Genomic DNA, 71313 nt, shown 5'->3' on the forward strand with positions numbered 1-71313 from the left:
GCTTGTTGATCATGGTACATGCAGCTTCAATTTTATGCCGACATGTATTGACATGTGAACTTTCAGCTTATCCCTCATTGGAGGTATGGAATAAATACATTGTTGGGCCATAGACATCATACTTCAAGTTAGTTTCTTTCTCTAGAAAATTTTTGAAGTCTCAAAAGTGAGTAAACACCTCTCCTTTTGCACACATCGGATAGGCATGTGTATTGACGACGATCATCATGAAGGTAACATACGTCTAAGAGACACCAAATATCTTAGTGGATTACATCATGGAGTTATTTGCTCCTTCAAAAATGGATGGTAGTGTTGCTTTCTAAATCGAAATCTTTCACACACACTAGTAATCTCTCCACCTTCGAATTTTGGAAGTTTTGTCATGACTCCTCTTTGGTTGCATCAAAGCAAATTTTCTAGGGTAACATGATTGATTGATTTGGGCCACAAGCTGATGTTGAGTGTACTCTTTTTCCCATTGCCAAATATCGTAGATTTGACCTTGCTTTCGTCGAGGATTATAAACATCCACCTTCTCATCGTTTGTGTGTGACCAACCACTCTTTGTCCTTGAAAACTTCAAGCAAACACTCCTTTAATTGAATCATACATGCATTCATTGCTCCACGTTTTTCTGTTGGACACTTAGAGGGGGATTGCTTAAAGAAGCTAACTTCATGCAGTTGGTTTCGATCAAAGACCTTATTATTGTGGGTTGTCCAAATGGTCCAGAGGGCCCAAAATCGTGTCCATTAGAGAAAATAGGCATTGTTGGATAGGGCGCACGGAATTTGTCCAAATAGCAATACTTCCTTCCACTGCTTTAGAAGCTTTGAGCTAAACGAACAACCTTTGATGTAGTCGTCAATCTTTCCAAACACTACATCCCAATGGTTAGTATCCCATGAGGCAAATGACTTGGTTTTCAAATTATCAAACATTTCTGATAGCATTCTTGCCCAAGGCAATGTTTTTTCAGCAATTTTTGGTAGTAAAGTAGCTTTTCTAGCCAACATATGCAATTACAAATTAAGAATATTTAGCCCTCCACTCAATCGTGGAGTGCATATCTTCTCTCATGATAGGAGTCGTATACCTCTATGCGATTGCTTAGAGCACCAAAAGTTGCTTATGATTTCAGAGTTAATCTTTTGTATCATGTGTTTCAACCAATCAATCATAATTAAGTAATATTGCATGTAAGCCATGAATATAGATTGCACTATCCTCAATCTAACATGGAGCGGCCATGTTGCAATCTTCCAATAGCTCAGCTTTTGTCCCACTTTTTGCAGAACCCATTTAGCCTTTCTTTTCCCTGTTGCATTCCATCCCAATGGATAGCCAAGATGTCTAACCATTTCATTTGGGCTAACAACTTGACCTAGCTACAAAAGTTGATACCAACTATATGGTGTCAAGGGTAGGAGTTTGGACTTGTTGACGTTAACATGCAATCCAACAACTAATCCATACAATTTGAAGGCATTTGTAATCACCCTCATATCATTTGGATTGTTTTGTAACAGGAATGATGTATCATCTGCATATGCCTGAGCCACGAAATCATGTCCGTCTTGCATTTGCAAACCGTGAAGTTGACCAGTTGATACTGGATAATCCATGTATAATAGTAGAGAGTTGGATAAACCTTTCTCTCTCTAACTCAAACCCTAAATATTAGATCAATTGTTCACATTCTAATGTATGAGACTATCTATGTATTATTGTTATTGTTATGTTTAACCATGTCTAGAATTTTACAAATGAGACAGTTATGTACAAATCCCTAAAGGGACGCGATAGTTCCATCTTATGTGGATGCCCACTGACTCAAGAAAGGGAGAGGACGACCATTGTTGGATGAAGGTTATGCGTTGTCTTTCAACTCCCTCGGAGCCGCCCTTAAGGCCATCATATTGGCTCTTCAGAGTGGCTACAATTTCACTCCATATCTCTTGCAGTAACCTTGTTGGATGGGCGGTTTGGTCGGAGAAGACTCGCCTACATCGTTGTTTCCATAGAATCCAAAGGGTTATTGGGCTGACCAATTCCAACACCTCTTGAGATTTGTCATTAAGTGGAATAGAGTGGACAATGCCGCTGGAGGAGAAAAGGACCTCTTGTGCTTTTATCACCAAAATCATCCCCTCCTCCTGATGCTCGTATCGGCCAATTGCAGCATGCCATGATAGCCAACATATATTTCCCCACTTGATTGAACCTTGCACCTGGCATAATTGCAACAAGCAGCCAACCCCCCGCCATATTCAATGGGACGTTGGGTAGTCCCACAGAGTGTGTCGTATGGATTCTACTGCATGTGGGCACTCTACACAATTAGGAGAGCTAAGGTTCCCACGTTGCCATGCTCCCACCGGTAGGGACTTATGTATTAACAGCCATTGGAAAGTGGTAATTCGCCTCACGTGTTGTTGCTTCCAGATTTTCTGCCAAAACTTGGTGATTATTGCGGAGGGAACTTGAAATGTATGCCAGACCTTTGCAGGAGCTAGTTCTCGAGCGGCTTGAGCAGCTAGAATGTGGCAACCCAATCTAGTTGTGAATTGGAAGAAAGGGATGGGTTTGCTTCCTTGCCCCGTGTAGGGATCACGCCATGTCCATTGCAAAGGGTCCCAACTGACCTTACGTAGCCATGTGTTTTCATGAGTACATATATGCCAATCGGGTTGTACTTTGATCGGATCAGGATCTACAATCCATTTATGACCAATGTACATGCAATACCTCCATCTCTACTGACTTTCACATGTATTGCGAGAAAACACTATTTTTTGTCACATGCATCATATTTGACCTCTTAATAAGATAATAAAGTATATTTATCTATCTCACGGCATACATAACACACACCACTCTATTTTATTTATCCATTGAATGTGGAATTGTATAGCTTGTTCCTTAATTATTTATTAGAAGTATATAGTATTTTTGGACATTCAACATATAGTATTTTTGGACATTCATGTTGCAAAAGCACCTTATAAGACTTTACTTATAAACTCCAATGCTTCAATATGCAGTTTTAGTTTGTGTGCACCTTCAAAAATAAGTACAAGTCAACCCCATCATGTACATGAAACAGAATTTAATAGTACAGATTTTGGGCACATATACACTCAACACCATGTTGAAGGCCGCCTACCTTGACATACCATCAATTGATCTCGTAGTTGCACACCACATATGAGAAAATTAAATGAAATAAATAAGATGAAAAACTAAATGAAAATGCAAATTGTGTAAAGTGCAAACCACCAAAACCAAACCTTGATATGCTATACTAATCTCACGCAGAAAAGGCTAATGAAAATAGTAATAACAACATCACCAACACATGAACATAGAAAAATATATAACAATAATATCAAGGCAAATTTGGCATAGCTGATAAGACACCAAAACATCACAAAATAATTTGGCATCTCATTCATAATGTAAATAGGAGATAAATGTAATCTGAACCTTTTGTTTTACATAGATTAATTTTTATTCCTATATACAAAAAATTTACGAAACTTGTGTATACGGTTGGGACTATTGGTAGGACACTAATTCACTAATTCACGATCCAAATTGAGCATTCTCGCAGTCTCTAGAAAAACAACCAATCCCTATTCTTATTCAATTCTTGAAATCATGTCGATGGCCGAGAATTTCCTCTACCATAACATCGATGCTTTCTTTAATATGTTTCGTGTACCTTTCAAATATGTTCTTGCTTATTTGGTTTTGGAACATTGAACTTTTATGCCATGCAACACCCATCAATACTTTACAGTGACTTGTCAATGGGCTCAATGAAATATTATCTATGACCTCCTTGCGGATTTGAACCTTGAATATTAATCAAGAAGACAATTAGTTTACTCAAAAATGATAAAAGCAAAAAATTGATAATAAGAAAAGGTATCAAAATATCTTTATTGAGTTGTCTTAATGAGATGAAGTTGATTAGCATCCCAATGAAATTAACATTACTATAACTATCTTTTCAATTGAAACTCTTGTTTTAAGCCATTCCCTAAGTTTCAAACAATTAGATTTTTTGTTACATCTCCAATGACTAACTATGGGTTATAAGTGCAAGAACAATCGTAAAATTGGTAACTACTAATTGTGAATCTTTGAAAGAGTCATATAGCACACAACACTATTACAGTAACAAAAGAGAATGAAGAAGAATGATATATATTGATGTCTCTAAGAGAACAGTAAGGGCAAATGAAACCTAATCAAATTTCACAATCACTAATTTTGTCTTACTGCCTCGACCAAGAGAAACAAGGTAAACGTATTTAGCTTCAAAAACAAAGTCAATAAAAGCTTTACAACACTAAATTGAGATACTGCAAGGGATGGTACCTGGAAGTTATCTCCAAATGGAACATCATGGAGAGTCAACACTTCATCAATAAACAAAGCATGTCCGTCGTCTCGTACATTCTTCTGCTGAATGCATGTCACATTGGTCGCAAATAACGAGATTCGATTGCTCAGTTTGTAGCTAACACGCCTTTGTTGAGTTGTTTTATCGTCATCTAGAGATTCCCATGGTGTGGCAAAATAATTTAGTCGACCCATTTTCCTCATCACTCTTCCTTCTAGATTCTCGTTCTCATCCATTGTAATGATGGAATTTACCTAGATAGTTGAATATTGCTTTAAAAACATGAAATCAACCTCAAAATGATGGGTGAGAAAAAAATTGCTTTTTGGATACTAATCATAAATGCTCATAAGTTTCCAAAAACTACAACAATGTCCCTAGTCTCCAAAATACCCCTTACTAGTAATATAAAACATATCCAATATAACCTTCGATAATAAAAAATCTAGAATGTCTAATCATTTGGGGGTAGTTTTGTGTTTTTCCCTAAACAAAACAAGATTATTTCAAACAGATCAACTTACAGAAAGTGGAAGCTCAGTAGAATAAACTTGGCTAAGATTGGCCTCATCTACTCCCAAAAATGTCTCTGGTTCATCTATCTGTCTATATTGTGCATTCACACAAGAGTCTTCTCCTTGCTCAATATTTGCAATCATATCCATTCGTTGCTCGGGACTGAGAGTTCGATAGTTCCATAGCACCATCATTGTTCTACACAATATTTAGAATATTAAGCCATGAAGAGCAATCCCAAGATAAAACAAATTGTGTTAACCCCCCATATATATGATTTTCAACCTTCTACTACTATACATATATCCAACATCATACATTAGGACATCATGGCCTTTTTAAACCTTAGGCTTTACACATATCTTTGTAGGAGAATTATATTGAAGAACGAAAGTGTCACCCTCTTTGAGAGAATTGCGGGCAAGGAAATTCCAAGCTAATCACCGCCATGAAGTAAAATAAGTTATGTTTAAAGCCCAATTAAAAACTACTCAAAAAGTTTTTAAATAAACTTTTACCACAAAGGTGTAAATGTTTTGTATCAAATAGGTGTTACCTGAATGCAGGTTTATAATGAATAAATGATTGAAATTGGAACTTGAATCTCCCCTTTTCATCCATACTCTTGGCGCCATGTTGAGCATCTCTTGCTCTACCTTTCTTGGTATAAAGCAAAATCGAGCGATTAAGCAACAATGCCATGGAACCAAAGGCATGTGATGCTTCTTTTATTTCATCAACATCTTCCCATAAAATGATAAACCTTGTTCGATGACCAAAAATGTTTGAATAGAATGCCAATACCCGAGGTGAAAGAAAGAGCCGTCCCTATATTTATAAAATAGATGATGGATTTAGGCCAGAACATAACTCAATTCTACATTCTCGAGATTAAAAACCCATAACACATTATATACGTAAACATTCAATTGCCAATTTCTTTAGAAGTGTGCATTATCATGATGTGTAGATAGAATATGTTATGTTAGTATGTAGAGACACACTTGAAGCAAAAACTTCCGCTTCAACGAGCATGAAAAATCGTTCACCAGAAACTCCTCTGAAGGCAACGAAAAGAGCTTTTGAAAGGATGCATTCTTCACAAACGATTGCCTTGTAATCTAGGAAAAGAAAGATATAAAATACAATCAATGAGAAACCATAGACAATCAACCAAAACAATTGTACACATATATACATGTGCACATGTGTGTAAAAGCATGCATGCCTTTTTTCCAACTTCTTTCTCTACTTTCTGGATGTAATCCCCCACATTATTTGATTCAATCGTGTTGACAAGAATCACACGAAGGTGAATTTTGCACCCCGCTGCACGTGCATTTTTCCCTTCCAATGTCACCCACAAATCAGCCAAGTCTTCTTGTGTTTGCTTCAAAAAATTAATTTCCGCATATCCAACCGACTCTGATTTTGTAAATGGACCCTCAAAATCAAATATTCTTATGTTCACAGTTGATGGTGCCTCCTCGGTTGCATCAAACTCAAATCTCTCTGAATGAAATGAAAACAAAACAATTTTTTAGTAGGGTTAGGTAAAAATGGAAAACCTGAGAGCTATATATAGTTTGGCATCAAAATAACTACATAGGAACGAAATTCATCCTAGTTCAAAGAGGGAAAAGTCTAGGTCAGATCGTGAATTGATCCAAACATAAAACAAAAACAATTATATGGGGGATTAATCAAATACCACATACATACAATGGATGAAACCCAATAGAAAAACAAATAAAAGCCATATATGTGGGATTGATCTCAATTAAGTTACATAATAATACCAATTATGATTACCTTCCCAAATCGGATTAAAATTTTGCAACTTGATAGAGCTAGTTCTTGATTGCCCACTACATGTGAAGACAACATATGGATCCGGTACCCCGACCTCGTCAGATGCTGGAACATTTTGAGCCTCAACCAATGTCATAGTGAGAATCCATCCATCACCCTTTGCTTTTACTCCATGATCAGACCCTACATATATATAAAACAAATATAGTGTTACTATCAACATATGGGCCCAACCATTCAAAACTAGGGGCTCTTAAAACCACCAAATTTCTCTTAAGGTTTTCTCAACTATTCCCATAATAGCCCTATGTAAACTTGCTACTACATAGGGGAATTATGGTAGTTGATGTTTTCACCTTAATGGTACTCTCGTGACTACCCAACAAGTTCAATAGTTTTTTGGGTGGTTCCCCCTTTCAAAAGAAATCACACTTCAAATAGTCATAATTTTCACCTCTATAAAGCTTTGCGCACAGTAATTTTCTTGCTCTTGAGATCAGATATTCCATTTGTGCACCCAACAAGGCTGAAAGGATGAGTTCGCACAAAGTATCCGATAATTCAAGTTTCCAAATCCCAAGTTTCACACCCGACTTAGAAACATAAATATTTAAAATGAGTAGAAGGGTTGATACAAGGGTTACAAAAACCCTCACATTACAAAAATATTCAAATGCAATTTGCCACTTATTTCTAGTTGCCAACTTCTCTAACCCAAGTGCTTGTTGGTCAATATTAGGCTTAACAATAGTTTCTTTATCCAAAGATTCTACTACTTCTGGAGGTTTCAAGGGTTTTGCGTATCGCTCAAGTACCCCCACAAAATCTTTGTAATTATCTTGTAACCCTTGACGAGCACCACTCTCAATGATCCCTTTCATCATGGTGTTTTTTAGGAAGAAAACATTCCATGATACTCGAAAATACGATGTCTTCACGACTTTCCCTAAGAAAATACAATATTGGAGATCAGTGCGAAACGTTTTTCCATAGGGAACATCTGGGGTACTTGCAGATACGTTGACTACAAATCCTTTCTTATCTGCTTGTGTATACATATGGTCTTCTATTACTTTTGCTGCTTTTACGAGTTTAGTGGCTGCTTTAGTGTATGTTACAACACGCTTTGGCATCCCAAGCTCACCTTTGATCCAAGGACCTTCAATCCAATCCGTAGTTTTTTGGAGCTCTAACACCTCCTTTTGGAACTCGGACCCCGATTTGAATAGGATTTTGTTCATGGTTTTTGCACTCACATCATAAGTGCCATTAATCAAAATGCCACCTTCTAATGGAGGTGGCATCTCTTCTAATATATTAGCACCTTCTTCGTCGTCATCATTAGTATCAACATCATTATCATCAAAGAATGAGAGAGGAATCAATCTCATTGATTCTTTATCAGATGAATTATATGTGCCTTCGAAGTTTGCATTGCTAACAACTTCTTGTACCATTACGTTCGATGATTCTTTTTCATCATTGCTAACAACTTCTTTTATAATTGTTTTGGATGTTTCATTTACACCATGGTTGCTAGTATCAGCTTCTTTGTTGGGTTCCTTCATGGCCACCTTTGACAACACCCTATTTGAGATCCAACGTGAGATGCCCTCAACAACATTAGAAGGGCTTGAGTTATAAACCTTTTCCAAACCTATATTGTGATCTTCTTCGACATTATTTAGAGAAGAAGTAGTGTCATCTTGTGAGCTTGAACTATCCAATGATTGCAACGAATCTGAAGAAAGAGCTTGAGGAACTGAAGTACGCTCAGGAGTCGTGTTAACCGAGGATGAACTAGCAGTTGTATCACATAATTGATTACTTGGTGATGCCAATACCTTCCCAGACAAAGCGAATCCAACACATATTTCACCGGCTATCCTATCAATAACATCAAGCTTAAGGGGTGGGAACACATGAGAACTATGATTTGAAAACTTGACCTAGATGAAGAATTAAGTGGAGATCAAACATGAACCATGAAGATTTTATCAAATCACGAGAAAAAAAAAGCCAAAACCAATATATTAGGTTATACATACCGGTCACGGGGGTTCTTGACCCCTTGTTTCGCTTTTGAAGAGGATACCAAGCCGAAGAGATGACCATATTCTGATGAACAATCGAAACCGGCACATGGAATCTACCAAGGAACGTATCGCTTGAGAATCCGTCATGAACATGCCAGATGGAAATACGGATCTCGGACCCAAGATCGCCGACATCAAAGATGAACTCCTCGGACCACGAGAAGGTAATGGTACTCGAACACGAATCGGAATGCTTGTCCTCAGACCAATTGAGGTCTTGAGGATGGGCCGAGGTAGTCGAGGTGGAGATAGAGCTCTTGAGTGTCGAGTCGCCGAGCTTGATAAGGGCATAAACTCGGGGCGGCCACCGATGATGATGATGATGGTGGTGGTGACCACCATGTTTGGTCCCACGGATTGATAGGTTTCTAGCTTGGAGGAGTTGGACACTTAGTTTCATTATGGAAGAAGAAGAAAATGATGATGATGATGATTTTCCTTGTAAGATTAAAGTCATCAAAGAATGCTATGTTGCTTTAAGAAGAAAATAGAAAATAGAAAATAGAGCAATTGGGTGTGACACGTGGCAACTTTTTACCCAAGCCACCAAGGCCCCCCAAACCAAGAGAAGTAATGACGTCTCCAATTTGACGCGTGCAACAAATGCTTCTAAATTTATATGTGTGTCAAGCTTTCCACATTACTCTTCTCTTTCATTTGATTTGAAGAGCCCCAACTAATCCTTCACACCATCGGAGTCTCGTCTCTATGCACACTCTGTGGGCGTGTGTGTGTGTGTGTGTGTGTGTGTGTGTGTGTGTGTGTGTGTGTGTGTGTGTGTGTGTGTGCACACTCTTGCATCAGACAAGACTTGTCTCCAGAGTGTGTGTGTGTGTGTGTGTGTGTGTGTGTGTGTGTGTGTGTTGAATCGAGACTTGTCCGTCTCACTCTTTGTTGTACATGTTTGACACTTGACATGCATTTCCACTGTCTATTTCGCCATCCACATCAAACTCGCTCGATTTCCCCTAGAAGCACCCTTTCTCATGTGCTTGAAAACTCCATCATTGAGTTTGACCAGGGTTTTAATTGGATAGTCGTAGATCCCCGGGCATTGCCCGACAAATCTCTTTGACACGGATTTGCAAATTGTCCCAAGAAGCCCACTTCATTTACAACTTTCATCAACAAATTTGTGCATTTCTACTTTCCTAGCGTAAAAAGTTAGTACATTCCGAATAAAGTGAACAATACTCATTGTGTTCAGCTATTTTTTACTAGCTAAATCTTGTTTGTCCATATTTTGTTCGAAACCATCCCACTACACAATGCAACTATAAATGCTCGACTAAAAATGCCCATGAAAGCATAAACCGTGGCAAGCAAACAAAGTTAGGGGTAATTGAAGGCTAGGATAGGTTGGCAATAACCCACACAAATAGAATACCATGCAACTATCAAAATAATCTTTCTAATTAGATTTGTTACCACTACAACAAAATTGGAATTTGCCTTGAACATAGAACTAATGGCTCATGTCATTACATACCATGCTAGTCATTGGGCCAAAACTAACTCACTCATAATGCATGCACATTGCTCTATGATTCCTTTCTTGCACAATTTACATTCGATGAATGCATACAAAAGCTAATTGTGCAAAACATCTATGTTAGTATGAGAAAGCAAAATCCATTGTCTTCAAATGAACTAAAAGATTTGATGAGAACAATTTTCCACTTGCAAAAGTGTTAGTAAGATTTTAAACATAAATGGTATAAAGTTACTTTGGAATAGGTCTAGTGGAATTTGACACCATAATGTACCAAATGTAGGACCAATTCGTGTTCCGCTCTTAAAACTAAAGCTTTCCCCATTAACAATGTTGTTAGTCAACCATTATGCTTGGGCCAAAAACACTTCCCCGAGATGGTTACATTTCATTGATCCATAAGATAGACATGAATCAGTCAATTGCTCTGTTACTAATGACTCTGATAAAAGAATGCATTGCACACATCAAATAATAGCTCACTCTAAGAATGTTTTTCCAAGGGTATGCCATTCTGGATCAATTCAAATTCATGTTAACACCTCTAAATAAACAATAAAGAAGTGGTTGATGCAAGTGCTAAAAAAGAAACTTAAAATTACAAAACTTCAAAAATATTGTGCCAAGCGGAGTTGAACTAGGGCTTTTGAGTCCTTGCCTTGTAAGTCACAAATTGGGGAGATTTACTCCAAACCCTCTAAGCCCTTCCATCGAAACAAAATGGCAATCCCACCCTCTAATTGAACTGAAATGGCAACGTTAAGTGAGAAAACATAATAACATAATTAATAGAAGTCCACTCATTGTATGGATGGGCATGAAGCAATGTTTACTTCCCCCAATCTTCAGTAATGATGATTGTAATCCCAAATTTGCGTTTAAAAAAAGAAGAGAACATAACCGTCCCTTAACATCCAAAGGCTGTATCCTTCAAATCCAAGGCAACTACTAATCTCTAATGTACTCGAATAACAATAAGCAAAATTGTCAGCCTTAAGTCTATTTTACTTCAAACGTCCAATCTTTCATCATTTGGATTTGTCTCAACAGGCATTCTCCTGATGTGGTAGAGAGAAAATCACAACCTATTCTTTTGCGGCTTAACCTTGTATATCCTCACAATCCAGTTGGAACTCGTGTAGGCCTCTTCAAGGTGATGAAGCTCAACATCTTTGTTTCCAATCTCAACACCTCTTGCACGGTCCCACCTGTTCAAGATAAATTGGAACATTTTTTTATTTATTCATTTGAGTTTTGAACTACAACTTTTTAAATTATCGGCCAAAGCTTGGATTTATTTATTCATTAGTTGCAACCGAACTGATCAAAATAATTCATTTCCTCATAAGAAAAAAAGCATCTTATTTTCAACCTTTTTTCTTTTTAAAAAGAAAACTTAAATATTATGCGGGATCTACATTTTTAAGAATTCTACTATCCCATGATACACAAAATAATGTAAACAAACCAATATATGCAATAGACACATACCCGGGTGGCCTGCCATATTCTGTCATTAACTCTCCAAATCTATAGTAACAAAGCTTGTACCTAGAAAAAAACATGGATCGCATATCTTTAGTGATGTCATTAATGGCTCAAATTTGTCTTCGATAAAAAGAACCGCAAGAAAAATCTCTAGATGGTGTCAGCATGAGTGATTAGGCCAAAATTGCAACTTTTGTCCCTGCCCTTAGTTCCCAACTGTCGCAAACAATTCCCCCACCAAAAGGAAACAAAATAGCCACCAATTGATGGCAGGATCATATCAAGCATAGATAGACCCAATACATAACTCATATCATATTGAGCCACCATGGATCAAACCCCATGGAAATTCCTTATCTATGATAAGGTATTATTGGAATTCAGACAAGTACTCAATATGATGTAGGTATCCACAACATATTGTTGGAAACAACCACTGTTACTTCATTATATATATGTATATGTGTGTATATACATACACACACATATACATATACATACATAATGTAGGTTAAGGAAACTAGATGCTTCGTTACATATGATAATTTTTGTCCAGAAACAGCAATCTAGACCACAGTCGTTGATAATACACGCATGAAAAGATGACAGAATTCTCAAAGGGAGGGTAGAAAGAGTTGAAATGTGAATACTTATCAGATGAAGAAAACTAGAAGGTAAAGAGGTTCGCTGAAACAGAAGAGCTATGAGTGCAAAAGTCCCAATCCGCATATGCAAGCATGTCATGCCCCTAGACATCCATGTGGTCGCCATACATGCAGTCTCCGGCCTAAATGAAATAGCCTTAATATGATAATGGAAGCAGTTGTTTGAGCAAACCCATAGTTGTAGGGGGGGGCCTTTGAGTAGGATTCCCGAGCCTCATTTTGATCCTGGTGGTGATCACCATCCTCCTACTCTTGCCCAGATGATGAATACATATTAACATCCTCAGGAAGCCAGGAACATCACCTATAGGTAGGTAGCCAAAAAAAGTGCTTTACCAGAGAGTTTCCTCCACTGGTTCGGAAGGTGCGTAGCTACATGTGGGTCGTGTCTTTATGTAAGGTCACTTCTATTCTGTATCTAAGAGGTGGGCTTCTTAAGAGGTTTTGTGCATGCAGTAATTGACAGTGGGAAGCATTTGTCAGATGACCATGAAGATGCACCCACAAGAGAGATCATGGAGAGGCACTATCACATAAATTGTGAAAGTCTAGCTTGTACATTATTATGCCATGTGTGAGAGTTGAGATCCTAGAGGGCATTTGTCGAATAGGTGAGTTGCACATAAATAAAGGTAAACAAGCATAGACATGAATTCAATTAATAGAAAAAACCATCAAAATATGGAACATACATCAGACACTGAAGCATCTTCGGTGCTGCTCCTTTGTCTACCCGATATTCTCCATTTACCAAATACTCAGGTTCCTTGATCACTGGAAAAACTCCACCTCCTATCCGCACCATCCAAAGGAATCTGCTCAGGAACAATCAAAAAAGAAACACATCCATTACTTTACATGCCTCAATTATAATGTGCTGAGTGAATAGTTAAAAACATACTTGTTGATATCATCTGAAGAATAGCCAGTTACTCCTCCAAACACAACTAAAACATAGCCCACATCCAACTCTTGCATGATTTCATAGGCTTCATCTTCGTAAGAAGACATAGCCCTGCCAACTGTAGCAATATGAGTATTATTCCATGTGTTGTTATCAACTATAACAGTCCTATTGCCCATTGCAGTGATTTGATACCCATAGTCCCACCATGACATAATCTTTGCATCCTCAGGTGTATTATGGCGAAGCCAGTAATAAGCCTCCCGAAAATCATCAAAAATAATTTTATCACCATTTGATTGCCGGGCAGCGAGAACAATCGAGGGAGAAGAGTATGCCTCTGAGGTTACCCATGTGCAATGAATAACATAGTTCATCAATAGGTAGAAAATGCCAAGCATGAGAACTGCTGCCCCCTTCCTTTGCATAGGCAAAGACTGATCTGACGCCCCCTGCAAGTTAATGAAATGAATTTATTTTATTTCCAAGATATGGGTTAATGACCCAAATTAAGTTTTCAAGCTATGGGTTACAAGCCAATTTTATTATTTCGAGCTATGATAAATTTATTGCATCAAATATATGCGTTAATGAAGAACTTTATTACAAATTAACCCAAAGATTTGTGACTGATTTGTACTTCTAATGAAATCGATTCTATGGTTTAGCTAGCGTATAAGATTCTCTTCATTAGATTTAGAGTTATAGATTCCATGGCTTCGCTAACACATAGACTTTGAAGTAGATTTGTTCATTAACCCATCGACTCACCAACCAGATCAATATATTTCACACTATGATTTAGCGAGCAAAATTATTGATTTCCAATTATTGGTTAACGAACAATATAGTGATTTCTAATTATAGGTTAATGAGCAAAACTTTATCATTGACATTGATCAAAACTTTATCCATTTCAACTGTATCAATTAACATTGATCAAACAACAAGTTAAAGGAAGTACTAAAAAAATGGCAATGAATTGAAATTTATGGGACATGAACTACTTCAATCTATCACCTTGCCAAAAATCTTGCTGAGTGTTTCAACAGATTTCAAGATAGGAAATTAATAAAGAGAAATCATTGATTTGTGTATATGAACAAATTTCTTGATTTGGAGAAAATTAATTTTTTTATTCAAGTTTATAGTTTAATCAAACAAATTTATGACAATGCAGTAGCTTATATCTCTCACCTTGTTAGTACCTTTTCCCGAACCAGAGACCTTTGTTGTGCCTGCTGCCGGAGCTTTTGCACGAAGTAAACCAGATAAATTCTTCAAACTTGCAGATACAGCAATTGCACTGATAAGACAAACTGCAGGTGCTGCAACTAGTATAAGCCGAACCATAACCCCAGCAAAATACATGCTTGTCAAGCCATATATAATAACAAATATCGTCGCATCGGTAAGCCGCTTGAAGCAAAAGTAAAGACCAGCCGGAAATAATATCAAAAGAATATGGAAATCAAACATAAAAGAAGACCATGCTGTTGGTTGATGCTCTGACACCGATGCAATAATAGGTATATGGTCTTTTGCATAAGTGGGGTCTAAGAGGGAATAAAACCGTCCTGTCCATGGAGAAATGTATCCTGTTGCCATGCCTATAGCAAGAGCTAATGCACCAACAGTTGTTGCAGAGAGTACTGTTACTCTTAGGAATGCACGAAACAGTTTTGGATTATCAAGCTGATTTCTCACCCAATCCACTGCATAGAATACCTGCACAACAACAGATATATACAACATATATGCAACAAATTGGGATTATTGAGCTGCATTATTTCTGTCCTCAAAGCCTGAGATACAACCTAAACATTAAGTTTGCCAGTTGTAATGTTTGTATATATTGTCATGCTATATTTACGATTTACAAAATTACCAGTGTATAACAATGAGAATCATTGTAAAATACCAAAATTCTGTATCCTATTGAAAATAATATAGGAGACTTTATACATGTTTTTCCCCTCTTTGTGTGCAGCAAAATGCTTCTAAACAATATAAAGTTATAGCACAATCTTTGGTGAAAGTAACAGCGGAATTACTGTGTTCTCTTGTGGATATGTACTAAATTCTTAGGTTTTGTACATTTACATAGTTCCTGCGGAGTGATTTGGCTTATATAGGAAATTACATAAATGTTTTGATTAAAATACCTGAGTTTTTCATCAGTAACATCTTTGTTTTTGCTATTTACCAAAATGTCCCTTGTCAATCCCCAAAAGAGAGAAACAATTAAAGAATTGAACATATGATTTCTCTTTCAAAGGTTGATCAGGGGCGTTTGGGGAAATGATGAAAACTCAAGGGTGTGTAAGGAGATAATGAAAACTCAAGAGCATACTATTGAAAAAACGAAATATAAATATATATACAAATACCTGCATCAAGAAGAATACACCCATAGCAGCCATATGCTCACCGGACTGCACATGCTGAAACCCGACAAATCGGATCTGCATCGCAAGTAGCATGCCCAGGATATACATCGTATTGTATGCAATATAAAGTCTTAGTGAATATCTACCGGTAATCAGCAAAGCAAGAACATACAAAGGAATCAAGTTAATGATGAAAATGTATCCACCCCATGCTGAGACCATGTAGAAGTAGGCAAATGCTGAACCCACTGACCATGCCAAAGAACCAGTTTTCACTGCCTTAACAAATAGATAAAAGGTTAAAAGCAATGCGAAGATTGCGACACCTTCATTATCATAAGAACCAGCCACAGATCTTGATATATAACCAGGGCAAATCGCAATAAGAGCAGCAGCTACAAGCCCAGCACCTGAATCCCATATCTCCTTGCCAAAGAAGTACGCAACAATAGTTGTATTTGAAGCAAAGAAGGGCGCAATAAACACGCATACATCTCTTATATGAACTACACATGTGAGAAATCTTAGTGTCCAATACAAAATTGCAGCTGTTACCATAAGACCTGGGTAAAGTGTCCCGCCTATGATTCGGCCTAATGGGTACCATGACTCGTAATCAAACCAATTCCAGAACTCATAGAACCCTTTCTCTGTAAGATAGAGAGTTGTCCTATAATTGAAATAAGGATCAAATTCATGAATCATACTCTCATACCGGAGCACGCTGAATAGCCGAGTCGCAAAAGCAAGCACATAGATCAACATCAAAGAACTGATCCTCAGCAACAATTCTTGCTGTTTGGTCTTTACTTTGAAGCTTTTCAGTGAGATCTGAAGAGAATCTAGAAAGGGTTGGGAAGGACCCATGATAGGCAGAGAAAAGGGCTTACCTTCTTTGGCACCCATAAACCCTAATTCGATGAAAACCTAAGAACTTGGGCAGTTGGGTTATGGTTGAATCGTCTGAGATCTTTAGGTAACACAAGTGTGTCGGATATACCTTACGAAGCAGAGGTGAATTCCATGGCTCTGTAGCTCACACAAGAACATATGTTTTTCTTTTCTCATTTTTCACAGATCTCAATTGAATTTTGGAAGAGAAAGAGCATGTGAGGTATTGGTTTCACACTGTGATGGGCAGGCGAGGAGGGTCTCCGGGACTAACCACCTCATTCATGAACCTTTCATTGTCCGGTGTTTTGTCCAGTTCAGTTCAGTTCAGTTCAGTTCAGTTCAGCTCAGCTCAGCTCAAATCTGTACTTAGGTTTTAGATTGTATGGCCATATGAGCAAGCATCTATATCAATGTGGCACTGTTTGTTGGCCCCGATACTCATGGTCTAGATAGACGTTCTGGGTTGGGATCAAACCTTGTAATTCATGAGAGGCACAAACTTGTTGACAGTGGATATCGTGTGTGTGTGTGTGCGCGCGCGTGTGTGTTTGAGTGGAAAAAGGGGTTTAGAATGTGTTTTTGTTTGGGTTATCCACATTGACGTATCTGAAAGAATGTAGCTTGGTTGAGGTTTTGTGCATCATTCATAACTGGGGCATATCGGTTCTTGATCGATTGTCCATACTAATGCAGTTTGGTTATCATTGCTTAGTGGAATGCAATTACCCTCCTGTCTTGGATAGGCTCAAACAATGCACTAGAATGAAAATCTATGTTGATGTGGTGCGACATCATTTGCCTTTATGGGTGTATAGCATCTTGTTCAGATTTTCTAGCACAAAGAATGTGGCTTGGTTGAGGGTTTGTGCAACATTCGTGGCTAGGGCGTATCGGTTCTTGTATTGATTGTCCATACTAATGTGGTCTAGTTACCATCGCTTAGTGGGATGTAATTATCCTCGTGCCTTGGATATCCTGCCAACAATGTGAGGTTAGGCTCAAACAATGCACTAGAACAAAATCCTATGTTGATGTGGTGCAACATCGTTGGCCTATGGTTGTATAGCTTCTTGTTCAGATTTTCCTCTTTGTTTGGCACAAATCGCTAATTGTGGGAACATTGCTCTTGGTTTTGGACACATGTCCAATAATAAACCATGGTAGTATGGGATAAGCCATTGAGAACATGACGCAGACAAACATTTGTATGGATTGTCCATGTTGATGTGGCACGAATCATTCACCGTATATGTGGACGACTTATTCGGGTTGTTGTTGAGATTGAATACATTGTATCCAACATACAAGCAAGGAAACCACATCTGGAAATATACAATGGCTACTCAATACTTGGCTAGGTATCCATGTTGATGTGACATAAAATTGTTTAGTTGCAATAATTGTTTTCTAGCTTGTTGATGTTCCCCATAATTTTTTCCCATGCTTGAACCTATGCATGCCAACCAAGTTTCATGAGCCTCGCCTAATCCTTGTGTGTCCAGACTCCAAATTGTTTGCTCACCTACTTCTAAGGTTTGTTTCATTGGATGACAGTACAAACGATCACATTCACCAATCTTCAATATCGACTTTGCTTGCAAAAACTTATCAAGGAGAGGAATTTATTCAAGAGTGAAATTCAATTTATTATTATTGTCTTTCAAATGAGAAAATCATTGTCCAAAATGTTGATAAAGCCATTTTCCAAAAGGAAATGGTTTGTTTGCATGATGCCAAACTCAAATTTGGTTTTCCAAATTTTACATTGTAAATCCATTTTCCAAAGGAAATGGTTGGTTTGCATGATCTCATAACTCAAAATATGAAATGTTTTTTATACTTTGAGACAAGTGACAACATCAAACAAATAATTCCGTTTGTCTTGAACCCATGACCTCCATGTCAAAAGACACAAGCTTTAGGGCTACAAATTTGAAAATATTTCCAAGGGTGCCAAATTTTCAATATGGCACATAAATGCAATGACTTTGCATTGTATCTTGGGAGGTTTAGGCCTAGTTCCATTCCATTGCAAGAGACTTGAGAGTATCCACAAGTCTTGTTGGTTGAAAGCAGAGTATGTGGGGTTGATGACATACGTGAAAGGTCACTAAAAATATTCTTTTACGTAAAGAAAAGGGTAACATTTGACATGGAGTGAAACTTTGAACACACTATCATAGATCATGCCCACAACACAAAAATGAAAGTACTAGATAATAAACATTATATCGATCATAAGTAAATGATATAACAACTAGTGTGAAAGCTACCAACAAGAGTCAATGGCCTAAATGTGGGCACCGTGATCTAATATAAAAATGTTACAATTAGAAAACCACGAGAAGCATGTAACCCCCTTACAAAGCTACAATTGTTGGTTGTACCATGAAGGGTTTATTCCAAACATCATAATTTTTGTTTTTTTTATAGCAAATCTGTATGAATTGGAACACGGAGAGCTACAAGTTCACGTGTTACGTTTAGAAAACCATAAGAAGTGTGCAACCCCCTTACAAAGCTACAAATGTTGGTCATACCTGGAAGGGTCTATTCCAAACTTCATATGTTTTGATTTTTAATAATAGCAAATACGTATGAATTGGATATATGGAGAGGCATGAGTTCATGTTTGTCGACGTAGAAATCACGTAGAAAGAAAATCGTAAACATTGATCACATCACATGTCATGCGCCCTCGAGTCAGCTCATTTGCCATCCCTATTGATCAAAACATTCATCAAATCTTATTCCCCGACAATCATACTTGCCCTAATCACAAAGCTTGTTTATCCGTGGTGTTGTATGCATTGATCCGGTCCGATGTTATGTGATTAGTTTAGGTTGGTAGCATATGCAACCGAGAGCATCAAACTTTGCTCTAATTAGTTGACAGATGCAAGATCTCGACTAAAATTGAGATTAAGGTTACGATTATGATTAAGATTATGGTTGAGATTGAGATTAAGGTATGATGTTATGTGATTAGCTTAGGTTGGTAACATATGCAACTAAGAGCATCAAACTTTGCTCTAATTAATTGACAGATGCAAGACCCTGATTGAAATCGAGATTAAGGTCACGATTATGATTAAGATTATGGTTGAGATTGAGATTGAGATTGAGATTGAGATTGAGATTAGGATTGAGATTGAGATTGAGATTGAGATTGAGATTGAGATTGAGATTGAGATTGAGATTAGGATTGAAATTGAGATTTATTATGCAATAAAAATTGTGGAGTTTTTATTTAACTATAATTTTAATCTAATATTCAAAAAAAGGAGAAAAAAAGGGGCTTCATTGAGATAAACCTTGAAGGGAAGAAGAGCTTTCTCTGAGCCTGGCTATGGCGTCCATGTAAGTTTTCTTCTGCTTCCTCCTGCTCCTCCCCCCCCTCCTCCTCTTCACTCCATTTTTGGGTCGTTCCTCATTTCACGCCCGTGGCACAAAAAGCGCCCTTTAACTGTGTGTACATTCTTAAAACCCCCAATTTTTGTTTTTTTTTTTTTGCCCTCCTGTATTCTCGTTCATGACACACAAAATCTACTTGTTTTCGTTTAGTAAATTCCAACTTAAATTTCTATGCGTTCAGCAAAACCCTAATTATTTTTCTATTCGTAAATTACCTTCAATTTGTGTGTTTTTTTGTTTTTTCCTGTTTTATTTCCAAAAGAGAATACCCACATTTCTTAACAGTATATATGTTTCTTTGTTTTATTTTCTCTTTGTTTAAATCAGGTCTAAACAGAGTTTAGATCAGTCTTTTTCTCTACCAAACATGCATTTCCAACACAAAAGTACTTCTTCCATCTCTCCTCTGAGTAATTCTTCACAAGGGAGTACAAGCATAGCCTCCCTCAGGATTTCAGGTTCCATGCAAAACTTCAAGTTTAGAGTTTCAAGTTCCGTGGAGAACTGCAACCTTAGGGTTCCAAGTTCAGTAGAGAACCCTAAATTTAGGGGGTCAGGATCAACTACCAAAAACAACAAGTTTAGGGTTTCATGTTCAATGGAAAACTCAGACTCGTCCAATGTGAAGGACCCTAGGGATTTTAAGGTTAGGATGAGGAAATTAGGTGTTGTTGCTACCGGATCTGCTCTAGGTATAGTTGGAGCTTCTCTATTACAAGTAATTGGATATGGTAATGGAGGAGGAGGGTTTGGAGGAGGGGGTTCATATGGTGGTGGTGGTGGTGGTGATGGTTCAGGTTTTAGTAAATTTAATTGGGTAGAAAATTTCATGGCTTTTGCAAGCTCAGAAGACTCAGAGTATGACGCTCATGACCTCCAAATAGGTTATAAAGCTAATATAACAAAGCTCAGCGAGGGGAAAAAATATAAACTATCAGGTGTTGAATTGATTGATAGTCGGGTTGATAGACCTGTTGGTAAAGATGATCCTTTCCACGAACTTATCACAATAAGGCCAGGTGGAATTGTTACGAAATCTCAATTGCAAACCGAGCTTGAGAATCTATCGAGTTGTGGGATGTTTGAGAGCGTTGAGATGGAAGCATTGCCTCAGATAGATGGAACCTTGAAGATGCAAGTTGTATTTGCAGAGAGTGAGTGGCAAGGTGCAGAATCAATCAGATGTGTCAATGTTGGATTACTACCTCAATCGAAGCCACCTGATGTAGATTTTGCCAAGTTGTCAGACAAGGAGAAAGAGTCATTCATAAGAGCTCAAGAAGATGAATATAAAGAAAGGCTTAGGAGGACAAGACCATGCATACTACCAAAGTCAGTAGAAAAAGAGATCATTTCATGGCTTCGGATGGAGAGAAGAGTTACTGCAAGGATTCTTCAGAAGATTCGAGACGAAGTTCAGAAGTGGTATCATGACCAAGGTTTTGCTTGTGCCCAAGTTGTCAACTTTGGGAATCTCAATACAAAAGAGATCGTTTGTGAAGTTGTCGAGGGTGACATAACTGATGTTATAGTACAATTTCAAGACAAGATGGGCCTTACATGCGAAGGAAACACAGATTTGAGGATTGTTGAAAGAGAGCTACCTGATCAGGTAAGGATTTTAGGTGTGCTAATCGTGTTTGCACTATGATCAATGTTTGGGAAAAATTCCTTATTAATTAACCGAGTTTCCTTTTCATGCATGAAATAATTTGGAAATCAAGAGAAAATACCACATTCCTGTTTTATTTTATTACCTTTATAAATATTTTGAATCAGCAAGTTCAGAATTTAAACTGCCTCCTGTAATGAATGGGGCACCTCCTTCAAACATTTGGAACTTGGAAATCAGTATTGCATTGTAAATATTCTGAACTGGCCAGTTCAGAATTTCAACTGCCTCCTTTAATGAATGGTGGTAGCTCTTTCTTTGAACATTTGAAATATACTCTTAATACAGCTATTCCTAATGAGATGTTAGATGATAGTTTTGCTCTTCAATTAAAACAGAAATCAAACACGTTTGATATCAGTAGCAAATTATTGCAATTCACATTGCATACACATATCTCACACTTTTCAAAGATTAACAGCTGGAGCTTCACATGGAACTGCATTTCTTTCTCTTCCTCGAAATTTCTACTGCCTCGACTTAAATATGTTCAAATTTGCAGCTACAATCTGGTTATATCTTCAATATTGAAGCTGGGAAAAGGGCTTTGAGGAATGTAAATAGCCTTGGGTTGTTTGCAAACATTGAAGTAAATCCTCGTCCGGACGAAGAGAATGATGGTGGAATCGTTGTGGAAATTAAGCTTAAAGAACTTGATCAAAAGACTGCTGAAGTCTCCACAGAGTGGAGCATTGCTCCTGGAGGATCTGGTTGGCCTAGCTTGGTGTGTATGATATATATTGACAAGTTAATTTCTCAAAATGAAGTGAGGAATTATGAAGAATTTGTTTTCTGGTGCACTTACTACAGGCATCGATACAACCGGGTGGAAGTGTAACTTTTGAGCATCGAAATTTGCAAGGTCTCAACCGATCCCTTTTTGGCTCTGTTACGTCAAACAACCTCCTTAATCCTCAGGTATACAATTTATATATTAAATTAAATCAATGTATTTTCTTGAACTAATCATGCATTAAAGTGAATTTTACCAAATAATGTATAGCAAATGACAATATTTATGTTTTGATGTTGAGCTTTGTGGAACCTTGTTCTCTTGATTGATATGTCATTATAGTTGTATTAGGGAGTCAAAGGCGAGGCTTATATATGCTTCATGATGAGTACTGTAATGCATTGCTTATTAGATATGTTTATATACCAGGACCTGGTTTTGACATTGATGCCATTTGACAAATGCCAATATTTATGCTTATATGTTGAAGCTTGCTGGGATCTTGTTTTCTTGATGTGTCTGTTAAATTAAGTTTTTTTGGGGAGTTAGACTGAGGCATATATATGTTTCATGACCAGTACTATAATGAATGACTTCTCATCTTTATTTATGTTTGTGTAGGATGACCTTGGTTTTAAATTGGAGTATGTGCATCCTTATCTTGATGGGGTGGAAGATCCACACAATCGGACTTTGAAAGCTAGTTGTTTCAATAGTCGTAAACTGAGTCCTGTTTTCACTGGAGGACCAGGAGTTGAGGAGGTACCAGCAATATGGGTCGATCGAGCAGGGCTGAAGGCTAATATAACAGAGGTTAGTTCTTGAAGGGTGTAGAAAAATAGAATTTCACTGTCTGCGTGCTTAGCTGAAGTTTGAACTGTTGAAACTACTTACAGTATTTATTGATTTTTCAGAGCTTTTCTAGGCAAAGCAAATTTACCTATGGTCTAGTATTTGAAGAGATAACTACTAGGGATGAAACGAGTGCTGTTTGTACGAATGGGGTTCGAACTCTTCCGAATGGAGGGTTAAGTATGGATGGGCCTCCAACAACTCTTAGCGACACTGGTATTGATCGTGTTGGCTTTTTCCAAGCTAACATTACTCGTGACACTACAGCTTTTATCAATGGAACACCTGTTGGTACCAGACAAATATTTCAGGTTAGATTATTATAGTTTTTTTGTGAATGTGTGGGGGATGCAAAACAAATATATATACAACAAAATCAGGTCAATTATATGAGTATAACTCATGTCAGTATGTGTCATAACGTCCACCGGTAAGGCACATATTTTCAAATTTGTAAGCCAATCGAGCCGTCTCCATACTAAAAACCACTTCGAAGTTTGAACCCCCAATATCTTATGTTTGTTCTGTACTTTCATAGCAATAGCAATTTTCCACCAGCATGCTATGATACCAAAGCATATCATCCCTTTCCATTGGTTTGATCGTAGATTTTTGGGTTGTTCCACAATTGGCATTGGATCATTGGGCGCCTTGGGCCTGTGATCTCTTATGTGATTTTGAAGGAGCTATTTTCATCAGTTCAAGTGTGTCTAGGATCTATCCTTGTATTATATATACACATTATATGTATAATGTATATACCTGCCATACATTCAAGCTATATATAGTGGATTGTATGTCTTAATGCTGTGTGCTTCAAGTGCATAAGGTTGGAAGTATATCTGGTTTTTCATTTGTTTATAAGAGAATCACTGCCCTAATTGATCAAAAATGTTCTTTTATATCTGATAATTAGACTATCTTGGCAGGTTGATCAAGGATTAGGAATTGGTAGTCAATTCCCCATTTTCAACAGGCATCAAATAACTGCAACCCGATTCATTCAGCTGAAGAAGGTACCGGTGGGTGAGAAGGAAGCTCCACCACCAGTGCTTGTTTTACATGGTCGTTATGGGGGTTGCATCGGTGACCTTGCAGCATATGATGCATTCACACTAGGAGGACCTTATTCTGTCCGGGGATATAACATGGGCGAGTTGGGAGCTTGCCGTAACATTCTTGAGGTATACTAATTAAGCTTTTGGAAAGTTGTCTCTACCTGTTTTATTTTGTTTGGCAAATTCCTAAGATACTCCTAGGTTTTCATAATTCACCAGAATATCCCTCAGTGGTACAAAATGTACTCTATATAGCTGTATTTTGATAAGTTTTTAAACTTAGGGATATCTGGTCAGTACCCTAAAAGCTATGGGTGCTCTGGTATTTTGCCGTTCTTTTAAGTATTTGTGGTGGTGTTCAATACTCGGCTCATTTGTCATGATGAAGTGTTAGTACACATGATCTCAAACCGAAAAGAAGGAATCCTTTTTAAAGTGAAGATATTCAATTTATAAGGATGATGCTTTCCCATTTTGCTTTTGAATGTTCATATCCTCTTAATCTGGAGTGAGAGTGGTGGTTGGAGTTGAACTAATCTTATGTGTGGCTCATAAGCTTGAGAAACTAAACCAATTCTCCCTGTCTGTTAGCTTTCTCTAATACATGATATATATCTATGCAAGAAGACCCAATAATGATGAAATCAACCATGGAGCTAACTTAGTATGTTGGTATGAGGCAAATTAAATAAGCAACTGAATTGCATGACTAACCTTTATTTAGCTTCTCTAAAGATAAATCCGTGTAATAAATTAAGTCTTCTCTTTCCAATTTTGCAGCTTGCAACGGAACTTCGTGTACCAGTTTGGAATACGCAAACGTACGGATTTCTGGAGTATGGAACAGATCTCGGAAGTTCAAAAGATTTAAGAGGAAACCCGACTGAGTTTTTCCGCCGCGCCGGAAGTGGCATGTCTTATGGAGTTGGAGTGAAGCTTGGATTAATGAGGGCCGAGTATGCTAGAGATTGCAATACAGGCTCAGGATCATTGTTCGTTAGATTTGGAGAAAGGTTTTGAAACTGAAATTTGTTATATGTTTTACTCAAATTAGCATTCTTAGAAGTACCTCATTTGGCTCTCATTTAAAATTTTCTACCTTTTATAACTTGCTTTCCCCCCCCAAAGTCGAGCCCCGATTTTCTTCGATGGGGAAATTACACGGCTGCGACCACCACTTTCGAGGTTTCTTTTGTTATGTGAGCATTTATTTAATGGAATGTTTCCTTTCCTTATTCTAGGCTGGTGTCAGAATGCCTTTCCTCTAGAAGTACATTTTGGTCTTTTGATGGTAGAATGCAATCAAAATGAGGGCACTACATGCATGAGCATGGTTTCTTGGAATATGGTATGGAAACAGGTGACATATTTGGGAAATTTATTTTTCTTAAACACAATAAATGTAGGATGCAAAGACATGGTGTGGTAACTTGAATTGAAATGCCATTATTACCATTTAAAATATTTGTTTAGTTGACAGAGAAATTTGTCAAGAACTAATTCTAGATACATGTTTTTAACATCCAATGAGCAGACATTCATAGGGCAAACCAAAAGTTTGAATTCATTACCACAAAAATTACAAAAACTTGCAAAATAAGTTAAATGAAAGTTCTAATCAATTAAAGGATTACCTGCATTAAGTTGAGGTGCACTCATATGTTGTGGTGTATATGTTACTTCGCATTGTTAAACTCTAGAATTTGATAATGCTAATTAAACATTGTCATATCATGTTAATCAACAGCAATGATTTGATAGATCAAATAACCTAACATGATCATGAATAAAAAAGAATATAAACCTTATCTACATAGGGAAGAGAAATATCACAATTATTCTAGAACTATAATGTTTGTTCAGTTTATATCACTAACTCTATATTTTGCAGCTCCAAATAGTACAATTTATGAGGTGAATACTTTGAACATTTGTTGAATCCTAATGTGTTTTTGTTATGTTATTTGTACATTATTTTGATTGAAAAGATAATGACTGTGGATTCCATGTCTCTAGAAATGAGCAATCTTATGGATCCATGCCACCATATTTGTCACATCTGATTTTGAAATCATTTCATGATGTAATCTTATGAATATACTATTGATAATTTATTAGATCAAGGTATTCCATGACTAATAATATCCAACAATACATTTACTATTTATCATGTTAGCGTCAAATGTTCTCATTGAGCGAGATCTTTTTAAAGGTGGAGTCATGCCTTGAATATTGACCTCATTTGTCAAGGAGGTCAGATTGCCATATAACCTATTGATTGTGAGTTACATGAGAATGGATGTCAAGCGCTCTCAACCCATTAACCTTGCATATTTTGACCTAGTGAACTTGCTAACTCACCTCTCTCACAAGGTTATCCTTGCCAAGAAGCTCGGTAAACACTTAATAAGATTAACGAATTAACACTTCTTCTTTTTTAGTAACACTGTTATTACTAGTGGGAAACCTCAAAGTGAGGTGAAAACCCACAAAGAATAAAGAAAAATATACAAGTGTCGATTAGACACTAAAGAGCTTAAAAGCACTCAAAGCAAAGGTTATAAATTTGGAGTGTGATGTCTCTAAGTTGCAGACGAATTAACACATTAAAAAAGGTAGATGAGCACAAGTAGATGAGCACTCAAAAGAATGTAGCTCAGTTGGTAAGGTTGCTCGATGGAGATCGGGTGGTCGTGGGGTCATGGGTTCAACCCCTACATTCCAGAAGAATGCCACTTAGTTGGTAAGGTTGCCCAATGGAGACTAGGTGGCACAAAGGCGTTTGGTGAAATAAGAGATATCTATGGAGTAATAGAGAGGTGAGAAAATTGGTTTCGAACCCAATATGTAGTGCTAGTACTGTAAATTACTTACCACTAGGGTAAGATAATTACTCATAAAAAATAACTGAGTGAACAAGCAAATTTAATCTTAATAACTCAAAGTGATGAGTTAGAGAGCAATATTCGATATTAGGAGAGTTAGAAAACTAGGAAATCAACAAGGTCCAAAAGTGACCTTTAAAGTTATTTCCAAAAAGGCGTTGTCCTCTTTCACATTTGGGTAACCCTAGGGCTCTCAATTTACTATACTTCATATTTTCACCTCTCTTGGTTCCACACTTGGGTTCGATACTAATGTTGATATTATCAGTGTTGGGTGTGTTATGTACAACAAGTACTTTACATCTCCCCTCCAACCTAATGAATCCACAGTCTTGGGTGCCCCATGAGGATCCTCAAGTCTATTGAGGTGAAGAAGGGAATGGAAAAAGGTTGTCAACGGTGGGGAGAGAGTGAAAGATGTTGAAGACATTGTTAGTAGAAATGTAGATGGGGGGAAGATGGTGTGTGTGAGGGTTTGGGGGAAGTCAATTGATGTGGGGGGGCATGGGGAGATGTCTGGATGGGGCAATGAAACGTTGGCGAGCAAGCATTGTCTGTTAAGAGGGGGAAGTTTGATATCCTACATGAGTGTGAAGAATTCCTTCACGTTCCATACCAAACACTAATTATATATTGACTATGGTTTCAATGTCTTGTTGGTAGGACAAGGGTAAATTGGTTACCTACATTCAAAGACCAATCATTTAGTGCCTATTGGGGCCTTTGCTATGGTCGAAGTTGAGGCGTCACCCATTGGTGATGATATCATTCCTAATTGTAGTTTGAGGGAATATTGTGTGCCTATTGCTTGGCTTTGGGAGGAAATGGGGAAAGGAGCTAGGGAAAATTTTTGCCAAGGATCTACCGATGCTAAATAGTCACTTCTTTTGCGACTACTTGGTTGGTAGTGAGGTTGTTGCATCATATGTCATAGATCAAGTAGCCCTTTGATGAGTAATGACTTGTTTGTCTTTCTCTTTAGGAGATAAAGGCTTACTAATCAATGGAGACGTGAGATCATATGTAATTTTCTTGAATCAAGAACATTTACCTCCTTTGTGATCACCTACATCACATACCAAACAATGAGATAGCCTTGGTAGGACATGTTGATTAGGTAGCTTTGCGACAAGGCATATTGTAGACTAGTTGTATTAGATCATTGTTTCAATGCTTAAGTCCAAGTCATTGATGGTGTTGTTGAGAGGAAAATCAAATTGCTAGATGAGGACTCAACTAGAAGAGAGCCATTGGGTGTTATCGTCATAAAGTTTATTGGTGTTCATGTGTGGTAATGCCTCTACTACCCAAATGAAGCCCTTTAGGCTACATGTACATGGTTCTAATGTCATGACTAGTCTATCATGGTTCAACCTATACATATGGTTAACCTAAGTGTCAGTATACTTCCAATGTATACATACATAATTAGACCTAGATGTCCATGGTATTCATGGTTATTGTGGAGGTGAAGCCTAAAATGTGGTGTCCAATGTTGCCTTTTATTGTCTCGTCTTAGTACGGGAACAATGAATTCAATTAAAAATCATTCATCAATTGACGATCGATCTAACCATCGAGTGTGGTAATTTGGTATTTATATTTCCTAATCCATTATATAACCCAATACAAACTAAACCATCAAAGGCATGTATTTTTATGTCATTGAGCCCTACCTTAATGGAACATCGATACAATTTTTACTTCACAAGATTGGTCCTCTTGATGTTTGTGGTAGTGATCAACAAATGTCTTCCATGTCTCCTATAGAAGTGCAAGTCACATCAAGTTCTCGATTTATTTTTTCCCGAGTTGCCACAACATATTGATTTTGTACTAAAGTAGTAATTGCTCTTTGTCCAGTTGCTTCACCGTTGGATTTCATAAACTTGATACTTGATGATGACCTCCAAGCTAAATTCAAATGGAATGATATGCTCTTAATGTTTTTCTTGAAGCTCATCCAATATGCCTAGAACATAAACTAAAACTTTAACCTTAAATTGATGTGCAACAATGACAATCTTCATATTTTTTTAATGAGATGTTTAGTCTATTGACTCTACCAAGTCATTTGTATAATAGGTAGTACCTTTTATGTGTACCATTGCATATTGCATGGTTGGTTCATTGATGCCCTGATCAATGAAGTGCACCCATGGTTGTTGAACAACTTGATCAAAGCACCTATAAGAACAACTCTTGTTCTTCGTATAGAAAACAAGTCATAGATGTGACAATGTTTTCCCATAATACCTTTGCATCTGCCCACTTTTGGAGTAGTCAATGGTCATATCAATGTGCTTGTTGCCTATTTGGATAACTATAGGTTTAAATGGGATGATGAAGTTGAGGCCCCAATATGAAACAATTATAGCATAAGAACAAGGTGGTGAGGCACGTGTTACTCAAGTATAGGTTGTTTGAAGCATTGACACTTGTCACATACCTTCTTGAATATATGCACATATTTTTACATTGTGGTCCACTATCATGATCGTTACCATACATGCGCAATAGCATGGTTATAAGAATGACCCTTTGTGATAATGTGATGGGCTTCCGTAGGGACATTATCCTTCTCATGTTAAAAGAACACCCTATTTGCATCTATCATCCACGTCCATAGTGGAGGGTATTATTGAAGAGAGAAATTTTGCAGTTGCACACAATGAAGTGTTTGCATTCATCCTTCTTGAATCTAGTGGGATGCATCTATTTCTACAAGTATATCCCCCAAATTCATCAATGTAGGTCACTATTAGGGATAATTGATGGGTTGCACGATGGATCATGACATAAGGGGTGTTGTAAAGTTGTCTACATAGAACATCTAGCTCAACCACCATAATTTCTGGAGAACATGAGTGAGTGCTTGTGCATTTGTGGAGGTAGATCATGCAAGATTCCCTTTTCCCTCCGTTGATCTAGGGCAATGCATTTGTTGTTGATGGTATGCCCTAGAAACTACAAAAGTCACTTTTGGGATATTGAAACGAATCTAGCTACTTGATACTTCTTTAGACATTGTGTTAAATAGTATAGTTAGTCTCGCACCACAACCTTCTAGTTGTTTCACTCCAGCCTAATGATTGTCAAAATGTTGTTTCACTCCAACCTTCTAGTTATGGACGATAAACATTCTAATTCTAATTATAATCAACACGCAACCTCAGCATGATTGTCAAATGTTGCTGTCTATCTTTTTACCATCATCATGGATTTTGTTCGTGAATGTTGTTGGTTTGCACGACTAGTGAATATTATACTCTTCATAACATTCACAAATGCAATTAAGTAAGTTTACTTTTCCAATATTATTTCACATTATGAGCTTCTATTTATTACACACCAATTAGATGGCCAACAAGGAAAGTCATTGGTGTCACAAGTTTTGGATATGTATGTTGATTTGTACAATTGGTGACTATTCCTCTCTTTATAACCTACACAAACACACTTAAGTGCACAATAGCCTATTCTTGATCGGTGAGACAAAGGTATGAAAGGAGATAGAAGGAGTTGAGCACTCACAACCGAATAAAGGGAACCGAATATTAAGGAGGGACGTGGGTAACACACCAAGCATGGAAGCCTATATAAATACTATGTGTTTTTAGAATGAGAGGGGGAGGATATAAATATATTATTTTTGAAAGCAAGTTTATATTGAGAATAAGCGAGTGTGATACTGACAGTAGATCGGTACTTGTAATTGTGAGTGTTCATAATATATCATTCATTCTTGTAGGGTAATTTGGTGTGTTGGACTTGTGTTCCAAGTGTATCGTCTGTGTAATCATAAATCTGGAATCGGTTGTAGCTTATTCGGCCGGTTAACCTATACAATGCTCCTTACAAAGTTAAGAGCCGTCTATATTCCCGAGTGCGGTGCGGGACAGATGAACTGGTTACCCTACCAAGAGTCAAGTTGAAACCCTTCAGGTCGAGTTACCTCCCTTCCCCTTAACTCCCGTTCGGCTAGATACACAGTTGACGGTACGACTTGAATCGTCTGTGTAATCATAAATCTGGAATCGGTCGTAGCTTATTCGGCCGGTTAACCTATACAATGCTCCTTACAAAGTTAAGAGCCGTCTATATTCCCGAGTGCGGTGCGGGACAGATGAACTGGTTACCCTACCAAGAGTCAAGTTGAAACCCTTCAGGTCGAGTTACCTCCCTTCCCCTTAACTCCCGTTCAGCTAGATACACAGTTGACGGTACGACTTGAAATCCCTCTTTCCCACCACAATCACCTTGATCTGGTTACTTGGAAGTAGTAACCGGGAAATTGTTCCTCTCGGAAGGGGTAACACCTATGCTTGTTGAGTGTTTGATTACCTTACACTACCCAAACCTATCTTGATCATATTCGTACGCTTAAGTATTGTCTTAGCTAGAGTATGACATATTGAATAATGTCCCACCTTGAATGCTTCTACTTCAAGTCCACCTCTTTTGCACGCCATGCACAAACCAAAGAATATTAAAGCAACATAGGAGCAAGAGATAATATCATTACATTATTTCTGGCTCATATACTTCGTTGATGATGTATTTGTGGAAAGATTTGTCATTTGGTATTGGAATATCCATATTTGTGGTGCACATTAATGATGTATACCATAAGTTGGTTGTCAAATAAAGTTTTGGATACATGGTACCTCGACATGGAGAGTGGTGCTTCGAGTTTTAGATGTTGGATGGCTATCTCATCTTCCATTTTGTGCAAAAGTGTTTCTTTGGCGTGCGATGGTTGGTGGGTTGCCTTTGACAATGGCTTTAAAATGAAGACATATTTGGAATGGAACATGTTTTTTTTTGTATTGTGGCTAATGAAGATGCCAAACATGGGTTAATTGCATGCTCGGTTGCTAAAGCCATTTGGGTGGTTATACCACAAAGTTGGGCATCAATAACAAGAAGTATTTTGCCACATTTTAAGTGGGTTATTATCAATGATGATAAAGCTATACCTATGCCATCATATCATGTAGTCTTTGACTAACTTAGGTATTGGGGGATGTGGTTTAATTGGACCATGATAAATGGGTTCTTGTTTGATGGACTTCGTGGAGTAATACAACGTCGTAGGATGAAAGGGAAGTTGATTTGGCAATTTTCGCAACCATGTTGCGTGGGGATGTTGTCACAAGATGAGGTAGAGTTATGTCATCTAGTATCACAACATTTTAGAGGGTTTATCTTGCCATGTAAGTAGTGGAGATAGCAAGAGTTGTATTATCATCTTGTTTTAATAGAAAACATATACTTACAAAAAAGAAGAAGAAGATAACATCATTAGAATATGACCCCACAAATTTGTTAGACATTAGAAGCAAATTCTTTTCTATAAACTAAAAATAGTCTTCTTATTAAAGCCTAATTAAAATTTCCTAGGTTTCCTACTAATTTTGGCAATCAAGGCTTTCTATGTGTTAAACACTCATTAGATAACCAACAACCATCTACGAGATCTCAATGCATTTTAGTGTTTATAGCACCAATCAACCATAATTTTTCATTAAGAGAGGGTTAGGGAGTTTTGAACGATTGTGAATTTCTCAAAGAGATAATCACAAAGCATACTTCTGAATATGAACTCTCCAAAATTTGTCTTGAGACTAGGGATCGGCAACGGCTCAGCTCAAGCCTAAACCGTTTGGCTTAGCCGGCTTGGCGGCTCGGCTCGGCCAAATTAACGTCTTCTAAGGCCAAATTTGGCCCATGAGACAATTGGTTTACAACAAAAGAGTATTTATCCAGTCATCATAACTAAAATAAAATTAAGTAAAAAATAGAACTTAAACTAAAAGAGTTCTAGTAGTGTACAATACATAGTATACTCGAAAGTGACTACACACTAAGCCTAATTTTATTTCCACCCAAGCCTCTCGAAAAGAAGTGGGGGGTCAAAGGGTCTTGATGTGGGTGTGACCCGTGGTTCCAATGTAGAGAGAGCCCTAGCCATGGCTTCTAGGCGGTGTAGCTCACGTTCCCTTATTTTCAATATTGCTTCCACATCACGTCGAGTTGCTTTGAAACCCGGCACCCGAGGACGTCTGGTTCTTCTCTGGTTTTCTGCCTCATCAATGGAAAGGCCGAGTGGTGCAAGTGTGTCGGCATTCGTTGTCTCCCCCTGTTCCTAAAAAACTTCATTTGTTACATGTTCGTGATCATTAGCAACATTATTGTCAACATTTTGTAACTTATTCTCTCTATGTTGTTCTAGCTCTAGAATGTATTTGCCTAATTTCTTTATATCTAGAGTATCTAATAGTTTGGGGAGGGTGGGAGACGAACCAAGTATGTCTTGGTATTTTGCCCTTATCTCGACATAGGTTGGACACTTGCATGTAAAGTGGTACTCATCCTCTATCTCTATGTGACATAACCTACATATCCTTTCCTCCCTAGGGACTCCACTAGTACGGCCATTCTCAATCTCAAGTTGGTGAGATGATATTCTAAGTTGTCCAATGGCAACCCTTAGTGCATGTGGTAAGAATACATCTAGATATTTTGGCCGCGTGATAAAACCTAACTCAGAGAAGTGCATGAAGTGTTTCTTATAGTACAACATTTTAGATGGGAGTGACTCTAGTGGGGTGATCCATTTACACCAAGTGTAAATTTGCCATATTTCTTGGTGTATTACTTTATTGCGGTCCTCATGAGAGATTAAAGTGTTATCACTCGTGTGGTTGTACCTAAGGGGAGGTAGGTTATTAATGTCTAGACCATTCGCAAGAAGCCAACTCACCATCATGCCATACCATGAGCTAGTATAGCCGGACTCATACAATGATCGAGAGGCCTTAAAGGCTTGATGAGATATTCTATCATGTGGTTGGCTATGTATCCTGTGAATGAAGATTACAAGTTGAAAAAGTGCCTCTACTAACATTGGGGGTAACGTGAACTCAGCCCTAATAATGTCATGTGGTCTCTCTAATTGCGTCCACATGAAAGATGGTAATCCTGGAGCCCAAACCGCTGATGCATACATGAGGGAGGGGGTCACTAATGAGTCAAAGAGCCACCCTTTAGTCCGTGGCTCTTGAAAGTGTGCTTGGTGGCATTGTCTCTCTAGGAGTGAGAGGGATGCATGTCCTCTCGTGAGTCTATCCTTCGTTGCCTGTGTCATCGAAAATTTACCTGAGCGGGCACTAAAAGTGACTCCGAGATAGACGTATGATCCAACCACCTCGACTGGGCTATGGGAGATAATTAGGTGACACTTAGCTCTAACTTGGGCCGATGTGTGGAAGATAAGGACTTTCATTTTCCCTAGATTCACTACCAATCCTCGTTGTACACAAAAGTCATCTAAGGCATTAAGGTGCCTTTGTAGGTCGTGTTCGGATTCAGAGAGCAAAACTATGTCATCCGTATAGAGCAAGATATGAACTTGCGTATCCCCAAGGACCACTCCAGTGCCTCCCTCATGAGCAATAAAATCTTTGATCTCATCAATGAAGATCCCAAAAAGCGTCGGTGATAGGGGGCAACCTTGTTTTACACCAATAGTGCTAGTGAAACGATTAGATAGGCCACCTGGGCATCAGACACACCCGGACACTTGTTCATATAGTGCGTAGATGGCCCATACCATATCATCTGGTATTCTCAAGCTTTTAAGTCTATCAAACAACCGCTCTCTAGGGACTGTGTCAAAGGCTTTGCGGAAGTCCACAAAACAACAATATAATTTCTTCTTGCGAGCCTTAGTTTGGTCAATTAGGCATCTAAGTGTGAAGATATGATCAATAGTGGAGAAGGCTCGTCTAAAGCCAGCTTGTTCAGGTGCACGAAGGTTTAGGGTCTCCATATAGTCATTAAGCTCTTCCATTACTGCACCATATAACTTAGCAAGGGTATGGCCTATCATAATGGTCCTATATGTATTTGGGTCCATGGGGTCCCCCCTTTTAGGTATGGGGGCCACTGTATTCATAGTTCACTGTGGTGGAAAACCCTCCGCAAGGGCACGATTGAAGATTAGAGTTAGCAAGGGAGCTAGGCACTCTCTCGCATATATAATGTGTTCTGCTCACAATCCTGTGTGGTCCATGGACTTCCTATGTTGTAATTTCTTTATGACCTTCACGACCCTAGAGGTCGTGAAAAGTGTCCCCGTGGTAGGCCGGGGTGTGGAAGGCATTGGAATGGGTGGTTGGTTTGGGATTTGGTAAAGTCTCTCTATATATGTGTGCCAAGTTTCGGGATCTTTGATGGGTGTTTGTGGTCTTGGCTCCCGTAGTCTCTTCCATGCCGTGGCGCAATCGCTACTCATGAGCAATGGTAGAGTTCCCAATATTGGGATGCCTCCCACACTCGTCTCTTACGACGTGTCATCTTGCGCATTTCTTTGCGAGCTTGTATGGAGGTAATACTACCATTGAGTTGCGATATTGTAAGTTGTCTATGTAAGTCCCTACAATCCTCATCATACCATTTATTTTGTGGCATTGATCCTGATCTACCTTGATTTGAGTGTTTTGTATATGGGAAACTGCTAGCTGCTGCGGAGTGAAGGATGTGTGTGAATTTCGTACTAAGGCTTTCTAACGGTAGGGAGGGATCAAGGGAGGGGAGATGGGCCTGAACATGTTGAGAGTATATGTCAGAGAGCTCATGTGTGAAATGTATAGTGGTGTGATGGCATGGTTGACTAGACTTGGTGACCTTAGAGATATCACATTTTAGCTCGAAGTATAAGAAACTATGGTTTGCGCCAATAGGGCATGGGGCCACTCGGAAGGAGTTAATCATGTGGGTAGCTTCAGGGCGTCCTATTAGATAATCAACTGTGGTTTCCCCTCCTCCATGTGGGAAACATGTGAGCTCTTCCGAGCCCGGCCACTTAGCTAAACCATTATATATGACCATACGGTGCCGACTGCCAAGTTCGAGCAGATGATGGCCAAAGCTCGTGGCGTCCGCACCTTGATCCTTTGATCTACATGTGGTGCCTATGTCTAAAGGATCGACATTTACCATTTCTAGGTTTCTATTCATCTGAAATACTGTGCATTGTCAGGATTGGGTTCTCGCATTGAAGTCTCCTACAAGAAATACTTCTCCTTGGGAAGAATATCGGATTATGTCATCCGATAGGGGTTCATATGGAGAAGGCCCATGTGGCATTCCTTCATCGACTAATCTCGCCAAGCCACCAATATTATAACGGGATCCTTTTGGGGGAAAGTAACAAATGGCGAAAAATACGGCCTGGTCTTTGCTTGTGGAGACTTTCACCCACATAAAACGAGCTTCTGGGTCTATCTTCATTATTTCTATCCTATTATGTAGCTCTCTACGAAACAGTATCGCGACACCTCTAGATCCCCTAGTAGTGTGTCGACGTGAGGTTTGTCTAAAAGCAGACTCCCAACGGAATCCTTCGACCCATGGGAGTCCTCTATTTGGGCTCTAATGTGTTTCTACCAAGAAAAGTATATCAGATACCTTTAGTATCTCCTCTAGGCGGCCGGGGTGTGCCCAGAGTGCGCTGTTACAATTCCATAAGGTCATCCTAAGTGCATTTTCTGTCACATGGGCCACACGCCGTCAATTAGTAGTGCGATCATTTATGATCACTCGCCCGTCTCGGTAAAAGGCGCGATGGCCTTCTTTACGAGCTTGCATAACTCGTGGCATACAACTCTTGCGATGCTCAATTTGCATCTTAGTGAGGTCTTCATCGAGATAGATGGGGTCCCCACCCATTCCTCGAAGGATTGGTCTCTTCTTAAAGAAAGTGATTCTAGAGTCTAAGTCTTTAAATTGAAGGACTAAGGCTCTCTTCCTAGTTGTGTCACGCCCGGCCCTCCATGCTTTGGTGATAGGTAGGGCCTCTGTGTACCCTAACATTTTCCCAAGTGTTTGTGCATCCTCATTTGGGGATGCACCTTCCTTTAGCCCAGTGACACGGACATTTAAGCGTCGGGCCTGACGCATTTTCTCTTCTTCAAGGGTGGTATTAACAATATTTTCATCTTTTATTTCTTTTTTAATGTTTCTTTTAACCACATCTACCCAACCCGTTTTAGCTAACTCTATGTTATTATTAACTTCCTCTTTAACTTTTTTAATTTCGTCCTTTATATCCTCTATAGAGGATATTTCACCGTCTTCTCAAGATACCTCGATGTCCTTAAGTTGTTTTTTAAGGTCGGTGTTTTCCACTTTAAGTTGTTCTATTTCGGCCTCGAGGGCGTCTTTTTCCTCTCTATCTTTTTTCTTGTGGGTTTCGGCGTCTTTCACCCATTTTTTCTTATCCATCTCTATTTTTGTTAAACGATTAAACATATCTAAAAAGTCCTCCTTACTTATAGCCTCGTCTTGTATATCCTTATGTTCCTTAGTTCGTTTAGACGTCATTGTGGTGTCAATAAGAAAAAAAGGTAAAATAAATGGGTTCGAGACTTAGCCGAGTTTGTGTGTATGTTGCAATCACATCGGCATTTTGTAGCACGCGACGAGCACACCAAAAGAACCCTCCCACGAACTCGTCAAGAAAATGGCACTTCACAACGTCAAGAGAAAACGGAGAAGAAACACCCCGCGACGACGACGGTGATGACGACAGACGACGGTAGTAGACGATGATGACAGCAAACAGCGGTAGTCGTCAGACGACGACAGCAACAGTCGGCAACAGACAACGGCTATAGACGATGACGACGACAATAAACGGCGATAACAATGACAAAAAGAGCCGTACACAGAGACGAGGAAGCGAGAGAGAGAGAGAGAGAGAGAGAGAGAGAGAGAGAGAGAGAGCAGACGGCGACAACTGCAGATGGTAGCCGACGGCGACGGCAGCAGACAGCGGTAGTCGTCAGACGACAACAGTAACAGTCGACAGCAGACAACGACTGCAGACGACGACGACGACAATAAACGACGACAGCAACGACAGAGAGAGAGAGAGCTTGTGTTTGTTTGTGTGTGTGTGTTTTAGAGAGAGAGAGAAGAAGAAGAAGAAGAAGAAGAAGGAATTGGGTAAAGAGAGAGAGAGAGAGAGAGAGAGAGAGAGAGAGAGAGAGAGAGAGAGAGACTACAGAGACGAGGAGAGAGAGGGAGAGGGAGGGAGACAACATAAGGAGAGAGAGAGAGAGAGAGAGAGAGAGACTACACAAAGGGGGGGGAGAGAGAGAGAGTCGAGACCACAGACGTGAGAGAGAGTGGGAGGGAGAGCTTGTACAATGTATAGTATATAGTATATAGTATATAGTGGATCATCTAAGAGAGAGGGAGGGAGGTTTCTAAACCGGTTTCCAAGCCGGTTTACAAGCCGTTTACCAAACCGGTTTAGGCTAAACCGGTTTAGCCTATTTAGCCTAAACCGGTTTGTGAACCGGCTCGGCTCAGTTCGGCTCAAGTTTGAGATCCCGTAAACGGTTTAGGCTTAGCCGGTTTGGCCTGATCCAAGCCAAACCAGCTAAGCCTAAACCGAACCGTTGCCGATCCCTAGTTGAGACGTCATTTTCTATAACAAAGGGTCGGAAACATTATGGTTTTCTTCATTAGGCTATGGTAATAGGCATTGATCGTCGAGAGTGAGTGTGTTCATGAGACTATGTTTTGTGTTGCATTTAATGTCCCATCATGATGGTATAAACGATTTAGAGTGTGTTGCCGTGATACATGGAGAATTAATAAACTTTACTTTGGAGACTCTTGAGAGTAAAAAAAAGTGAGGAAATTACTTCCTGCTAAGAGAGTTATGGATACACATATACAATTCAAAATACTGCCCCCACATTTTGGATGATTTGTCCATGAGAAAAAATGCATGGCCTTGAGCCTAGATTTACCATGAAGCATGCCTTATGTCGAACATTAGGGTTAGGATTAAGGAGAAGTTCAAGGAAAGATTTTAAAGCAGGAAGATGATTAATGAAGACTGGAGTAGGATTTATGAGACTTGGAGCAAGATCAAGGAGGATTCAAGTGAGATATTAAGCATACGATAATGTTTTGGGGGTTGAATTAGTGGTAGGTATATGATTAAGGTTTGGGTGAAATTAAGTGATCGAAATTCGACTTCCAATGTAGGATTGGTAAAGTGAAGGCATGGAAGGAAATCAGACAATACATATCTCGTGTTTACATGAAATGATGTTTAACAAATATCTCAATCATCCCACACATAAATATTTACCTTCTCATAAATGAATGCACAATTCACATAATGTCCACCCAAAAAGAATAATAATAGTGGGAGGGTGTACTCACCTTTTGTACACAAAAATCAATGGAGTTGGATGTAAGACAAGAGATTGATTTCAGCAAATTGGCAAGGTAGAGAACTAGGACATGTCCTATTATTTTTTTGGAAAAAAAGAAAGAAGGATAGGTCCTTTATGACGCCACTATATGTTTGTTAACATACATACAAATTTGATTAGGCAAGCCGCAATATATATCAAAGAAAGAGAAAGGAAGAAAGATATATTAACGTCTTCTAAGACCAAAATTTGCCCATGAGACAATTGATTACAATAATGGGTATGTGTACCCAATCATTGAAAATAAAATTTTAAAAAACATAAATAAAAGAGTTTGAGCATGGTACAAAAGATATTGTGGGGTGTAAGTTGTAACATGTTCTATAAAGAGAGCAAGTTTTCATTGGTTGGGGGGGGGATCAAGAGAGCCCCACATGATGCCTTTAGAAAAGCTACACTAGAGCAAGAAGGGGGGGGGGGGGGGGGGGGTTGGTCAGTCATTGATCGAGAAAGCCTTGCAATGACGGCACCCAAGCAGAAAACACACTGAAGTAGCAGAGATGGGAAGGTCGAGGCGGGCGTTTCTCATTGAGGCTAGGAAGGGTGGTTGTTGCCTTGCCAAACATGGCCAAAATGGCAAGGCAAGGGTCCAAGAGACGCCAAACATGGTCATTAGGCAAGGTAAGGGTTCGAGAGACACGAAACATAGCTAGCAGGCAAGGTGAGGGTCAGAGAGACACCAAACATGGCCATCAGGCAAGGTAAGGGTTCGAGAGACACGAAACATAGCTAGCAGGCAAGGTGAGGGTCCGAGAGACGCCAAACATGGCCATCATGCAAGGTAAGGGTCCGAGAGACACGAAACATAGCTAGCAGGCAAGGTGAGGGTCCGAGAGACGCCAAACATGGCCATCATGCAAGGTAAGGGTCCGAGAGACACGAAACATAGCTAGCAGGCAAGGTGAGGGTTCGAGAGACGCCAAACATGGACAACAAGCTAGGCGAGGGTTCGAGAGAGAGAGAGAGAGAGAGAAGGCAGGAAACGTGACGAGGATACCGAAGGAGAAGAGCAGGAGGAGGAGGAGGAGCCGATTTGAGACCAAGTTTCGATAACTATATGACGATGTGACAATGATGTGTGTGTATGTGTCTGTGTGTCTTTCTCTGTATCACTCTATCAAAAAAAAAAAAAAAAAAACTAACCAACCAAAACACACACACACACACACAAAAGAATTAAAGAAAAACAGAAGCAAATATATATAATTCTTGTTAATTATCTGTACATGTATGTATTATATACATACTCTTCCATCATTTTTTGCTCTGTTTTCTTCATTCATTCATTCATTCATTCATTCTTTTGTTTTGGTTTTGTTATTTCCTTCTTCTTCTTCTTCTTCTTCTTCTTCTCATTTCTTGTCTCACTCTGTTTTTTTCTTCTTCTTTCTATTTCCCTTCCTCCTCCTGCTTCCTAAACCCTAACCCTAACACCTGTCCTCTGTCTCCTCCCCCCACATAAAAACCATGCTTTCCTCCCAACCTTAGCCCTCCTACCACGGCTCGTTCTGCTTCTCGTGTTTTCTGCTCCACAAAATTTGGGGTCCGAACCCTAACCCTAACCCTAGCCCTAACCCCAGGCCCTAACCCTAACCCCAGGCCCTAACCCTAAAGCATTGCGATTCAGCTCACTTGAGATTTAGTCGACTTTAGAATCCCCAGCAGCACTCCTCCATGTTTTAGAGTTTCGAAAACGAGGAAAGGAGCAGATCAGAGCAGAGCGAATTCTCGACAGGGAAAAAGAATCCATCCATTAACGTTGTTAAAAAGAAAGCAAGCGAGGAAGGGTTTTTCTTTCAAAGAAAAGGTTTTGTTTTGAGACGTTGTCTCCGCAAATCTGAGTATCAGAAGGAGAGGAGACACGAAGACAAGGGAATAGAGAGAAGAGAGTTGAGAATCACAGAGAGTTTAAAATAATAATATATATAGAGAGATGGCAGAGGGCGAACTTGTACAAGGTGATCTCGTGAAGCTTTCAGATGTGGGGAAACGGTTGCTGACTACAGCAGGATCGACTCCTCCCAAAGAATCTCTCATTGAAGATCTGAAGGTTCCATTACTTTAACTAGAATGTGCCATATATTGGGTCTAAAATTAGAGTATTTCTCTAAATTGTCATATGGCTAACGTTGGAATGTTGTTTGGAATTGAACTTTGGAATGAGATTAATGTTGGATTGTTTTTACCATTAGAATGTTGTTCTAAATTGACATTTGAGTTTAATGATCGAGACATGCAATCAATAATCCAATGCATAAGGGTTGATTTCCTTCAGCTAAAGGTGGATAAGAGAATGAACAATGTGAGAAGAATCAAAACAAATTCTAGTGTTTAGGATTTTAGCATAGCTAACATTGGCTTCATGGAGGGTAAATGGGAGACAAAACGGTGGAAGAGCTGGACAGCTGAGGTTTTTGCGACAGTTTGGGGCCTAGGCACATGGCAACTAGCATATTATAATAGAGTTGTTGCAAGTTATGTTGCATTATAATAGAGTCGACACTTCTATTCATTGCTTTTGCTAAGAACAAACCTTTCTCTGATCAAACTTCCCTTATTCAGGCAATGCATAAAAATCAGTTTTCCAGGGTGATGGTACTATCACTCCTCATCGAACCATATGGATTGTGTAGAGGGAGAAAATTCAGACTTAATGAGTTTTTATCATCATAACTTGAAATCCACCATCTATGTGTGAAATGGTTTCTGTCCAAATGCTAAACTGCTATACTTTGTTTACTGAATGACCAGAATTCCTTCTTTCCTCAACTGTCTGATGCAATTTTGTTTTAAAGTTGTGGTTCTACTTGATACCAAATTTTATTTGGTTATCCTATCTATTTTGAGTATATGCCAATTTGCATTGCATAACCTTTCTCAGTATGATTTTGAAGCCACATTTTCTGCACATTAGGCTTTCAATCCATATTTTGAAGGAACCACGACAATCAGGTAGCTGAAATATAGATAATAGATATATATAATGATATTGATTTTACTGTAACGTATTCCCTGCTATGACTGTTATGCAACTATATACTTACTTTCTCTAAGACTAGCGTCCTTTTATTAAAGCTTAGTGAACAGTCCAAATGCTGAAAGTAAGATTGATGTTTGGTATAGGCGAGACCACACTGAGTTTTGGATGAGGGGTAAATTTTCCTAACTTGCCTACAGATTTTGCAATTAGAAGGTTCAATATATTTAAACTTTTTTTATTGAAATAAATAGTGCAATTATGGTTTCACTCTACTTTCTTGGTAATGTTACAAACATAATGTATTGTAGAGATTTCCTGGTAAGTATATTCTTTGTTATTCTACTTTCTTTCTCTATGTACCCTCGCTGTATGGTAACTATCAGACTCCCATTTTGCAGTTTTTTTCTTTTTTTAGATAGCATACTACCAATTTCCTCAGTACAAGACAAAGAAACATGCTTCCATAAGCTGTATGCCTCATTGTAGATTTAAAGAACCCCAAAAAATATTGTTAGGAATATTGAACAATGGGTTCTAACTATAGTTTTTCTTTACGCTTCAAGACCACAACTCAGATGTGTAGAAATATCCGCTGTATGGGAATACATGATGCCGTTTTTCATGCCTGGGCTTATATTGGGGCCTAAAAAAGGAATCTACGATTTCCTGCTTGGATTTGTTTATTAATATTTCCATATATACATGTGTATGCCATATGGAAAAAGTATTCTTCTTACATGTAGTTGTTGGGTGAAAGAGAATGGCACTTAATAAATGCTGAGGTGTTTTAATATTTGTTTTGGACTTATCTTTAGATGTGATAGATACTTCTTTTCTGAGCTTCTAGGCCGTGCCACGGTTATGTGAGTAGGGATGTTAAACCCTTTTGTCCAAGGTATGTAAGTTGAAGTTGATAATTTTGCACAAAGTCACTCTTGTCTTGCCAAAGGTGTAGATTACACCGGTAACTTGTGTGCTTGTAAGAGGTTGGGGATGGTGTAAATTTATATGGTGTTTTTTCTGCAGAACAATGTTGTTCCGCTCTCTTGAATCTAAAATGCTTTTTATCAATTTATACATATCGTTTTCTGTTTTACTAACAGCTGTATATCAAACTGGCTAATTAATTCTCAAAGAAGCCTCAAAAAGAATAGTTAATTTTTATCTGTTTCTGGTGCCTGTCACAATCCTTACTCAATAAAGCCACATTGTAATGTAATAAATAGCAACTATGTACTGTGAGCACTTTGAATTATTTCTTGTCTGTATGGATTCATCCATGTTTACAACTCTGTTTTGTCTCCTGAGTAATTCTATTTTCAAATGTACCAACTCTGCTGTTTTATTTATATGCACTTCGACAGCAAGCTTCCACACTGCTTGGTAGATTAAAACAATCATTAAGCCAACCAGATGTGCATTCAGCAGTAAAACCATCTATGGATGCACTAATAGAACCGAGCCTTCTAAAACATGAGGATGAAGATGTGCAATTGCTGGTTGCAAAGTGTGTCAGTGATATTATGAGGATTGCTGCTCCTGATGCTCCTTTTAGTGATGAAACATTGAAGGTAGCAGCTTTGTGCATTTTATCATTTGCTGAAACTGTGGTTCCAACTGGAAGTTACATATAAGTTATTGGGGATCTCTGCTTGCTGCCACAGGAAATTTTTGAGCTGATTGTTTCCTCCTTCAAAGGGTTAAATGATAGATCAAGTCCGTACTTTGATATAAGAGTGAACATTCTGGAAATGGTGGCGACAACTAGGTCTTGCGTTGTTATGCTGGACCTTCAGTGTGATGATCTCATTTTGGAAATGTTCAAGACTTTCTTTGAAACAGTCAGGTAATGTGTGTGGAACTTAGTGGCTAGCTTCCCATGTTTCTGTGTAAGATGTTAGTACCAAAACTGCTGTAATCTTAGTGTATTTGCTGAGTTTCTCAAGCAAAACATACACCATATTCTAAGATGCATCTTGCTAACAGTGAAGAACCAAATAATGTACTTGTTGCAACAAGGGCTATTATGTGCTTGGTCTTGGACGACAGTGAGGAAATTCCACCTCAGTTATTGGAGGTGCTTTTGCAAAACGTGCTTAATGCAAAAAAGGTAAGGTGAATGTTAAACACATATATGCGTGTATTTAGCTATTATGTCTATGCAAATGTGGCATTTTGTATTTACTGTATGTCAACTGTCCCATTGAGATTGGTGGCCAGATCTGTACTAGGAAGTCAGGTGTGATCATACATATACTTGCATGACCAGATATTTGCAGAAATGTATATTCCACATGTATGGTACCATATATATTGTACCTACATGTGTTCATGCAAATTTGAAACACAATATCTTTCTACATAGCAACATGAATACACACATACATATGGTGGTAATAACACCCTTATTGCAAATAAAAATGCCATATGGTATGTGTCATAAAAATGTACATACGTTAGTATATTATTAATCGAAAAATGTTCATGTATTTACATTTATAGACATACTATGTATTTGGCTACATCTTATGGGGTATCTGCTCTTTGACTTGAACATACACACACGCACACACAAATTCATACATATACATGCATGTGGATTGGTTTATTCTTGTTCGTACTTCCTATCCGAGTGGTAATATATAGTCCAACCCTCATATTTGGCTACATCTTATGGGGTATCTGTTTTTTTGACTTGACATACACACACACACATGTGCATTGATCTATACTTGTTTGTACTTCCTTGAATGCTAATATGTAATCCAAACATTATATTTCTGTATGCATGCAGAAATACTTACATCATATGCATATGCCCACTTCTATCACTGCAGAATGCCGTATATATCTTTCTGCTTCATTTATGTATGTAATGTATGCACACTATGCTTGTGTTAAACATGTACATATACTTGATGTCCAATATATGTGTGTTTATGTGCTCTCTTTCTTTTGAGTGATGCGTGAGAAATTATATGGGAATGAATGTCAGGGTGCCATAAAATCATGCTCTATACTTGCTGGTGCTGTACTGGGGCGCTGTGCTGAGAAAGTGGGCCCAGCAGTTCAGGATTTTCTTGCAGGTATTTTGGATGAGGAAGTGTCTCCAAAAAACAAGTGGCGAGAAAGCTACAATGATTTGATTTTTGCAATTTATAAGCGTGCTCCTACTCTGCTATTTGAGATTTATACCTGTGCTCCAAATCTACTTGTTCCTGTGATACCCATGCTGATAGATGAACTTCTGGTATGCATCCCGTTGTGCTTTTATTGAGCACTGTTAGATGTTCATCTGGTTTGATTGCGTGATTGGCCTGACTGTTATGCAGATTGATCAGCTAGATGTCCGTTTGAGGGCTGTTAGGGCAGTGGGTTGGCTCTTCTCTTTAAGAAATGGGCCCTTGCCAGATGGATTCAATCGATTACATGAGGAATATATGAAAAGATTTCAAGATGATGATGTTGCAATCCGGCTTGCTGTGGTTGAGGGTGCAAAAAAATGTCTCATTGCTGATCCCTTTGATGAAGCCATAGAATTTCTCCGTGAGAATTTCTCAATGTCCATATCCTCGTTTGAATTGCATGCTGCTGAAATATTATTTATGTAATATTGAGGTTTCTATTGGCAGGTGAGCTTGGTAAGCGTGTGGATGATAAAGATACTCGAGTTAGATTGTCCACAATTGATGCCATATGTGAATGTGCAAATTCAAACCCAGAGTTAATATCTATAGAAGAAGGAAAAGCTAGTTTGACTGCCATGGGAGCTGCATGCATAGATGTGCTGAAGAAAGTAGCTGAGTGCTTGCAGGATACAGAGGTCAAACCTGACTTTTGAATATCTTCCTCCCTTGGTTTCCATTGTAATATTCCTATTTCTAGTGCTTACTAAGTGCATCTTAGCAGATATCCATCAGACGGCAAACACTGGAGAAGTTATCAAGCTTGTATAAGGCGTCCTGTTTAAAAGAGGTTTCAGGGTCAACTCTGGCTAGGGAATTTCTTAATTGGATTCCAGTTAAGCTGTTTGGATGTCAACAAGAGTTCAGGTTTGTTCTGCATTCTGCCATGGTTTATAGCTGTTCCAGTGTCTAATTAATGGTTATTTACTATTTTAACTGCTCTATCCAGAACACAAGACATCGATTTACTTCTTTCAGAGCAGCTATTCCCTGCAGGGTTTCCTGTGAATGAAAGAGTGAAGTGTTGGATATCATTCTTTTGTGTTTCAAGGAAGGAGGATGTTTTTTCTCTTAAATGCATTTTAGACCAGAAACAGAGGTACAGAGATTTTGTGTGTGTGACCTTAACCTTCTACTTAGTCTATTTAGAAGATGAAGTCTTATGTGGCTTTTGTCTTCTTTATGCAGATTGCAAAAAGAGATCAATAGCTATCTGCTTATTCAAGATAAGCAGAAGCTGAAGGTATGATGAACTCAATACTAGGTATGACGTGTCTTAAGATATAGGATTGATTTATGCTATCACAGGATGAAGAGAATGAGGAAAACAAGAGAGAATTGCGGGCTTTCTCCAAAATTCTAGGACGTGCTTTTTCTGAGCCAGCAAGTGCAGAATCAGAGATTATAGAATTCTTCCTGCAGCAGAGGAATACTGAATCACTAAAAGAGTTTGCGAAACTACTGAACCCAAGCACCACCTTTTCTGAATCGGAGTCCTTATTGGTGATTCTGGAGCAGATTTCTGCCAAATATAATCAATTTCCATTTATCTATCATCTAACATTTTTACATTGAATTTGTTGTAGGAGGGTTTAACAAGCCAGCTTGGAGGAGGGCACATAATTAGAGTTCTTGCCATCAAGTGTTCTTATTTGCTTTTTGGAAAAGAACACTTGCAAGCTTTACTTCAGGAAATAGACGAGTTTAGAAAATTTGGAAACGAAAAAATGCTTGAAGCCAGCATGGGTTTACTTGTGGTATGTGCAATGCAGTTATGATGTTATTGGAAGTATCTACTATGACATATTACTAAATTTATTTTGTGTGAATCAGTTGTTTGTGAGGCATTTTCCTAGCATTCTTGGAGGCTTAGAAGGCCGTCTCGTGGAAGTGCTCAAGGTGAATAAACAATACTTCAAGGAAAGTACTCTGGAGATTTTAGTAAAAGCGAGAGATCATTTGACAGGAGACCACATGTAAGATCATCACTAAATCGTTTGACATACCTAGAGAAAATATATGTTCTTGTGCCATATGGATGCATTTACTTGTGGCTCTGCCTTATCCAAGTCTATTTTTCCTGAAAATGACTACTGGTTTATGCTCTCTTTACTTATTCTCATCATTAGATTTTGTCTAATTAGGTTCCTATATGTATATTTAGGATTGTAAATATGATTCATTTACATTCTTTTTCAAAGTAAGTTTTCATATGCCTCTTGATTTCTCCAAAATGCATCATGTAGTCTGTATGTAAAAAATCATAATAGTTAGAAGGGGCAAACTTTGAAATAACTTTGAGCTTTTCTTTATTTCTCCGAATACCGCTAAGTTTCTGTTCTTTACTGGAGTGCCACTGCTTAACTCGCAAAAGTGAGAAAAACTGAATGAATCAGCCATAAAATTGCTTAACATCACAATTCTCGAGATGGGGTTGATATAAATGATTTCTTCCATTTTTCATGTTGGAACTGTATTATCTATATCTAATACCTGATATTTCAGTAATATTCATGTTTTTTTGGATGCTAATTCTCTATTATTCCAGTACATGAATGGGAATTATTCTGCTTGAAAAGCTACTGTTTGATTAGATGTATTATTGACATATGTTGTACCATTTAATAGTGCAGTATTATTTCTGTTATTTCAGGAGGTCCTATCCATGAAATAAAATTAAGATTAGTGATACAATTAAAATTTCACCCTGTAGTTGCTATTGTAAGAACGCATACACTGTATTTTGCTTTAGATGATTTACTTTTGGTTTGCTTGTTAGGAATTCTTTGTTTCATTTTATGATTCATATGAAATTCCATCTTGTTTTCAGGTCTCTGGATTTCTTAGGTGATCTGTGCTCTGATGGAAGCGGTAAACAAGCAAAGTATGCATTACTGGTTCTTGCTGACATTTTGGGACCAAAGGCATTTTTTTCACTATTTATGGTAAGGTCATAATGTTGAATAGTAGTTTTAGCGTCTTTTTGCATCTCCAATTGTATCTTTTCATTTTTTTGCTAAAGACATGCCCATCTTCACTGTAGAAGTTACTGGATTGTCTTGAAACGGTTGGCAACCTTCCGACGGATGTTTTTTCTGTGTCCAACACACAAGAGGAAGGTGTTATGAATCTAATTGTCACAAATTTCTTTAGAAAAGAAAGTGTAAGTTTCAGAGCTATAACACTATTATTATTCTAAAGTTGCATGGTGCTTTGTTATAGGTCTTTCTTTCCTTTAACTTATTTCAATGTGATGTAGGGTTCTGCAAGTGATGAGGAAACCGACAATGACAGTGTCACCAAAAAGACTAGGCTGAAGGTACTAAATATAGCTAAGTATTACAATGTAATCTATTTCCATCTATAAACATGACACTTACGTGGATTCGAGAGACATGAAGATGCTTTTCTCTGAATGTTGCTCCTGAGCTTGGTGCAAATGATATAATCCATGCTCCATTGATATTTGACAGATTTTTGGACTGAAGGCACTTGTTAGAGTTTTTTGTTCTGTTACTGATATAGAGAGTTTTAAAAAGCTGTCTGAAGTCCTGTCGAAGTTTCTCAATAATAGGGAACCTTCAAATGACAAGGAATCAAGGTAAGATGGAAGTATCTATACACATCTTTTGTTACCTCAAATTTTCTCAATTGACAAACAAACCTCATTATTTTATTGGTGTGTGCTCATGCAATGTTTGATTTTCAGCCAAATAGACAATGATCATCTACAGTTAGCAGCTGCCAATGCAGTATTGCATTTGTCAAAGTCATATGAGGCAGACATTTCGCCCCAGTTGTTCACCTCTACTGTCTTATGTGCTAGAGTAAAACATTTTTATGATACCTTCTATATTGTATTCAATAAATGTTGATTGAGGATGGATCTCAGATTTGGTAATGTGTTTTACAGCATTCTTCTGTCTATGTGAGAGACCAATTTTTTATGAAGCTTCACAAACTCTCAGAGCAGGGTTTGGTCAGCCACATGTATGGTTGTTCCTTCGTTTTGGGCATTGGAGGAGATCAAAATGAGTTTCCAGAAGTAAGAACACGACAAGATATATATATTTATAGAGAGACGGCACTACACTGTTAACATAAACCCCAATATGACTTCAACCTTTTTATGTAGGTAATGCGCCATTTATCTGATTTTATGGAAAGATCACACCATCAAGCATGGCTATTGAAGGCACATATTTCAGAGCACTCAAAAGCACCCTTAGTAACATATTCCCCTGAATATCTCCTTTTTTATCTTGTTCATACAATTGCCCAAGAGAGTGAAGGAGGTCCAGGTGTAGAATTTGTGCAGCGTGCTTTCAAGTAAGACTACATATGACTTTGGGAAAACCCATATAATAGCTATTTGTTTAATGATCAGATTGTAAATAATGATTTCTTCTCAGGCAATTATCTCTCTTTATTTCGGCATTGCTTAATCAGTATGATCAAAACGAACGAGAGAAAAAAGAGAAAACTGGCTTGATTCTTGATATCTTCCGTAAAATGAAGAATGCAGAAGATGTCATTGACAACTCAAAGACAGAGGTAATGATCACTTTCAAAACTTGAAATTTCAGAATAGCTTTCTGTAATACAACACCTATCTGCTTTTACTTTTCACTATGCTTTATCTGTTCTTTTTATGCTATCAGAACACTTACATCCTCTGTGATATTGGTATCGCGATAACCAAAGAAGTTTCTGAGATGCTAGTTAGCCCGGTAGAAGATCTGCATAATATTCCGCTTCCCTCATTAATTTACAGGGCTCTTGAGCCTACTGAAGACGATGTTAAGGTGGGAGTTAATAGGTGGTCCAAAAATTTATAAAGAAAATTTCGATTATACTTCAACAATTTCACTAATCTTGAGGTGATTGTTGACATTCAGATGGATGGGTCTCATTTGCCTCCCCATCTTTTATCAGTTTTGCCATTGAAAATCAATAAGGTATAAAACTTGGCTGTTTCTATTGATGAACTCTATTTCTATTGATTGATCTCTATGACAATACTTGTTTGATATGCTAGGCTTCAACTGCTAAAAAGGAAAAGAGAAAGGCTGATGTTGGTATCTTTAAAAAGGTACCCCAGTCAAAACGCAGCAAAATCTCTGGGTCATCACCAATTGACAAAGAACAGATTGATAATATTCCTTCAAAGGTCCATTCATCAGAGAAAGGATCGGATCACAAGAAGGGGAATTATAATTCACACACACTGCCTACACCTTCAATAGAAAATGGCAAAAAGGTGGTGGACTCTCAGTTAGCAATGGCAATACCTACAAAACGTAAAAGAAGTCAACTTCACAAGGAGAATGGAGAGGGGTCGGCTCTGGATGGTAAACAAGTGAATGCAGATGAATCATTGATACAGTCTGAACATAAGCACAAAAAAATGAAGGTTGTTGAAGATGCGGAGGGAGGATCCACGTCAGAAGCGGATCATCTAGCTACCGCTGAAGTTGACTCCCAAATAGAAACTCCTGAAGCTGATATTTCTGCCAGGAATCCAATGCAAGTCTTAATTCAAGCATCAAAACCTCTTGAAGAACATGAGAATGAGCCTTCACCAGAAGATGATCAGGCGATCACAAGAGTAAAACGTGGAAAGCAGGTAGAGCTTATTTCTTACTGCACTGAGTTTCGAACAAAAATATTCTGATCTCTTTAGTGACTTGCCTCTTTCACATTCAGGCCACTAGTGTTTTGAAAGATGGAAAAGTAGTGGAATCATTGTTAAGCCCTCGTGGAACACCAAAGCAATCTACAAAGAAGGCAATGCCGTCAGAGAGTGAGGTCTATTTTTTTTCTCTGCATCTTTATTTGATGAAATTGTTCTTCAAATTTTCGAATTGGTGGACCTTGCACACACTCATTTTTCATTTCCGGTGAAAGAGAAAGGGAATTTTTATTTCTTTTTGCACCGAGTTTCAAATGAAGATCTCGTCTATAATTTGCCTCTTTTATTAGCAGGCAACTGATGATTCCAAAGAGGGAATAAAAGTAGCGGAAGCATTGTCAAGCCCACGCATAACACCCAAGCAATCTACAAAGAAGATAATGCCATCAGAGAGTGCGGTATATGCTTCTCATTCTTTTTTGCAAAATCATCACTTGTTTATTTGGTGAAAATGTCTCTGGATTTTGTAAACGAATTTCCTTGCTTATTGTTGTCTTTGATTGCCATAGAAAAACTTAATTAACAAATGATTTTCCAATATATCACACTGACTTTTTGTTTCCTGTGCTATTTTAAAGAGTCTTTCTGTAAAAGTGGATAAAAAAGCTGAAGCTTCTCCACGAGGATTAGTTGGTTGTCGAGTAAAGGTGTGGTGGCCTATAGACAAAGCGTATGTTTTCTACTCACTTGATATCCATGCTATTAAACGCACATAAAAAAAGTCAATATGCATATGGAACATACATTTATGCTGTTTTTTGTGCAAATATGCACATATGTGTGTATCATATATCTGTTTCTGTGGACTATGTTTCCATTTGCATATACAAAATTTGTGAATATCTGCTGTTTTTTTATTTCCTCAGGTTTTATCAGGGAGTTATTGCCTCCTATCATGCTCCAACAAAGAAACACAAGGTTTGTTTCCTGTCACATAATTGACATGCATCCAAGAAAATTTGGGATCTTATCATCACTTCTTTCAGATCATATATGATGATGGAGATCAGGAGAATCTGAAGCTGGAAAGTGAACGTTGGGAGCTGGTAGAAAATGTAATAATGTAGTTAATTTGTAAAATCATGATGTTGCCCTTGATTAAAATTTTATGTCAAACATTTTATGATGCTAAATGTATTTCTTATTTTCATGTTAGGGTGATGAGGGTCTATCATCAACTCCAGTATCTTTAGAGCATGACTCGTAAGATGTTCCTTTCTCATATTTCACACTGGGCAGAGGCTAATCATTTAAGTAGCATAATCTAGTCAATGAAGGATCCATAGATTCCTAGCACTCATACCTAGCTTACTTTTTTCTCACAAAAAGTTAGCTATCTATCATACTTATCCCTGGATTCAGGGTTGATGATTTAATTCTTGTTTAGTTGGTTCACATCTTTTTTTATAAATGCAGTCGGTCAAAAAAAAAAGATGCAAAAAGCCAGCCAACTAAGAATTTAAGTAAAGAAACCGACCACAGAATGTAAGTATTTGGATAGCCACAGGTTCAGCTAGAATTTACTTTGCTGTTTCTAAATTTGTTTGAATGATCTTCAATTTGTAAAATGAGTAGGTCCCAAAAGCAGTCCAAACATAGTAGGGCAAAGGATTTAGGCGAGTCCGATCACCCTTCAGATGTGAATGATGAAGCACCTGTACATGAAAAACACGACCCTGGTGATGGTGACGAGCGGAAATTAACTACAGGTAAGTGATGCCATGGGATATTTCTCGGAAGGAAAAAGGTCACCAAAGGAATGCCTTAAGCCATGTCATGGAATCTTCCTATAATGTCAGAAAGAGAAGTCAAAGGGTAACTATAAGTATAAATATATAATAAATAGGATGTGAAATACTTACTATTTCGTATGTACATCTAGCATTCATTTACCATTGGGTTCTATTATTCTTACATCATTATCAAATAAAAAAACTAGAGTCTTGGGTGACTAGTATGTGTTGAACTCGGTCTTAAGAGTCAGAGCTCATAGAAGAAAGTTCTATATTGCATCTGGGCTGATTCATGTATAGTAACATGGCTATGTCGCGAATATTTTTTTGAAATCTGAAATTTCAATTGAACACAGTTTCAAGAGCACGGAGTTCAGGGAAAAAGGTTGTGACATCTTCAGCAAAAGCATTGCAATCATCGGAAGGTGGCATTTCACCGACAATATCCAAAGAATCATCAGAGGATGTCCCACTGGTAAATGAATGCTTTTTCTTCATTATTTAATTGTTTAAATTTTCAATGCTTTCTTTAACGCATAGCTTTGCACTAAAAATTTACTGCAGAATACATGGAAAGGTGCAAGGAGAAAAGCCCGTTCATGAATGTTGTGGATGGTAGTTCTGTTAATTTTGGAGTTTTAGATCACTTCCAAAGTTTTTTCAGTGTGAATGCTTTGCTCCTTGGTTCGGTTGACATCCCAAATTAGATCTCTATAGATTCATGAAACGTTTCCACTTTAGTTGTAACATAGACTACAAAGCAATTTGTTGAGGTCATGGTTCCTTTTAAAGGTTGGTTGCATATCTTGGCCTGCGATGATACGTTTGTGAAACATATGACGTTCTTGAGTTGACTCTGGTAGTGTAGCTATGTGTTGTACATTACGACTAACCTTCTTCAACTAGCACGATTATTGAATGGCCAAATCGTTGTGTAACCAGATTTGTATGGCATGTGCTCTTGGGCGATGCATTGTTGTAGTAAACACTTCTCTCTCTCAAGAGGTTTGGGTGTTAGAAGTTCTATTTTTAATCACACCACGTATATTGTCTTGTAAACTTCATTTGCAAAAGCCGGAGGGTTTTTCAGGATGAGTAGTTACTTCATTCTGATGAGCTTGTTTTAATTTTGTTTTCTTTACAGGTTGTGTTTGATTATGGTTAGAAAAAGCCATTATCTAAATGTGTGATATGGAACCAGTAAAGGAGGACAATACCTGGTAGATAGTACCTTTCATACACTGTTACATTCATACGGAAAATTTACACCTAAATTTATTCAATGCCATACTCTTTGAAGAATTTAGCTCTGCTAATCTGTGTCTATCAAAGCTCCTTTTCAATCAAGTAATTACATCACTATTGATCAAATGGTTGCACCATCAGTGTTTGTAAGGCAGTTTCCACTAATGATACATGTCTTTATCTTTTCTTTTAATGAAATCTACTCGTATCTTCTATGCCTTGTTGCCTCAAAAGACGACACTCAAGTTTCATTCAAAAGAAGTAAAAACATGGGAATGGTTTATTGGAATTGGGCACCTGAATGTTGACATTGGCATTAAAAATAAAGTCATGCTTTTGTTTTAATGCTGATCCTCTACATTCCAATTCTTTTGACCCCATCTGATACTTATTGGTCTAATTGAGACTTTGAAGCTTTTGCTTGCTAGCTGGAGTTATTGTCTCATCTTTGCACCGTCTACACATGACCTACTTCGTTTTCTTCTTGGGTGTGCTTGCATGGTGGATCTTGTTGTGAACTAACAAATTCTAAAGGTAAAATATTTAGACATGATAAGGTAGGGATAGCTTGAACTTTCAGGTTTTGGTTTGCTATTGTGTTCATTATAAATTATCTTGATCATTTTAGGTTTAGATCATGCACATTAGACTTTTTGTCATTAAAATAATAGACAATGCTAACAAAGATTATGATATGAAGTACTTTGTACCATAACAAGTGCAGTTCGTATAGCAATTGAGGTGAAAGGTTCAAAACCCACTATAATTCTTTTTACTAAATAGCCATTTCCAAAAATGAAGAGCATGATGCCTATGTAACAACATTTATACCATAAAATATGAACAAATGAAGTATGTGTAATGATAAATGGGAATAACTAATGTAGATATTGGAGTGCTATCTACGGCTTCTAATTGTGAGCTTTAATCACATGCGTATACATGTACACATACACATACCATACACGTCACCATGAAACAATCTTGAATTCCTCAACCATTTTCTCACCTCTAACATCTAAAAACATCCTCAACTCTAAAGCGTGCCTTTGAACATGGGATTCATACTTACAACAACATCTAGGTAAGTGCACTACATTAGGGAATGTTAAATAGTTTCCAACTACACCATTTCATTGCTTTTCTCACTAGGAGCATGGGTGTCAGTTCCCAAGTAACAAGTGTAGCATAAGAAAAAAGATGCAAGAGAGAAGAAAATGAAAGAAATCGGATCCATTTGTGACTTAATTCAGAAAAACTCCAAGTGTAATGTAATATTATATCAGTAATTTGTAAGCATTTTCCTAGTCTTTTAGGTTTGTAGGAGGGAGAGTACCTACTTCACTGCAACCCAATGCTCCATACTTGGATTGCTCATGTAACGACTCACTGTTCCGATAGCATATGCAATGTTCGACCTGGTACATAGCATGTCAATACATCAAGCTTCCGACAACTGAGGCATACATGATCGTCCTCATTTGAGCTTTATCTCTTTTGGACATTGGCTAGCATTCAGTAGGGACCGGCATTGGCTCAAGCCTAAACCGTTTTGCCAAATTGGCTTAGCGGCTTAGAGGTTCGGTTCGGCTCGGCTTAGGCTTGAGCTTCCCTAAATGGTTTGAGCTCATCTTGGTTTGGATTGAGCTTTGACAAACCGGCTCAAACCGGTTAAGGCCATTTATGATTTATATAATTAGGTTATACTTGAGAGAGAGAGAGATTCATTGAGAGGACTCAAAAAACCATAGCCATAGGCTATAGCCACATAGACGTGAGAGAGAGAGGGAGAGGGAGCATACTATATACAGTGGACAAGAAGGGAGGAGGGGAGGAGAATTAAACTCTAGTGGGTAGTGTTCATCCTTCTCCTTCTCCTTCTCCTTTTGCTTTTGCATTCCTGCCTCTTCGTTGACCCAAAACTAACTTAACGAGATGCCTCGTGGCTATCCAAATTCCAAATGCCCATCTCTTTGCTTATGCATGTGTCAAAGTTGAGATTTGCTCGGCAAGGCCCAACGTGAGACCCCGACCGCGAAAGTCAACAACATATAACCATATAACCACGTATCGTCACCGAAGTGAAAATGTATTGAGTGCACGAAAGTGCCCAATTGGTTTGTTTCTTGACAACAAATGATCTTCAACTGAAACTCTTAGAGTTGGCCACATATGTTCTCGGGTACTACTTGGACTAACCTTACCCTGACCACATTTCTTCGCTTAGAGAAAGTGTGTGCTGCAAGAAAATGGATGATCTCTTGAACCACATGCTTGATTCATCTACTTATCCACAAAGCATTATCTTCAACGTAAACTCTTCGTGTAGTGCATATTCAATTGACAAGTCAAGAATGTGAACACTCCCTTAATTCTACTCGAACACATGGCATTCCCTCATCCATCTCAACTGCTCTCGTACATAGAAAGCAAACTGACTACGCTTCATTATCAAGGTTTGGATTCAAGCATGAGATTTACACTTGGTTGCTAAAGTTGATCATTGTGTGTTTGTCCACAATAAGCATATCATCAACATACAACAACAGGATTACGAAGTCTCCTCCATAATATTTCTTCACAAAGACACAATGGTCAGCTTGTGTCTTGTAGAATCCATGGTCCACCATGAAGGATAAAAACTTATTGTACCATTGCCGGTGAGCTTGTTTTAGCCCATACAAGCTTTGTCTTAGCCGACATACAAGGTTTTCTTTTCCCTTCTCCTCAAATCCTTCAGGTTGTTGCATGTAGATCTCTTCCTCTAGATCTCCATGTAGGAATCCAGTCTTGACATCCAACTGCTCTATCTCTAAGTTCATGCTAGTTGCAATGCTTAGCACAATTATGATGGATGTCATCTTCACCACCGGGGCAAATATCTCATCAAAATCTACACCTTTTTTCTATTGAAATCCCTTCACCACAATGTGGGCTTTATATATGGGTGGATTTTTGTTCTCTCTAGGTTTCAACTTATATACCCACTTATTCATGAGTGCCATCTTTCCTTTCGACAACTCGGTCAACGCATATGTGTGGTTCTAATGCAAGGAGTCCATTTCGTCTACATGGCACAATACCACTCTTTGTTGTGGGCATCAGCCATTGCTTCCTCGAAGAATTCTGGCGCCCCTTCTTCAGTTAGTAATACATGTTCTTTATCCAGAAACCGACAAGGTGCTCTTCTTTGTCTCAGGGAGTACCTTCTTCCGTCAGTAGTAACAATCGGCAACGGTTCGGTTTGAACCAAACCGCGAAACCGCGGCTTAACGGTTTCAACGGTTTGGTTTGGTTTTAATAGCCAGAAACCACCGTTTAAACGGTTTTTTTTTTTAAATTAAAAAAAAAAATTATAAAAAAAATATAAAAATTTGTAAAAAATTAAAAAAATTGTTTTTAAACAATCTTTTCATTTTTAGACCTTATTATCACATTTTAGGAACATCTTAAAAATTTTAAAAAATTAAAATTTTGACCTATGTTGAACCGAAACTGAACCACGAAACCGCGCTTTTTACGGTTTAATGGTTTAACGGTTTGAAAATTGTTTAACGGTTTCGTGGTTCGGTTCGGTTAGGTTCAGGTTTCAAAAAATTTAAACGGTTCGGTTCCAAATTGGTTCGGTTTGGACCCTCTCAAACCGAACCGAACTGTTGCCGATTGTTAGTCAGTAGCCAACTCTAGTTCGGCTGCATCAGCGACTCTTCATCCGAATATGATTCAGCTTCATCGGCCAACTGTCTTCTGTTAGTCGGCTCTACATGTACATTAACCGACTGCTTGGTTTTGGCTGGCTCCTAATACTAATCAACCGGCTATTGGCTGTCAGCCAGTTGATATTCAATTCGGTTTGTTTCAATCGATCCAGTTTTGGCTGCTTTAGCCAGCTTGTGTTTGCTAGTCGGTTGGGAGGATGACCTTGGTTTCCGCATCTCCTAGTCAACAATTGTCTTATCCTCCATGAAAACTATGCCACAACTCTTGATGACCTTCTTGTCTATCAAGTCCCATAGTTTATACATGGACGACTCTTGTTGTCCAATTTAGATATTAGGTCCTTAGTTGCATGCACATATGTCAAGAAACCGAACACCTTTAGATGTCGGTACGACACATATTTTCCTGTCCATATTCTTGTTCTGGCACAACTGTGCATGAAGTATTTTGCTTTTGGGCATGAGCCACAATCAGGTTTCCCTTGTGTAATTTCGACATGCCGTTGTGAAAGCTATCAGAATAACCTTTGTCATCTAGCTGCCGATCGATATAAGATTCAACTTGATGAGAAGCACTCACATATAAAGTATTTTGCTTTTGGGCATGAGCCACAATCAGGTTTCCCTTGTGTAATTTCGACATGCCGTTGTGAAAGCTATCAGAATAACCTTTGTCATCTAGCTGCCGATCGATATAAGATTCAACTTGATGAGAAGCACTCTCTCTTGGGATTCAAGTGAAACGATGCACTTGAATCGACTACCCAAGTGGATTCATCGCTGCAAGGTTTACATTGCTTTGTTCAATGATGAACACCAATTCCTCTTCACTTGTAGTGATGTTCTCGTTGTCCGAAATCTTTTTCGGCTTACCACCCTTAGCTCCCCCTTTGTATTTTCTATAGTGCGGACAATTTTTTTGGAAATGCCCCGACTTCCCATAGTAGAAACATGTGATCCTTCCTTTAGACTTCGACTTCGATTTGGACTTGTCCTTTTTTTGAGGACCTCTCTACCCACCCCTTCCTCTGTTAGAGTCACCTTCTGTGAATAGGGCCTTATAGTCGGAGTTGGATTCTTTGTCCTTCCATTGAGCTTCTTCATTGAGAAAACTAGGCTTCAACATGTATAGAGTTAGCTATTTCCCTTGTGGTGATGAGTTACCCAAAGTCACCACAAGCATTTCCCAACTGTCTGGGGGAGTGCCTAGCAACAACAAGGCTAATACCTCATCCACTAGAGGCACTTCTAGAGAAGTGGTTTGATTGATGAGCCCTTGAAAAGTATTCAAGTGCCCACCCATGCTTGAGCCATCATGATATCTCAGCCTCACTATCTTCCTAAAGACAGAGACTCTATTTAGGGCATTCTTCGTCTCAAACATAGTCCTTATCTTCTTCCAAGGACATCTACTTTTGTCTCATCATTGAAGTTATTATATAGACACATGTCTATAAAACACCGTATATATGCTGTTGCGTTTAGATGCATGGCTTCCCAAGCCAAAGCATCTATTTTGTCAAGTTTGTCTTTGCCATATTCTACTAGCAACCATAGGTCTTTACACATTAGCATGCCCCTCATTTTGGATTTCCAAACTAAATAGTTTGGGCCGGTCGGCGCCGACCACAACCGGCAAACAAAGAGAAATGAAAGTGTTGAATGTGGGACTCTAATGAACGTATTCACATTGTCTCCCTTTGTACACACTAGGTTTAGGTTATTTATGTAAATAGTGAGAACGGTAGTTGCCCTAAGTCAGTCAGTATATAAACTGACTTTGTAACCTAGCTTTCGCATTTTGGTTTTTGTTGTTGCAAATATAGTTCATCTTGTGCCTAACGTCTCTCTCTCTCTCTTGTGTTCACGCATTCTTGTTGATCTTCCTTCTGGATTCTGTTTCTAGTTGTCATTAATCTTCTTCATTGCATCTATCAACGACATCCTCACAGAAGAGTGTTGAGATTGTTCCGCACCTAGACAGTCACGTTCTCAACATCTGATTCGGTGCCTTTATAAGGTCCTTCGGATGAAAGAATCTGATTTGGTCTAGGCACACCTCAATGACTACGAAAGCTTAAGTTCCCAAATTGCGGCTCAAGGGACGACTATCGAGGATGAACGAGTCTACAATTTTTGCAAGAAACCCGGACACATCAAAGCCGATTGCCGCGCCCTCAAAGCCAAAAACGTCGGCATGAGGAGGTCAATTACGTTGGCTCTTCGACCGAAATAATGTCAAAGGACCTAAACATCTTGTTCATCGAAAAATCAGTTGAATCAAAAGTTCTGCTAATGACCGAAAAGTCAAGCACTTGGCTCTTGGACTCGGGCGCTTCATATCACGTGACCCCTCATCGATCCCAATTTCGGCAATATTCGACCCAATATTCTGACTCAATCTGAGTCGGGAATTCGCAGCACTGTGTGATAATTGGAATCAACACCATAGAGCTCAACCTTCTAGGTGGCTCTACATTGGTAAGACACAATGTCTGACATGTACATGAGCTCTCAAGACCTTTGATCTCAGTCAGACAACTGGACGAAGACGGCATCTGTGCCGGCTTCTCATCAGGAGGGTGGACACTCCACAGGGGAACCTCCTACTTGCTAGAGGATCTAAAGTACATTCGTTGCACATGTATACGTCACACTCAGAGAGAGTGGCCTGTTCTTGGTTGACATTCCCGTGTCATCACTATGGCACGGACGACTCAGACACCTCAGGAAGGCCGACATCACGCATTTATCCAAAGCCGGATACATCCCTAAACTCTCCTTCTTTGATCATCAGTTCTACGAGCATTGCCAGTACGACAAACAAATAACTGCATCACACCCGACATCAACACTGAGAGAATCGAGTCCACTTGATTTGGTGCACTCGGACGTCTATGGCCCTATGACACATCAGTCTCTCGGTGCTGCCTTGTATTTTGTTAGCTTTATTGACGACTCGACTTGGAAGGTGTGGGCGTATCCGATAAAGACCAAAGATCGAGTATTCTCAATTTTCTTCGATTGGATCGCTATGGTCGAAAATTAGTCTAGTCGAAAACTCAAATGTCTTCGGACCGATAATGGAGGAGAGTTCAAATTTGAAGAATTCGTCCAATTTTGCTGACAACGCGGCATTTGATGTGAATATACGACACCCTATAGTCCAGAGTGGAACGGAATTCCCGAGAGAATGAATCGGACAATTCAAGAATGGATAGTTTCCATACTCCAACACTCCGGACTGTCGGATAGCTTCTGGGCGGAGTCCCTACTTATGGCAATACGTATTACCAATATGTCGCTGAGTAGGACTCTAGGACTTAATATACCTCACTGAAATTATGGACCGATAGTAAACGGAATTATGACAAGTTGAGGATCTTCGGGTTTGAGGCATACGCCATCATACCGAAAGATGATCGCCGCAAACTTGCACCAAGGTCCAGGAAATGTATTTTCCTAGGTTATGGACCAGATGGCAAAATCGGATATCGACTCTAGGATCCTGAGCACAGACAAATTGTTCGAAGTTCAGACGTAGTGTTCAATGAGTCGGCTATGCATAAGACGACCAAAAGGCCTATTGAAGTCCGAAGGGTAAATTTTTCCGAAGTGCAGACCCTTCATGAAGGCCTAGCCCATTACACAAGATCGGCTTCACGGGTAGCCGAATCCTTCAGCCCCGACTCGACAACGCTCGACTCGGACAACCGAATGGTTTGGCTCTGGATCATCCGACTTCGACACCCAATGCGACTAGTCCAATCATACCTTGAAGATCCGAGAGACTGTTGCAGCCCCCAAAGAGATACTCTCCTGAAATCTTCTTTATGAACGCCAGAGAACCAACGTCATACGAAGAATCATTGGCATCTGCCGATTCGATTACCTAGCATCTAGCAATGGAGTCCGAGATGAACTCCATTCGAGCAAAGCAAACTTGGGACTTGGTCGAGCTCCCGAAGAATCGATGTGCTCTTCCGTGCAAGTGGGTCTATTGAGTCAAAGAGACGTCTGATTCGGCCACCCCAAAATTCAAGGTCAGACTAGTAGCTAAGGGTTTTCGACACGAATATGGTGTCGATTTTGACGAAATCTTTTCACCAGTGGTGAAAATGACAGCCCTTAGATTCATGCTCGGCACCGTGGTAGCCGTGGACTTGGAGCTGATTCAGCTAGATGTCAAAATGGCATTCCTCCATGGTAATCTAGAGGAAGAAATTTATATGGAGCAACTAAAAGGCTTCGTGGCACCCGACCAAGAACATCTTGTCTACTGACTCAGGAAGAGTGTATACGGCCTGAAACAGGCATCACGACAGTGGTATGAGAAGTTCGATGACTTCGTTCAATCGGTTGGTTTCTCTAAGAGCGATGAGAACCACTGCCTCTTCACGAAAATAGTTTGAGATGGGCCAATGGCACCCATCTTCCTCATCATCTACGTGGACGACATGCTAATCTCCGGTCGGCAAGCCGGAGAGCTTGTCGAACTCGTTCGGCAACTGCAGTTGAAGTTTGCCATGAAGGAACTCGGTCTGGCAAGATACATTCTTGGCATGAAGATTAGTCAGAATCGAAATTGAAGACAATTGTTTTTGTCCCAATCCGACTATATTAGACGTGTCCTCAACCATTAGCCTTTGGCTATTTGAGCGAGATTGCCCGACATCCGGTTCAGAGGGGGAAACCATGAAGTCGGAACTGTATGCACCGACAATTGGCTCCCTCATGTACACGATGGTCGTGACACGACCTTACATTGTTCACGCCATAGGAGTTGTCAGCAAATTCATGCACAACCCTAGCCGATCACACTAGAATGCAATAATTTAGCATGTGTTCAGATATTTGGTGGGCACAAAAGACCTTGTTCATACATAGGCTTTTCTAAAATGAAGTAATATTAAGCCTTGTTCATACATAGGATTTTCTGAAACAAAGTGAGCCACTTCAAATAAATTCATTGCTCCGGCCCAAAATATGATCAATCCGGCGTGAGCCATGTGAGCACCAAGAATTTTACCAAACAAATTGATAAGTCGAGCGTTGCCGGCCCACCAAGCAAAACCAGTGGTCCCTCGATCGTGACCACCCAAAGAGAGTGTTCCATTATAGAGCGTTTCCACGGGGTAAGACCTCGAGAAATACAAGGTTTTCATGAGGCTGATCTTGAGCCGCCATCCAAGCACGAATACCTTCGTTTAGTAGGATGTTTTTTGTGTAAAAAGTCTCAAACTCGGGATCTTCTGCTTCACGAATTTCTTGCAATACAAAATCGTACGCACGTAAATTCAAAGCAAGACCGACTACTCCGATAGCACTCATCCATAAACTAGTCATTGGCACGAATAACATAAAAAAGTGTAATTAGGATTCTATTAAGCCCAAACGACACCTCAGGCGTAGTAGGCTATATCGACTCAAACTTTGCTGGATGTGTGGATAGTTGAAAATCGACAACCGGATATTGCTTTAAGTTTGGCAATGGAGCAATCTCGTGGAATTTGAAACTTTAGGAGTGCACTGCCACATCAACGATCAAGGCCGAATACGTAGTTGCGTCTGATGCGGTGAAAGAGGCCTTATGGCTCGGTCGATTGGCTTGAACGTTGTTGTGAGGATTTTTGGCCATGGTGAGAAAACCGAGTGGGATGAATAAAATGGGGATGTGCAACATTGCACATGCACTTAGGGAATTTGTAAAATAGGAAAAGTAACAAAATGTAAAGGGAAGGGTAAAAATCTAAGGTGCTAAATGGCATCACAAAGTTTGTGAAATATAAAGGTGATGTGTACTTAGGGGCTCATGCACATGTACACTAAAGGGGAGTGTATGGAAGTACGGTGTAATAAGTAGAGGGTGTGGGTGTGTGTGAATGTGAGAGGAGAGGGAGTTAAGACCCTATCAATCTCTTCTCATAAGATCAAGGCCAAATATTCCCCCATTGAAAGAAGAGTGTCATGATATGGCAAGACTCAAACCCATGACCTTATGTTACATGGGTCGACCTCTTGACCATTAAACTATTTGATGTAATACGAAGGATATTATTTTCATTTAAGTTTTACTATAGAAAATTGATGTATATTCCAGATTTCTTTGGAACATTCTAGAAACTTCAGGAGTACTCCTGAGAACACTATAAAAGGAGGCACAAGGCATTATTTCGAACCAAATCGGTTCAACGCTAGTCTTAAGCCTCCTAGCTACTATTGTATATTCTCTTAACATAATATATATCTTTTGTTATCATCATTCTCTCTCTCTTTGTCTCTCTCTCTCTCTCTCACTCATTCTTTCCTTCTCTCAAGAGTTCTATACCTCCCTTAGTACTAATCCTCATCTTTTAGTACTAATTCCTTATCTGTCTTAGTACTATTCCTAACAGTACTTCTCTGTCTTAGTACTGCTCCTGACGATTTGAAACGATTTTGTCTCCTTCCTTCTCTTCCTTTATCTTCTTACTTCTCCCTCCCTTCATACTAATATCTTATTCCTCTTTTCTCTCATACTATGACCACTGTTAGCGCTCAAGAATATCAATCTGTTTTTCGGAGTTGCAATGCTTGAAAGAGAAGTTTCTCGCATTGGAACAAGAAAATCAACAACTATTGGGGGAGCTTCAACAAATATCCTTAGAGAAGCAGCAGACGCAACAACAACATGGGGAACTAGCATTACGCGTGCAACAACTCGAAGCAACCATAGTAGCAATGCAACAACAAGGACCCAGTACACAAGGGGTTCATAAAGAACCCAAGATCGGCCTTCCCATGAAATTCGATGGAATGCGATCGCAGTTTAGAGGATTCCTTAATCAGGTATGATTAGTCATTCAAATGCATCCTTCCCGATATCCCACCGATGCATCACGTGTGGGTTTAGTAGGCACGTTGTTAAGTGCCTCAACTTTGGCATGGTTCGCTCCGTTGTTAGAAAAGGAATCTCCTTTACTAAATAATTTTGAAGAGTTTTTAAGTGAGTTTAAAGCCTGTTTTGGAGATACTGACAACATAAGGATAATAATCAACAAAATCCAACGATTACGTCAAGGTGATCGTCCAACCTTCGCATACGCTGCAGATTTCCGCCTACTCGCCTCTGATATCCCTTGGGATGACCAAGCACTTATGGAGCAATTTCATTATGGTCTACATAACGATTTCAAGGATTTACTCTTGACCTTCCCCGAAGAACCAAAGTCATTGACAGAAGCAATCAGTCGCGCGGTGAGATGCAACAACCGTCTTTTCGAACGACATTCGGAACGTCAGTTCCAGATGCCAAGAGCAAGATTAGAGCCCACCTACGCCTCAGTGGAGTCATATAATGTGTCTCCAGTTAATACTCCAACTTTGATGGAAATTGACACTACACGTCGTCGTAGACCATTATCGGAAGAAGAAAAGCAGAGCAAATCGACTATGTCTTTATTGCGGTGGACCAAGGCATATTGAAGTGAACTTTCCCCATAGGCCAAGAAGACAGGTGAACCAAATAGTTGCTAGTCCTAATTGTACTAAACCCGAGTCTATTTATGTAGGAATATCTGATAGTCCTAACAATACTAATAGCCCAAATCTATCAAACAAATTTGATGTCCTTAGTAAGTCAGAAGAAGAGGTAAACGACTAAGTCCAGCCAAAATAGGAGTCGTTTGGTTGGACAACCCTAGATTTGTGCAACCCATTAGTGGTTCCATTCCCTCTAAGAAAGTTAGCAATGTGTTCTTAGCCCAAGTAACTGTTAGTACTAAAAGTACCCCTCCAGTACATGTCTCAGCACTCCTAGATTCCGGAGCTAATTTTTGCTTCATGGATAGGAATTTTGCCCAAGCTCATCAGATATCCCTAAGAAAACTCCCGTGTCCAGCCTCTGTAGTAGTCATTGATGGTCGTCCCATTGCTTCCGGAAATATCATAGAAGAGTCAGAGCCCGTTAATATTGTCCTAGATAATTTAGCGTGTGTAGTATCATTTAATATAATTAGTATCCCAGAACATCCCATTGTTTTGGGATTACCATGGTTCGAATTACATAACCCAGACATAAATTGGAGAACAAGAGAAATCCGGTATCGACAAACCCGAGGATCTACTCATAAGATTGCAACCATTTTGTTACATCAGTTGCGTGAGGAAGGACGCAAGGAAGAAATGTTTCTCTTCGCAGTATCAGTAAAACGCTCCAACACCACTAAAGAGGAGTCCACCGTTCAACTTCCAGAGAAGTATCGTCATTATGCCGACGTGTTCAATAAAGTACAAGCCAATACGCTTCCTCACCATCAACCGTATGATTGCCCCATCGATTTACAACCGGGAAAAGGGCCACCATGGGGACCAATCTACAATTTGTCACCAACCGAGCTAGAAGTTCTTCGAGCCTATATAGAGGAGAATTTGGCAAATGGTTTCATTCGACATTCGAAATCTTCATCCGGCGCACCCATTTTCTTCGTCAAGAAAAAGGATGGATCACTTCGTCTCATCGTAGATTACCGTGGCTTGAATAAGGTCACCATCAGGAATAGGTACACACTTCCCCTTATCTCAAGTCTTTTAGAATGGATCGACTTACGAGGAGCATATAACCTCGTACGGATCCGACCAAGAGATGAATGGAAGACCGTGTTTCGCACCAGATATGGGCACTTCGAGTATACGGTCATGCCATTCATCCTCACTAATACGCCAACAGTCTTCCATTCTAGCACATGGCAAATGATATATTTTGAGATCTCTTGGATGTTTGTTTGATCATCTATTTGGATGATCTATTGGTTTATTCGAAGACCCAAGAAGAGCATGATTCTCATGTATTGTTAGTACTAAAACAACTTTGAGAACATGGTCTTTATGCAAAGTTGGAAAAATGTAGTTTCGAGTGCAACAAGGTAGAATTTCTAGGCTATGTCATTTCCTTGGAAGGCATCTCCATGGATCCGGCTAAGGTCAAAATGGTGGTAGAGTGGCAGACTTCGCGTTTGTTGCGAGATGTGCAATGCTTTTTAGGCTTTGCCAATTTCTACCGCAAGTTTATACAAGATTTCTCAAAGCTTGTTCTGCCTCTCACACAACTCACCAAGAAGGGACAATCGTTTGTTTGGTCTGAAGAAGCAAACATGGCTTTTGAGGGTCTTAAGAAGGCATTTACATCAGCTTCTATTCTGGCTCATGTTGATCTAGAAAAACCATTCATCATCGAATCAGATGCGTCGGATTTCGCATTGGGTAGCATTCTGTCACAACAAGGCGATGATGAAAAGCTCCATCCTGTGGCTTTCCACTCATGCAAGTTTGAGGCTGCCGAAATCAACAATGAAATTCATGATAAGGATCTATTAGCAATAGTGGACTCTTTTACGCAATGGAGGCATTTTCTAAAGGGATCTTCTCATCAAGTCACCGTATTCAATGATCACAAAAACCTTGCCTACTTTTTGAATGCTTGTGTGTTAAATTGACGTCAAACTCGATGGGCCTAATTCCTCACTCATTTTGACTTCAAAATTACATATCGTCCGGGGAAGCAACAAGGGAAGGCAGATGCATTATCACGACGCTCGTATCTAGCACCGCGTCCTGGCGAGCTAGCTTCCGATAACCAAAAGCAAGTAATCCTGGGACCAGCACGAAGCAACAAGGGAAGGCAGATGCATTATCACGGCGCTCGTATCTAGCACCGCGTCCTGGCGAGCTAGCTTCCGATAACCAAAAGTAAGTAATCCTGGGACCAGCACGACTGCAAGCAATAGAGGTTTTCGGAATGCCCTTGGATTCCCACGTTATCGATACCATATGTGAGGACTTGAAGACATATGCTTTTGCCCAACCCATTCTAGCACAAATCGATCCTTCTCGAACATCTTCTTCACAGTCGCAACAACCAGGTACGGACTATCGACAATTCAAATGTCATGATGGATTACTATTCTTTAAGAAACTGTTGTATGTTCCTAGTGGTTCTTGTCGCCTTCAAGTAGTCCAAAACTGTCATGACACATATACAGTTGGGCATTTTGGTAGTACTAAAACATTAGATTTAGTACAACGATCATTCTGGTGGCCCCATATGCGATAGTTTGTCGAATATTTTGTTCGGACTTGTGATACATGTTGCAGAGCAAAAATGCCAAGGCATCATCCATATGGTTTATTAGAACCATTACCAATTCCAAGCAAGCCGTGGCAATCCATTCCTCTAGATTTCATCACAGATCTTCCGGTCTCTAAGGGATTCGATGTGATCTTTATAGTAGTAGATCGATATACAAAGATGGCCCATTTTTTGCCATGTACTAAGGAAATCTCCAATGAGGAAACCGCCTAAACTATCACGTGTGAAGTATGTCGGCATCATGGTCTTCCCGATAATATCATCAAAGTATGTCGACATCATGGTCCTCCCGATAGTATCATCAGTGATCGTAGACCCCAGTTCGTCTCGAAATTCTGGAAGCACCTCTTTAAAATGCTCAAGGTCACTTGTAACCTCTCCTCCAACTACCACCCACAAACAAACGGCCAAGTAGAACGAACAAATCAAATGTTGGAGCAGTATCTTCAGTGCTTTCTAAGCTATCATCAAGATGATTGGGCAGATATTCTCCACTTCGCCGAATTTGGGTATGATAACTTTGTCCACTCATCCACAAAGGTTACACCATTTTATGCTTATACGGGCTGTCACCCCCAGTGGTGTGTATGTGAAACCCCAAAGTTACCCACAAATCCTTGCGTAGAGGATCATTTGGAGCGGTTACGCAAGATACAAGCAGATTTATCTACTCATCTACAGCAAGCTCAACAAACACACAAGGTTTACACGGATCGTCATCGGCTTCCATCTAGTTTTAACATTGGAGATCGGGTATGACTACTTTGACGACACATCAAGACTACTCGCCCATGCGAGAAGTTGGATTATCGACGATTAGGTCCTTTCCGTATTATCAGAAAAATTAATGATGTCGCTTTTCGTCTCGATCTACCTCCACAACTTCAGGTACATCCGGTGTTTCATAGTTCTCTCCTCGAACTCTATCAAGACAACACCATCCTAGGTTGTATTAAATAACCTCCACCCCCGATCGAACTTGAAGATGGACCTGAGTACGAGGTTGCCATCATCCTCGATTCCAAGATTGTTCGCAACAAGCTCTACTATTTAGTCCATTGGCTAGGATATAGTCCCAACGAGAATACTTGGGAACCAATAGAGAATGTAACCAATGCTCGTGCTCTTCTTAAAGACTTCCATCGTCAATATCCAAACAAACCGGGTCCTCAATCCAAAAAGACTCGTGACACTCATCGTTTTAAAAGGGGGATAGTGTCATGATATGGCAAGACTCGAACCCATGACCTTATGTTACATGGGTCGACCTCTTGACCATTAAACTATTTGATGTAATACAAAGAATATTATTTTCATTTAAGTTTTACTATAGAAAATTGATGTATATTCCAGATTTCTTTGGAACATTCTAGAAACTTCAGGAGTACTCCTGAGAACACTATAAAAGGAGGCACAAGGCATTATTTCGAACCAAATCGGTTCAACGCTAGTCTTAAGCCTCCTAGCTACTATTGTATATTCTCTTAACATAATATATATCTTTTGTTATCATCATTCTCTCTCTCTCTCTCTCTCTCTCTCTCTCTCTCTCTCTCTCTCTCTCTCTCTTCACTGATCCTTTCCTTCTCTCGAGAGTTCTACACCTCCCTTAGTACTAATCCTCATCTTTTAGTACTAATTCCTTATCTGTCTTAGTACTGCTCCTGACAAAGGGGGATTTGACCTTTTCTTTATGTAATGTGTCTCACCCCTTACTATAAAAGGGAGTGAGGGGCCATTTTTGAGGTGCTTCTATTTTTGGGGTTTCCATTAGGGTTTCGGAATTTTGGGTTTTAGGATCTCGTTTAAGGGGTTTCATTTGTCTTCTTCTTCTTCTTCTTCTTTTCCCCTATCCAGTTAGGGTTTCATGTAGAGGGTTTACATTCGGCCTACATGTCCACAGTTGTAATTGGTGTGGTGCTTTCTATAATGTATCTTGTCTTGTTTAGAGCTTCTTCTCTTGAATCTTAATCTTTCTCTTCCTTCTCGGTTGAACTCACAAGCTTCTCTCTCTCCTCTTACTCCCTAGTCCAAGAACCCCGTGGTCCCGTCCTATCCAACACGCTGTCGCTATGTTTTGCGGGTACGTGTAGAATTCTAGGCGGGACCATGGGGGTCTTGGACTAGGGAGTGACGGAGCGTAGGAAGCCAACTTCTCTCTGGTTCCGACTGCACTGATTGTGGCACAAACTGGAGCGATTCCGGACGCGTACCGGTGACTACCAAACGCGAGAGAGGAAGAAAAGGAGAGAACACGCGCGCAACACCGACACAACACACACCTCTTATGTACAGGAAACACAGGGAAGGGAAAGCACTCGACACCAACAGAGACACAAATATGCACAACCCTGTATATATATATGATTACAAGAGTGAGTTACAACTCCGACTCCGACTCCGAACCGGACTAAGGTAGGTTAGGTCGCAACAGCAGTTTGCCGCCAAGCCGCCGTTGGGGAGCTCTCGGGCTCGTCGCACCGACCGGGGTCTTGCACAGGAGGCCGAGCAGAAGCAACCTACAACAGGGAGAGATACAACCCCGGCCGCGAGCCGGCTACGCACAGAAGAAGAGAAACTAACCTAACAGCTTGTCGTCATAGCTACTGCTCAACTCCTCGAGAAGGAGCAGAAAAGAAACGAAGAAAAGAAAGAATGTAGCTAACCCTACAAAGAAACACAAAACGGTATACCCTTAAGACTCAAAATGGGCAACCCCTTCACAAGAGGCGCTCCCTTCCTTTTATAGAACAAGGAGGGAGATGCGTTACAATGTGGGATAAATCCCGACCTACATGGGATTCTCTGTCCCGACTTGACTACTCTTCGGCGCCATAAAGGCGCCCTCGTTATTCACACTAAATGTACAAGGGTGAGCGCACATGCTGCACCCCGCCGATGTAGCCAATATTTCCCGGTTTCCGCCTCTGGCAGAAATTCTTCACGACATCCGCCGCCACCAAACTGCACGTCCATCGGTACGTGCCAAATTCGGTGAAGGGTGAGAGATTTCGGCCAGTGAGAAACCATTCAATCGTAATCCGCA

The 71313-nt window shown here is 39.2% G+C and overlaps 4 protein-coding genes, 1 long non-coding RNA gene and 1 pseudogene across 7 annotated transcripts; 2 read left to right on the top strand and 4 right to left on the bottom strand.

The window, feature by feature from the left end:
* Positions 1-3494: 3494 nt before the first annotated feature.
* Positions 3495-9295, bottom strand: LOC147867164 (C2 and GRAM domain-containing protein At1g03370-like). The gene is made up of 10 exons (XM_087339666.1): positions 8791-9295; positions 8280-8624; positions 7197-8189; positions 6743-6925; positions 6159-6442; positions 5935-6051; positions 5487-5758; positions 4939-5128; positions 4390-4668; positions 3495-3861 (listed from the first exon to the last, which is right to left on the bottom strand). Exons 1-10 carry the CDS (start codon positions 9293-9295, stop codon positions 3649-3651), a joined length of 3381 nt encoding a protein of 1126 aa, XP_087195792.1. The 3' UTR covers positions 3495-3648.
* A 1747-nt stretch (positions 9296-11042) lies between these two features.
* On the bottom strand, positions 11043-16843 carry STT3B (staurosporin and temperature sensitive 3-like b). The gene is made up of 6 exons (XM_087314949.1): positions 15778-16843; positions 14585-15115; positions 13385-13839; positions 13176-13298; positions 11822-11881; positions 11043-11538 (listed from the first exon to the last, which is right to left on the bottom strand). The coding sequence occupies exons 1-6, from the start codon at positions 16681-16683 to the stop codon at positions 11409-11411; spliced, it is 2205 nt and encodes a 734-aa protein (XP_087171075.1). The 5' UTR covers positions 16684-16843; the 3' UTR covers positions 11043-11408.
* A 3106-nt stretch (positions 16844-19949) lies between these two features.
* Positions 19950-25654, top strand: LOC147867166 (protein TOC75-3, chloroplastic-like). Its single transcript, XM_087314950.1, has 8 exons — positions 19950-20031; positions 20413-21697; positions 22260-22481; positions 22568-22675; positions 23112-23303; positions 23405-23653; positions 24272-24526; positions 25181-25654. Exons 1-8 carry the CDS (start codon positions 20021-20023, stop codon positions 25418-25420), a joined length of 2562 nt encoding a protein of 853 aa, XP_087171076.1. The 5' UTR covers positions 19950-20020; the 3' UTR covers positions 25421-25654.
* Positions 25655-29026: 3372 nt separating this feature from the next.
* LOC147867167 (uncharacterized) lies at positions 29027-34918 on the bottom strand (annotated as a pseudogene).
* A 5955-nt stretch (positions 34919-40873) lies between these two features.
* Positions 40874-41123, bottom strand: LOC147867168 (uncharacterized). Its single transcript, XR_015529321.1, has 2 exons — positions 41054-41123; positions 40874-41021 (listed from the first exon to the last, which is right to left on the bottom strand). It is a non-coding gene; the product is annotated as an uncharacterized LOC147867168 (long non-coding RNA).
* Positions 40966-54269, top strand: LOC147867169 (sister chromatid cohesion protein PDS5 homolog A-like). 3 transcript variants are annotated; one of them, XM_087314951.1, is made up of 34 exons: positions 40966-41637; positions 43932-44138; positions 44232-44413; positions 44554-44677; positions 45563-45817; positions 45900-46113; positions 46200-46390; positions 46477-46619; positions 46702-46851; positions 46941-46995; positions 47061-47255; positions 47339-47509; positions 47586-47728; positions 48583-48697; positions 48796-48915; positions 49012-49071; positions 49226-49353; positions 49462-49579; positions 49666-49797; positions 49888-50081; positions 50165-50306; positions 50414-50557; positions 50651-50710; positions 50791-51378; positions 51459-51560; positions 51735-51842; positions 52023-52114; positions 52311-52362; positions 52431-52499; positions 52601-52647; positions 52861-52929; positions 53020-53153; positions 53534-53652; positions 53742-54269. In XM_087314951.1, exons 1-34 carry the CDS (start codon positions 41521-41523, stop codon positions 53778-53780), a joined length of 4779 nt encoding a protein of 1592 aa, XP_087171077.1. In that variant the 5' UTR covers positions 40966-41520; the 3' UTR covers positions 53781-54269. The 3 variants fall into 3 exon arrangements, with proteins under 3 accessions (XP_087171077.1, XP_087171079.1, XP_087171078.1); XM_087314953.1 differs by having other exon boundaries at positions 40967-41637; positions 51459-51562; positions 51743-51842; XM_087314952.1 differs by having other exon boundaries at positions 40967-41637; positions 51738-51842.
* Positions 54270-71313: the final 17044 nt, after the last annotated feature.

This window comes from Azolla caroliniana, unplaced genomic scaffold, assembly GCF_043228905.1.
Source record: "Azolla caroliniana isolate FFs.n. ecotype wild unplaced genomic scaffold, voAzoCaro1.0.p SCAF_2, whole genome shotgun sequence".
In the NCBI taxonomy this organism is placed as follows: Eukaryota; Viridiplantae; Streptophyta; class Polypodiopsida; order Salviniales; family Salviniaceae; genus Azolla; species Azolla caroliniana.

Bases quoted from the DNA above. Each gene is read 5' to 3' on its own strand.
- LOC147867164 (XM_087339666.1), bottom strand. From the start codon at position 9,295: ATGACTTTAATCTTACAAGGAAAATCATCATCATCATCATTTTCTTCT. The intron at 6,052-6,158 runs GCATGCATGCTT...TTCTTTTCCTAG, and splicing joins AGAAAGAAGTTGGAAAAAAG to ATTACAAGGCAATCGTTTGT. The intron at 5,129-5,486 runs GTAACACCTATT...AATATTGTGTAG, and splicing joins CATTATAAACCTGCATTCAG to AACAATGATGGTGCTATGGA.
- STT3B (XM_087314949.1), bottom strand. From the start codon at position 16,683: ATGGGTGCCAAAGAAGGTAAGCCCTTTTCTCTGCCTATCATGGGTCCT. The intron at 13,299-13,384 runs GTATGTTTTTAA...GTTCCTGAGCAG, and splicing joins TCTTCAGATGATATCAACAA to ATTCCTTTGGATGGTGCGGA. The intron at 11,539-11,821 runs GTATGTGTCTAT...TATCTTGAACAG, and splicing joins GAATATGGCAGGCCACCCGG to GTGGGACCGTGCAAGAGGTG.
- LOC147867166 (XM_087314950.1), top strand. The intron at 23,304-23,404 runs GTTAGTTCTTGA...TTGATTTTTCAG, and splicing joins TGAAGGCTAATATAACAGAG to AGCTTTTCTAGGCAAAGCAA. The intron at 23,654-24,271 runs GTTAGATTATTA...CTATCTTGGCAG, and splicing joins GTACCAGACAAATATTTCAG to GTTGATCAAGGATTAGGAAT.
- LOC147867169 (XM_087314951.1), top strand. From the start codon at position 41,521: ATGGCAGAGGGCGAACTTGTACAAGGTGATCTCGTGAAGCTTTCAGAT. The intron at 49,798-49,887 runs GTAAGAACACGA...CTTTTTATGTAG, and splicing joins ATCAAAATGAGTTTCCAGAA to GTAATGCGCCATTTATCTGA. The intron at 52,930-53,019 runs GTAAGTATTTGG...TAAAATGAGTAG, and splicing joins AAAGAAACCGACCACAGAAT to GTCCCAAAAGCAGTCCAAAC.